Source organism: Glycine soja, chromosome 15 (genome assembly GCF_004193775.1).
Source record: "Glycine soja cultivar W05 chromosome 15, ASM419377v2, whole genome shotgun sequence".
Lineage (NCBI taxonomy): Eukaryota > Viridiplantae > Streptophyta > Magnoliopsida > Fabales > Fabaceae > Glycine > Glycine soja.
In genome coordinates this window covers 47,944,539-48,016,627 of record NC_041016.1, presented here as the reverse complement: position 1 = coordinate 48,016,627, position 72,089 = coordinate 47,944,539, and the positions used below count along the sequence as shown (strand labels likewise).

The window sequence follows — 72,089 nt, the reverse complement described above, 5'->3', positions numbered from 1 at the left end:
GTTGAGTGTTGGAGCTGAAGAAGATTTCTAACTTATGGTAATTGATCATTTAGCCTGATGCCTTTCCATAAGTGTCAAGGACCTCCTTTAGAATTTTGGCTTCTTATTCATCTGCCCTACAAAATAAAAATAGACATCATCAAATAAGAGGCATGAGAGGGTAAGAACCCATTTGCACACCTTGATACCATGAATCTCTCTCTTAGCCTCTCTCTTTTTTAGGATAGAAGAAAGTCCCTCAATACATAGGATAAATAGGTACAATGACATCGGGTCACCCTATCTAAGCCCTCTCCTAAGGACAATATAAACAATAGTATCTCCATTGACCCAAATTGAGTAGTTACAATTTCTAGGAACAACTTCATCCATCTGATTATTCATGTAATTTCTCCTAATTTACCTTTTGTTTTGCATCTAATATGGTGAATGATTTCATAGGCTATGAGGGAATTGTCTAAAATAGACCTATTTTCAACAAAAGCATATTGTTCTTGGGAAATTCATTTGAGGAGAAAGAGTTTAAGACAATTGGCCAAAGCCTTTGAAATTATTTTGTATAAAACATTACAAAGGGATATAGATCTAAAATCTTTCATATTTTTGGGATTGTTATTTTTTGGTATGACGACAATTGAGGTTTTATTTACTTAGGAAGGAAAATAGCCATTTTCTAACCAATAGGTAGTAAAATGAAACAATTCAAGGCCGTACAAATGCCCAAGATGTTTATAGGAAGCAGGGTTTAATTCGTCAAGGCTAGGTGACTTATCATAATTCATTTGGAAAATAGAATTTTTTGAATTTAGATATAGAAAAAGGTTTGAGGAGAATATCATTGTCACCAAATGAGATGCAAGGAGAAATTTCATTAATAATTGGCATCAAATCATCAACATTATTATCATCATGATATAAGCCAATCAAATAATCTTTTTCAATATTAAAAATGTCTTGATGATCATGAATAGCAACTGTATCATCACGAGTCAAAGAAAATATGGCATTAGCTTCTTACATGTAATTACAGTGGAATGAAAGAACTTTGAATTAATGTCTTCCTTTGTCAACCTAAACACCTTAGCTCTTTGCCTCCAATAAATCTCTTATTGTTCAATGAGGTTGCCCATCTCTTTATAGAGTGCTTCGAAATTTTATGTTGAATGGATATCATTCATTTCACGAGTTTGTTCCATCTTGGTTCTGACTTCAACAATTTTGGTACAATACTTCCCTCTGATTTGGTTTCCCTATGAATTCATTTCAGCGGATGTGATAGATAATTTTGAGAGGAAATTTTGACCATTTAGGTGAGACCAACCAAGCTCAATAACATCATTTAATTCTAGTTCAAGGAGCCAAGTGTTTTCAAAATGAAATCTTTTCTTAAAATGAATTTTGCCACATCATTAAGTCTAAGAATTATTAAAGAATGATCAGATTTTGATGTTACCACATTAATAAGCTTGAAGGAAGGGAACATATCAATCCATTCAGGAGTGGCAAGTGCTTGGTCTAGCTTTTCCTTCACCACATTAGGTTTCCCTATTCTTCTAGCTCACGTGTATCGATAACCTTCCATTGGAAGATTATGAAGGTTAGCATCAAAAATTTTTTTTCTCTAAAACCTCTGATGAGCCAGTTCGAGGGATCATTGATTCCATTTTTTCATCTTGCGAGAGAATGTCATTAAAATCATCGAATATGCACCAAGGGAGATTTGATGATCAACAACAATAGATCTTAAGAGGCCCTAAGAGTGTCTTCTTCGATAGCCATAGAAACCAATGAACTACCAGACAAGTTTTCTACGACGAAGAACTTTCACAAAAATAAAAATAGGAGAGAAATTTAGAAAATGGCAATCGTAAGGTTTTTTCAAAATAGCAATAGGCCCCCACTCCTACCATTAGATTCATTAGCAAAAGAAAAATCAAACCCTAGCTAGACTTTGAGGTCTTTAATAGGATTTGAGTGAACCAGTGTCTCACAAAAGAAAATGATGTCTAGGTGGTAAGCTCAAACTAGGTCATGGAGGATAAAAATTACACTCAGGTTACCCAGGCCCTCACAATTCCAACTGATGAGGCTCATTGTCCTTGATAGGCCTAGTTTCCAAGGTCCACTAATAAAAAAAGCTAGGGTTTACACTTTCTGACACAGGTGTGATGGTATCCATAGAGCTATCAATGGGATGGGTATTTGATTTCTCTAAACTCGCATCAATCGGCAACCTTCTTTTTTTTTGTCACCAATAATTAATTCATATACATTGGACTTTTCTTCCATCATCATTGCATGATTGATTGGCTGGTTATTGAGCAACGATTGCTAACTTGATTGTAGCAAGATCAATTTTAAATTTTTAAATATATCTTATAGTAATTTCTCAAGCATTGACTCCTAATTATTAGGGATAGTTTTTGACTATGTCCCTCCTTCATTAATGTCTTTATTGTCTATAACTATTTCTATTTTGCTTCCTGTCTCATAGGGGCCAGCTTTGTCACCACGAAGGTATTTCGTAGTGCTTACTCCGGTTGTTGTTGGACGTAATTCAGGTTGCAACTCTAAACTTTGGTGCCTGGATCCAACATCAGTTGCCATCATAAAGAAATGATCACAAAGTTCATCTACATGACCTATGATACCACACAAGTACAGAAAGACTCCTAGTTTTTCTTATTTAAAGAGAACTTCTATAGAATCTCCACCTTTCTTCTTGACTTTCTTTGATTTATTCAGTGGCTTTCGAACATCCAATAAGACCCTGATGCACATGAAGGAACATAACAAATTGGAATTATTCTTTACATCATACTCTAAGAATTTTCCAGTGTAGTTACCAATGCTTAGTCCAACTTCTTGAGACATAAACACTAAAGGTATAGTGTGTATTTGGATCCAAAAAGGGATCGAGAACAAAGGGATGGTTGCTCGGTTGACTCCTTCTTTGATGATGCCAAGAATCAGAAGATGCTTGCCAAAACTTCATGGTTCGCCTTTACGGATTCTTTGAACATCCAAGTAGTGAAAAAATCAAAATAGGAAAACTCCAATTCGCATTATTGTAATTTCAAATTCATACTTGGGCCTCCATACCAATGCAATTCTTTCTTTCATTAATTGGAAACAATAATACGACCAGTGAGGAATCTACCAACCAAACATAGTGACTATACTATGATGTCTTTGGGTGCATGGGCAATGTTGAATTCCAGATCTCCATCATCATTTTCTATGTTAAGACCATTGACATTCAGGACCTCCATGGAAACGAAAAAGAAGGAAAAGTATGCATGTAACATTTAAAATGAAGGGAGAGGGTACGGTTAGAAAAAAAGTGAATGCTTAAAAGTTCACTGTTAACTCATTGGCAAGTGCACCAATTCATCCCAAGAAGTAAAGTTAAAATGGAAGTCCGAGTTCAAATCCATAGGAACTTTGTTTGTACTTAGGTAGATGAATATTTAATTAAGAAAAAGATTTGGAAAAGGATGGAGAAAAATAATAAATTAATTTGGTAGAAGATTAAATTAAAATAAACAAGAGAAGAAATTAAACATGAATTTAAATTAATTAATTAATTAAAAACAGAAAACATAAGAAAAGTCAATATTATAGAAGTTAAATTCAGAAGATGAGAATGTTGAAAACTTAACCTACTAGAGCTACTCTTTGATGTAATATTGATGATTTTTCTCTATAATTATTCCAATTAAGACCTGCATCCACTAATATACTCTAACCAAGATTCCTCGAGGTAAAGAATCTAATTTATCTATCTTTTCTCACAAATCCCTTTGCAGAGAGCAAATAGTTATATTGCATTAAGAATAGAGATGTATAACAGGCTAAATAAAATCAACCTATCCCTAGTGATGAAGTTATTTTAGATACCTATTCCTAGTTCTCTTAGAAAATAATGTTTCTCAATGCTACCCCTAAAACTTACCATGCAAATGGGTGATCAAACCATAAGCAATAAAATTAAGCACAGAAAAAGATAATGCAAAAAGTAATAATATTAAATAGATAGGCAGAGAAATTACATCAAGAATAACTGGCTTGCCAAGTTCCTAACAAAGGGGGGTTTAGCCTCTCATTATCATAGGAGGCTTTACAATTACAAGAGGGGAATATTTAGTAAATGGGGAATTTGAGAAAGGGGGTGGAGGAAAGGAATGACTCCCAATGTTTGCTTCTCCTTCTTCTAGCCTTTGCCTTCTATAAGGAATTGTATTCTATTGGAATTTCTGTGTTTTTTCCTTCTTTTCTCTCCTTCTTTTATAGGCGTAGATCAGCTTAGTTTCCATGTAACCTTCGCATTGAGCGCACTTGCCGCACTGAGTGAGAATGGCGGTAACCTCACACTTAGCGCATGATTCACGCTAAGCACATCTCTTTCCTGAATTAGCCTGCTTTCCTAAATTAGTTCTGCTTCCTGCCGCTAAGCTTGTGTCTACTAAGCTTGTGCCTCGTGCTTAGTGCTTGGGACGCATTGAGCGCGCCATTTCAAATTTCAAATTTGCTCTTTTCTGCACCAATTATTCAATAATAATCACAAATTCATCAACTTTTAATATTTTCTGCACAAAAACTTAAATGATATTAAAATAACAATTATTGCACAAAAAGGAAGAAATAAGAAAGACAAATGATCAATGCCTATGTAATTTATTCCCAAAATATACTTATACATAGTAGTTATCAAACTCCCCTAAATTTAAAGTTTTGCTTGTCCTTAAGCAAAAGTAACTAATTACACTAAGAAAAAGTTTAGAGTTTACTAATCACAATTCATGAGATAACTGCATACATTCCAAAAAGTTTCATTGGTCAATTCTCAAGTTCACATTTGTCATAAGTTCATGAAAGGAGCATAACACGATGCACTTTAAATGAAATAGTTAGCAAGAATGACAGACCACAAGGAAGAATCCCCAAACTTCAGTCCTCACAAGGCTAGTGTTTCTCTCAATCCCACAAGTGTCTCAGTTCAAAGTGTTTCAATTATAATAACTGAATAGTAAAATTCTCAACTTTGCACATCATCTCAGCCAATGCAATCATACATATATAATGTGGATCACTAAGGACTTTATTAGGCTTGTAGTGTGGTTGAGCTAACAAAGAAATCATGGTTTTTTTAGGATTAAAAGCTTAGGATCTAGGAGAGCATTTATTCCCCCAAATTGTTGACAAATCACAACTTAGAATTTTTCACAACATCAACCTTATTGTTTTGCTACTCTTTTCAGCACAACCATTTTCTTTAATGATGGTTTACCCCAGCTTTTATTCTTTAAAATAAATAAATTTTTTTGATGCAAAAAGTAATAGACATTCATACTAGGTTGCAGTAATACCATATAATGTGGGTCAATTTGATTTGTGTTGTTTATTCATTTTCCTACAATAAAATTCACCCAAAAAACACTCCCCCAAATTTGGGACAAATTTTTCTGAATTCATGAGTACTCTTCTATAACCTAAGAAAGGGTAGTTAGTCAATATCAAATTTTTAGGCTTGGGTTCTGTTAGTCGTCATTTACAATTAACTTTTGTATTGAAAAGCTTTATAAAATTGTATTTCCCCCAATTTATGGTTCTTTTTGTAGGTTTGTACATACTTTTATGTTTAGTTTAGTTTTTATTCAGTAGATATCCCCTTCATTGTGAATTAATGTGGTTCAACTTCAGTTTCAGGTGAAAAGATGAAGAATAAGAAGGTTGAAGCAACTGGTGTCTCGCTAAGCGAGGCACTCAACTCGCTTAGCGAGTTAGGAGAATATGCCAAGCATACATGCGCTCAGCCCACCATCAGCTCACCCAACGAGTCATTTGTCTCCTCTGGTGCTAAGCGCGCCTCGCTCGCTAAGCCAAAAGTCACTAACTCTCGCTTAATGCGAAAATGGCGCTAAGCGAGACTTCGAGGATAGAAAGCCCTTAAAAGCTAAAGTTGGCGAAAAATTGGGAGGCCTGATAGTTTTTGTGAAGAGAGACGCAACAGAGCCAAAGATCTCAACTTTCAAGAGGATTCTAGGTTTAGGAGTGATTTTTAGGTTTCTAGAGGTGGAGGAGACATCCTCACCACTATGTAATCTTAATTTTACTTCAAAAACCTCATCTTGTTGCTGAAAGGTGATAACTTGCAATGGAAGGCTAAGTTTCTTGTTGGGAATTTCTGTTGAGCCTTGATGTAAAACTCTCTACTATCTATTTAAAGTGGTTTTTATGTGTTCATTGCTTCTATATGCATTTAATTCTTACATGTTTGTGGACTGATCTCCCATTTGTGTGTAAAGTTAGGATTTTTAGCATTGGAAAGTGTTTTAAATCCTTAGAACTGGATAGAACAAGCTAGAGAACTATATGTCTGGACACAGAGTGCAAGGATTTAGTTTTTAATATGTTGTAATCTTAATGCAATTCATTTAGGCTAAGTTTGACGAGGGATCCGAGAACGAGGTTTAAATAGAATTAGCCCATTCATGTGAGGAATCGTGGTTTGGGGTAGTTTCCCTCAGCATAGAACACATAAACAACCTTAAATAGAGAAAAATACCTAATTGCATCAAGTCACTCAGTAGAAGGACCCAACGTTTTAATCATTTGTTTATCTCTCACATTTATGTAGTTAATTTTGTAGTTAACTTAGGGATTACAGAAAATATCTTTGCTTATTTCTATTTCCTGGTTTTATATAAATGTCTACTTATTGAATGGACGCCTTCCTAAATGAAACAAACTCCCTATGATTCGATACTCGGTTCTTACCCTTTTATATTACTTGTGACTCAGTACACTTGCTGATAAATTTCACAGTAGTGCAGACTATTTTCTGAGCATTAACAGGTTCCAATGACAAAAAAAATTACATTAGGCTCAAAAAGGGTGCAAGGGACACATTTATTTACAAGATGGCTATTTGGCTAAGTAGCTGTAATAAAATAACAAAAATGGCTTGGATCATCTCCACACCATGCATGCATTCAAACAATCCAAGAATCATGCAAAATCAGGAAATTAAAACTAATCGTTCTCTCATAGTTTAAAGTTCACATAACTTACCGACTTTCATAAAGTATTCAGGTTCTCATTCCATGCATTTCTGTTAGAAATACTAACCTTTTCACTCTTGTACTGTTAATTCACACTCCATCACTTACATTGATGCCTGCTTGCATAAGAATCATCTATTCACAAAAATAATCATTAGTATGCAGTTAGTCTCATGTAATTGATTTACTCAAAATATGTTGTAACCAAACAATAAGTGTCTACTTTGCTATCAGAATAAAAGTTAAATGACTGAATTTTAAATTACCAAAATTTAAATTACCATAAGTTCAAGAAAATAAAATGACAATAAAATAAAATATAGATAACAAAAATGAAAATAAAGAAAAAATATAGAAAATGAAGAAAAGTCCTAATTAAGAAAAGAAAAAGAAAAATGGGCCTTAATCTCTAGCTGGTCATAGGTCCCAGGCTCCCTATGCAGCGGTGATGTCCACAACGCAGTCATCATTAGCTCCGATCTCTGCAACATCATCATCACCAACACTAGAGGTATCACCCCCCTACAAAAGGTAGTTGGACTCCTGGCTAGGCAACCTGAGAGAGAAATTCCTTTGGTGTCATCACTAGCTGCTAGAGAGATACTCGATGAAGGCTATGGGCAAAGAGAAGTTGGCCATGGTAGAGGCTCTAGGGCATGGGGAAGAGTTGCTCCTGTTGAGAAGAAGGCTGGCCAGTGGGAGAAGAGGCGATTAGAGGAGGGATAACTGGTGGTAGTGGTGCATCCTGAGTGGCTCTGGCCCGGACCCACCTTGACTTTGGGAATGTGATAGAATAGTTTGTTGGATTTTAGCAATTCTTCTTTATATAAGCTAGGTTAATAACCAAACTAAGGGACTCATAGATCAAAGTATCTGAGTCGACCCCTTGGGCATTGCAGAGTGTCGTAATCAGAGCAGGGAAGCCGAGTTTGGACGTGCTAGACTGGGTGATCTGTGTAATCTCTAATCTGCCACAAAATCATATTGCCCACGTCCATGTTCATCTTCATGATGAGTCTGTAGATCAGGCAGGCCTGGTCCATGTTGAGGTAAGAAGTGTGAGAGGTAGGAGTGAGGTTGAAGTAGGAAAACACGCTTCAAGTCTGAGCCAAAGTGGTGAGGTCCTTCCGCAAAATCTTCCATGGAGCTTCATCAACATTAAGAATAGACTGTCCTCCTGGGGTGCCTAGCTTAGCTGCGATGGCCTGGTGGTCTGGGTAGGTGTGGAGGTACTGGGGATAGATGATCAGCTACTCCCTCTTCGAGACGATGACAAGAGTCCCTAGAAAATCATTCAACGTCTCTATGTCAAATCTAATGGTCCTCCCCCAGACCCAAAACTACTTCGGTATGTCATCTTTTGGGTCGTAGATGTTGGAGTAGAACTTCTTCTATGAATGTATATCATGCAGGTTTTGATGATGCCAAAATTTTACTTGATGAGCATGAATTGAATCAAGTCAAAGAACAAGAACAAGAAAATCTAAGATAAGAACTTAGTAAATTTGTTAAAAGAATCACCATTTGATTGCTATAGTTTGGCCTCAAAATCTTTACTATCAAAATTCTTTTATTATAGTTAAAATTAGTTCAACAATTTCTTTTTGAACTGGAAATCTATTACCAAGATCATGTAATTGATTACCAAAGAGTTTGTGAAAATGGATTTTGAAATTTTGAATTGTTGAACTAACAGCACAAGTTTATTTGAATTTTGATCCATGTAATCAATTACCAACGAAGAGATTTTAGAAAAACTAATGAAAAGTCATAACTCTTCAAAAATTTAACAGTGTAATCGATTACTAGAATCATGTAATCGATTACAAGTGAAAAGTTTCAGAAAAACTTTTGAAAAGGTGCATCTTTTCAAACTATTTTGAACAGGCACAATGGGCCTGTGTGTGTGTGTGTGTGTGTGTGTGTGTGTGTGTGTTCATCTTTTGAAAACTCAGTTGTAATCAAGACCATTGTAGATTTTCAATGTAGTCACCATTGTAGATTTTCAGTCGTTGACCATTAAAATTCCAGCTTCTTTTAGGCTCACTTGAGGTAACATCTACCAACTCCACTGCTCCATAAGGCTTCACTTCTTTGATTGTGAAAGGCCCAGACCATTTAGACTTGAGTTTATCTGGGAAGAAACTCAACATTGAATTGAATAGCAATACTTCTTGCCCAGCCTGAAAGTTATTCTTTATTAGCTTTCGATCATGGTACACCTTCATCTTCTACTTGTAAATCTTGGAAGACTCGTAGGCATTGAGTCTCATCTCCTCTAGCTCCAATAGCTGCAACTTCTGCTTCTCACCTGACAACAATTCATCAAAATTAAGAAATTTGAGGGCCCATTAGGCCCTGTGCTTCAACTCCACTGGTAGGTGACAGGTTTTCCCATAGACCATCATAAAGGGTGATAGTCCAACAAAAGTCTTGAAAGCACTCATGTAGGCCCATAATGCATCATTCAACTTGGAAGTCCACTCTTTTCTTGAGGAGGCAATAGTCTTCTCTAAAATCCTCTTCAGCTCTCTATCAGAAATCTATGTCTGGCCATTTGTTCGAGGATGATAAGGTGAAGCTACCTTATGTCTGACATGATAATGCCCTAGAACCTTCTACAACTTTGCATTGCAGAAATGTGAACCCCCATCACTGATTAGCACTCTGGGAACTCCAAAACATGAGAATATATTCTTCTTTAGGAACTTGATAATAGTCTTGACGTCATTCTTTGGAGCAACCATAGCTTCTGCCCACTTAGACACATAATAAACAGCAACCAAGATGTACTAAGAGGATGGTAGAGGGCCCACAAAATCAATGCCCCAACAATCAAAAACTTCAACTTTCATGATGTTTTGTAATGGCATCTCATTTCTCTAAGAAATGCCCTCTATTCTCTAGCATTGATCACAATGAGGTACATGATCATGGGCATCCTTGAAGATAGAAGGCCAAAAAAATCCAGCTTGTAGAACCATATTAGCTGTCCTATCCCCACCGTAATGTCCGACACAAGGGGAATTGTGACAGTGTCATAATATGCTTCTGGCTTCTTCCATGGTGACACATCTTCTTAACAAATTATCTACTCCAATCTTGAAAAAATGGGGATCATGCCAGACACAGAAACAAACATCATGGAGGAACTTCTTCCACTGATTCCAGTTGAGGTCATTTGGAATAATACTTGCAGCTTTGTAGTTGGCCAGATATGGAAACCAAGGTCTTTCCTACACATGTAGAAGGGATTCATCGGGAAATTCATTCCAAATTTCATGCTTTTCTTGAGTTAATTCTTCATTGACTAACCTGAAGAGGTGGTCAACCACTACATTCCTAGAGCCCTTCTTGTCTTTAATCACTATATCAAACTCTTGAATCAAAAGGGCCCATCTAACTAGTCTTGGCTTCAAATCGGCCTTTGTGAGAAGATATTTTATTATTGCATGATCAGTAAAGATAACAACCCTGGAGCCCACCAAATAAGATCTAAACTTCTCCAATGCATAGACAATGTCCTACATCTTCTTCTCAGTGGTTGAATAATTTAGTTGTGCATCATTCAGGACATTGTTGGCATAATAAATAGCATAGAATACCTTATCTCTTCATTGTCCAAGAACTGCCGCCACTGCATAGTCACTGGCGTCGCACATGAGCTCGAATTCTTTAGTCCAATCAAGTATCACTATTATTAGAGCAGACACTAAACTATTCTTCAAGGTCTGAAAGGTTGTCAAGCATTCTTCATCAAGCTTGAACACTTCATCTTTATTCAGCAAGTTGCTCAAGGGTCTCGCAATTTTGGAGAAATCCTTTATGAATCGCCGATAGAATCCTGCATGTCCAAGGAAACTCCTTATGCCTTTCACATTGAATGGCGGAGGTAGCTTTTCAATGACATGAATCTTTGCTTTGTCCACCTTTATCCCTTGAGGCCCAACATTATTCCTTCTTGAACCATGAAGTGATATTTCTCCCACTTCAGCACCAAATTTGCTTCAACACAGTGTCGTAGCATGAGCTCTAGATTGGTCAGGCATGAGTCAAAAGAAAGGACCAAAGACGAAGAAATCGTCCATAAAAAATTCAATGCACTTCTCCACCATGTCAGTTAAGATAGCTAGCATGCACCTCTAAAGAGTGGTTGATGCATTACATAAATCGAACAACATTCTTTTGTAAGCGAAGACTCCAAAAGGGTATGTAAAAGCAATATTTTATTGTTCTTTGGGGTCTACTGCAATCTAATTGTACCCTGAATAGCCATCCAAGAAACAATAAAAAGTTTGGCCTACTAACCGCTCCAGCATCTGATCCATGAATGGCAAAGGAAAGTGATCCTTTCTTGTAGCATCGTTGAGCTTGCGGTAGTCTATGCATATCCTCCATTCAGTGACAATACGAGTCGGGATGAGATCATTCTTTTCATTGCGGATCACGGTCATTTCTTCTTTCTTGGGCACCACTTGGACGAAACTCACCCAAGCACTGTCAGAAATAGGGTAAATAAGTTCAGCCTCAAGTAACTTGAGAACTTCTTTTTGCACCTCTTCTTTCATGGATGGATTGAGCCTCCTCTACGGCTATCTCATTGGTTTGTACTCTTCTTCCATCATAATCTTGTGCATGCAATAGATTACCTTGAATCTGGATGAGGGAACGTGGATAAGTGATGTTGGCAGGTTGAACTTCGGGCTGGGCTATGCTTGTGAAGTACTGAGGTGTAGAGGAACTAGAGTAGTCCTCTAGAGTGATTCTCTACGGCTAGTTCTCTACCATGATGTGTTCTTCAAAATTTGGATGTAGAAAAGAAGAAAATGATATAGAGGATGATGATTATTAATTGGCCTTCACCTCTTGTTGTTTACTCTTTCTTCTTGCAGCGTTGTTTCTTCTGCATGTTGCTTCAATTTCTAGATAAAAAAGAACAAGATTGTTTCCTCGCATTCACAAAAGAAACAACTATCGTGCAGGTTATCACAGAACTAAAATTCAAAGGAAAAATGATGAAATTTCAATAACTAAAATTCAATGAGAGCGACAAAAAAATAAAAGAAATTTAAAGAATAAAAATGGAGTAGTCTAGATAGGGATCCTACATCAACCAAATCATGCAATTATTGTTAATGAATAAAAATCCAAAAAAATTGTACTTAATAAATGTAAAATCTAAATTGAAAAGAAGAATGATAATGTAAAACTTTTGGACAAATTAAAGCACTGAAAATCATAAGGAAAAAAATTGATTAAGGAAAATTATAGTCGAGTAGATGTAGAATCATGAAATGAAATGTCAACCTTAAAACTGACCTTGAGAGCCTACTCATCGTTGTTATTGCCCTTCTTGTTTGGATTTTCGTGCAATTTGGAACTAGAGGAAATCAAGGTCCATGACATTGCAATCTAAAGTGTTACATATATGGAAAGCTAGATATCATGATTTGAAGAAAGTGGGGAAAATTCCCCTTCTAATTGAAAGATCAAGTTGTGATATTCAATCCAAAATCATAGAGATTGTAGTTCCTAATATTGTAAGCAAAGAGTGTGCGGTGAGCCAATATGTGTGGTTACATGAAAAAAAAAGGAAAAAGTTGAAATTACAAAAAAAATGCAGGGAAGAATCCAAAGCTTTATATCAAAGTAATGAAAACCCATAAGCTAACAAATTTATCAAAGGAAATAGGAGTAGTGCATAATGAAGAATCGTGGAATGAAATTCTAGCCTTGAGAACCCACTCACCCTCGTTATTTGAAGAAGTTCTGAAAATCATCGGGGAAAGAATGGTTGCGGCTAGGCAGAAAAAGAGCAAGGAGATAGATAGAAGAGGGAGAGATAAAGGATGTTGAATAGAAATTGTAGTTATATTTTTAACATGGGAAAAATGGTTTGAGACTAATGGTTGCATTTTTATTTGTCATTTATTTATATATTAAACAACTTTTTCTCGGGGGTAATCAGATAAATTTAGTGTGCTTATGTAATTACTAAAGGATAAAATGGTCTTAAAAAAAAGGACACCAAAAAGCAATTATAAAAGGTATTCCCTATATATAATGGTATATATAAGTGTAGTTTTTTTATTTATTTTTTGACATATAGACGATATGTTAGCATGTTTCACTCAATTGCAAATTTTACCACCAAACTTTCATTATTTTGCAAAATTTTGCCATTCAAGTTTTATTTTTAGAATTTTACTACCCAACTTTCATAATTTTGTGGATTTTACCACTAAAGTTTTTTCTTTTCATGAATTTTACCATCCAAATTTGAATATTTCTCAAATTTTACCATCTAAATTTTTCATTTTTATGCATTTTACCATCACGTTGGTGCCACGACCTGCTCTTGGATCGTGACTAGCGCATAAACTATAATTTCCTTAGCTTGCCTAGCCTAAAAGTACCACCACAATAAAATACAAATAAAAAACCAACCCAAAGGGATTACCAATAATCCAACAGAGTTTCTCCTGAAAACAAGACAAACCACATATTGAATAACTTGTGAAAACATATCATATATATATATATATATATATATATATATATTCTCAAATCCAACCGTTAGATATCAAGACTATAGATCACAACATAGGTCATTGACATAACATCCAAAACATCAACCAGTAATAATATAGCTCATACATAGTAATCATTAAAGTGTCTCAAAACATCATAATTACATAATTAGCAAATCTATAAGGTAGGATTATCTACATCCCAAAAGTAAGGGATTTCCTATATTTCTATTTCTAACTTGAATCCCTATGGTTGCATTTTACTGGAGTTACCAAAATATTATCTCCATCATATGCAATGGAGGCCTACTAAAAGATGACTAAAATCCCGGGTAAGACAACAAATCCCAAGAAGTTAACTACTTAACCAACTGTGTATCTAAGGGGAAAAAGGAAAGAAAAGGATATGTCATGAAGACTTAGTAAAAACATAAAATACAAAGTGATCAGGAAGGAGAAAGTAAACATGGCACGGGTTTTTTTTTCATTTATAAAGAATTGAAATGACATGTAATAAAAGCAAGAATATATACAACTCACTTTTACGAAAATTAATATTTACTCCCTTAAAAATTCATTGGAAATATAATCAAGTCAAAATCAAGAATATCAAATTTTACTCCAATTTAATAACCATGTGATCTCTTTGTTGTGGCAAACAGAAAGAAAAAACACACTACATTATCTTTTCGTTGTAGCATATAGAAAAACACACTACATTGTCTCTTGGTTGTAACAAATAAAAAAATATGTTACATTATCTCTATGTTGTAGCAAAGGTAACAAATCACATAACCCACGATAAGAAACCAATTTCACATTTAAACTACATTATCAAACAATTAAAATATTCATCAAACCATTAAGGATCACAAGGAATCAAGTTCCAACCAAGTAAAATAAATATTATACTATATTCTTAAGTGCTCACAGAAATCATAATCACCAAAAGAACTTATTTTAAAATTTATTTGCTTCTCTTAAAAACAGTTAAAAGTGTCACTAAGTAGATTAGCTACAACCAAAGTGAACACAATCAATGTCTTCCAATGTCATTGGGAGGATCAACCACCATAATTTTCTACACAATCTAGGCATTAAAATAAAAAGAACAAGAGTTTAGGGTAAATTCCACAAATTTAAAATGCATAAGGTTTCAAGGAAATCACAACAACTAATCTACCACATAAAAATACTCATTTATCTCAATGGGTTATGGAATTAGCTCAAGGAGCTCAAATACAAAATTTAGAAAGATGGGTATTGTTCCCTTTTACTCCAACTACCTTCCCATGCATGCTTGAGAGTGCTACAAGGGTGCAAGGAACTTGATGAATTTTGGAACAATAGAGAAAAAAGAGTGGAAGGATGAGAGAATAAAATGATGCAAATAGGGATGAAGAGGGAGGGCTCCTTTTGAAAGAAGGGAATTAGGAAAGTGAAGGAGGGGGTCTCGAGATGTTTAAAAATAGAGGAGGGGTTATGTTATATTATTATTATATATAATATTTTTTTTCTTCTCTTTTAGCATACAATGTGTTTCAATTGGTAACAAAACGATGATGTTTTGTTTTATCTTTACCTTTTTTTTGACATGTTAGCACTGGTAAAATGCACAAAAATAAAACTTGAATAGGAAAAATTGCTTTCAATGTTATTATAACACTAATTATCTTTACCTTTTTTGTGACATGTTTTGCCTTTATCTTTACCTTTTACCAATGTTATTATAACACTAATTAGCAAGAACCAAAAATTGCTTTCAATTCAATTTCTGCCAGTGGTCCACAATTGATAGGTAATTGCTAATTGTTATACGTGGATTAATAATTATATGAATATATCAGCTTTTCCCTATTCAGATTGAGGCTTTACTTGGTTTCTACTTTCTAGTTGAGAATGAAGCCTTTTGTTTCAGAATTTATGTTCAGGACTACATAGACTTTGAAGTAAAATAAAATGTGAGCTTGAGATTATTGATCTCACTTGCTAGTTCGTTACCAAAGACCTGTGGAATCTCATCTCATGTTTTCTAAAAGGGGGTTACTTAGGATATAATGTCAATCGGTGTTAAAACTAAAGAACTTAGTCTCTGTCAGATTAATTTAAGAACACATCTCATTCACATTCAATATTTCAAAATTACTTTTATCAAATTCTAAATCAAATGGACACTCACTAGAGCTACAACTGCAAGCTCGAATAGGTCAAGTAAAATATCTCATTTAAATTATGCGTTGAAACATAAATTCTATTTTTTTTAGTAGAAACCATAAGTGTCTTTTAAGAGAGGTAATTTTGTTCAAACCAGATATGATCATTATGTATCACATATATTTAATATAATTGCAAATTCAAACTTGTGGCAATGTTTAGAATTTTTTTTTGGTAGAAGTTTTTACATTCACCAATTATATCTCAAATTAAAAGCCATGAGAACAGAGAAAAACAAATGAACGACATTGAAAGGTTCGATGCATACTTGTCAATATACTCCTTCAGCAACTCTTTTACTTGAAGCAATTCTGAAAGCAGGATACAATACACATCCAAGTCCCAATCAACACTTCTTTTGTTGATGTTCAAAGCCGCACAAAGCTGTTATGTTAACACCAAAGATTCATTTGGATGTATGAAACAGAAATTTTTACAATCATGATATTAGAGCGATCCTTGGATGATAACTTATCAGGCAAAATCTATTAAGCACTTCAAAATATGTTGGAATTTCTTGATTTGTAATTTGCTAAAACATGTGTAGATGGGAAGTGAGAACTAGACTTGGTAGCTTCAACTTCCAATTGCAAAACAAAATACAGTAATGAAATGATTATTTGAATAAATCCAAGTCATAATAATAATAAGTCTTAAATGAATTGGTTAGCCTTGTCCAAAATTATTGGTTCTGTGGCATTTTCCAACTCAACTAGACGAAAGAGTCCAACTGCAAAGAAACGACTATAACTGAATTCCCCTTCCCCCCAGCCCTTTATGCAATGTCCTTTAAATCTTCTCAGCTTCTCCTTCTTTGGATGAAAACTCAACAAGAGAAGTTGGATTTTGAACTCCAGCCCACTCTTCCAACTTTCGTGCATCAATTCTGTATAAAACATCATTTAATATAACGAATTTTTTTTTAGAGAAGATAATCTATATACGAATCGTGTAAAGAGTTTTTATACTGTCATTCAATAAAAAAAAATTGACATATATGACAAGTTTAATGACTTTTACAAAAGTTGCCTTAAAATTATATGTACCATTATTTATAATTGGTTGACACTGTAAAGGGTACCATTATTTATAATTGGTTGACACTGTAAAGGGTTGCTAGTGCATATAAACTAATCTAAAAAAAATTAACCTCAAATGCAAACTATTCAAAATGGGACTGATAATAGTTGTTCCATTTTTCTTAATGATTTGAAGCAGGAATCACAAAAACAAGATAAAGAAAACAATAATTACACAATGTTCTAACCTGTATTGTCTGGATCTTCCACCAATGCCTTAATGTAGGCCTGGAAAATGGCATCTCGGCCTTCAATGCCTTAACTTTGTCTCAGAAACAGTGAGAGGAACATCTGCACATCATGCAAGCACATAAAATTTTTTATTTCTATTCATTCTTCCCTTGTTGGCAGAATATGTTTGAGCCATGAAATAACCTAGTGTGGAACTATTCATACCATTTCGTACATAGGGTAACCAAAACATGTTTTCCTGAGTTAAGTTTGGTACACTCTCTAATTTTTAATTTTATGGTATAAAATTCACAGAATTGGCACGTTGGAGTTGCCACCAGGGACTCACCTAGGAAATTATTATATAGGCCTAAATCACACGCATTTTTTACCGATTGCAACTATTTAACTAGCCCTTGCATGCTAGGGAATCTGACAATTCACCATTGAATGAATAAAAACCTTTATAATGCACTATGATTAAATTCTATTCATGTCAATTTAACCAGCTTAACGCCTAACCATGCATTGGTACATCTGAACAGAGATGCTTACTAATAGAAAGAAACCAATAAAATGTAGTTTGCATAACCTTTTCCTTTCCAGAACAAGATTATATGTTCTTTATGATTTCGAGAGATCAGGTGAGAACAATTATCGGAAGATAGTAAAGTGAGAACAAATCCAAGGGTTACCTGATTATACAAGACTCCATAGTTGTTATTAGATCTGCTATAAAGTTGTGACACTATAATGATTTGGCATATAGTATACCAGTAGCACATAATAAAAATCCAATTAAAACTAGTACTAAAGGAACTCACATAAAACTTCATGAGCATAAATTCTTTTCTTAGGGTCCTTATCCAACATCTGTTTTACCAATTCTTTAGCATTTTCTGAGATACTTGACCACGGTTCAGAAAAGAAATCAAGGTCTCCATTTAAAATTAGTCTGAAAATTCCTGCTTCGATTTTTAAAGGCAATAGGAAAAGTGAATGCAACTCAAGCACAAAGAAGATAACTAGATGAGTAACTAATATACGGAGGAAAAAAGGTTTAAGGCTAGCGTGTGAATACAAAGACACTTTAGAAGAGGTGTTCAAAGAACACTCCAAAATGGAGCGTGCAAATTCAACAAGCAGGCCACACTACGAAGATTCCAAACCAAACAACAACAACAAACAAAAAGAAAATGTGTCACCTTTTGCGGCGCAGTTAATGAGGGTAATGGAGCTTCTGGACACAAATCTTGAAGGAAAAGCGAAGCTGTACAAAGAAGTACCACTAAGCCTCATATTTATGATGAGCAACAGAAGGTACATAGTTCAGAAGATAAAAGGCTCTACAGAGATCTACGAAGTGATGGGAGAAACGTGGTGTCGCAAGAGATCCATGGACCTGAGAACTTACCACAAGAACTACCAGGTTGAAACGTGGAGCAAGATTCTGAGTTCTCTTAGCCCTAAAGGTTTGAACGAGAACAGGAAGGTGCACAAGTTAGTGCTGAAGAAGCGGTTCAAGAGCTTCAACCTGACATTTGAGTAGATTCACAAGACGCAGAGCGTTGGCAAGAGCTTGGGTGGAACGGAGAAAGAGGGTTTGAAAAGCCAGGATTCTTCTTAGGGAGTCCCGCACGGAGAAAGATATATATATATATATATATATATATATATATATATATATATATATATATATATATATATATATATATATATATATATTTTATATAAAAATCGTTTTAGAATGACAGTTTTCTAAGATGATTATCAAAAGTCATAAAAAATACTTTTTGTAGTAGTGGTGACACCTTAATTCGTAGAAAGTGATGCAGTGACATGTGAGGATAAATATGCATGTATAATGGCTTACCACAATACAAAGTTTGGAATGATCTTGACTTTAGTGTGAAATTCACCTGTTTATTAAATCCTTAAGGTCCACCTACTAGGCCCCACCAACCCTTTGAGTACTAGATTGAAGGTTCTACTAATCCCAACTTATGTTTCTACTCAATCATAGTCACAACTATGGAGTGAGGCAAGAAATCATGTACATTAGGTCAGTAATGACCAAAAAAATTATCTCTACATCATACTTAGGTTACTCTTGAAATCAACACAAACAATATGAAAATCCCATTAAACAACCTTTATAGTCAACAAGTAGAGGTCCCACCAAGCAATCTTTACTAGTAATAATATTCTTCTTTCCATGTTGACGTTTTTTGTTTACTACCAATAACATACATTATTGATGTTTTAATTCAATATTTTTAAAACTAGACTGATTATTGATCCGATTAAGATATTGATTTAAGGTTTAATGTTTAAGTATGGTTGAACTAAGATCAAACCAATATTAATAAAATAATGATATACCAATTAAACAATATAAAATATAACATTAAAGAAGTATACCATTATAACTTTTTAATAAAAAGTATAAATATAAAACATACTTTTATAGGTTTTTAATATTCATAGTACATACCAAAGTTCAAATCAAATATGTTATAATACTTCAATTGAAGTTTCAATAATACACATCAACATTTATCAATATATAATAGTGAGTTTACATTTCAAATATAAAAGAAAATGAAAAATATTTTAAGTCAATTTTCATTTTTTAAAATAAAATTCAAAATGTGTTGCATTAAGTATTTTTTATTAACCCACTATAAATTGGCTTTTAACTAACTTTTATCAATTTTCCCGAATTTTGACCAATTCTTAGTTCTTTAAACGATTTTTTTTCAAGTTAAATTGAATCAATCACCTATCTGGTTCACCAGTTCTCTAATATGACAAGTTGGTTTGGTCTAATTTTTGAAACACACATCTAAAACTTGCCTTCCTCTTATTATGTTAGTTCATGTTATCGTATCTAATCATAACTATCAAATAAGCCTTGAGATATTTTTAAAAGAGAGCACATCTTCGTCAAATGGAAATACGCCATCATCTTCAAGTTTAATTGAATCAATCACCTATCTGGTTCACTAGTTTTCTAATATGACAAGTTGGTTTGGTCTAATTTTTGAAACACACATCTAAAACTTACCTTCCTCTTATTATGTTAGTTCATGTTATCCTATCTAATCATAACTATCAAATAAGCTTTAAGATATTTTTAAAAGAGAGCACATCTTCGTCCAATGGAAATACACCATCATCTTCAAGCAAATGTAGTGAAACATACAATGTTTTGGACACAAGAATAACCAAAATAGAATTTTATTTTAATGATATATTGATTTGTTTTTCTTTTATGTATTTTAAAAGTTATTATTAATTTTAATTTGCATTATTTTTTATGTATTTTAAATTTGAAAGTTAAATTTTATTTAATTAAAATGTATTATATATTTATATTTATTTAACAATCATCATTTAAATATATTAAATTGAAATTAAAATGAATAATAAAATATAAATGAATTAGATATATTATGGGATTCATTTTAGAAACTTTAATGAGTTTATTTATTGGAGGAAAAAATGATTGTGTTGATTAAAGTAAAAAAGAAAAAAAAGAAATGACATTATAAGAAAATGTGAAATATTATATATGATGTGATGTGATACTTTTTGTTGACACTTATCCCTCCTTCTATAATGTTCCAATTTGGAGGCGATCCAAAGATGAAAATCTTAAAATAAAAGAGACATATAACTATTTTTTTCATGCCAACAAATCCTTTGGTGGATGAGAATCTCAAATAATTTAATCTGGTATGGCATTGGCAAGGTCCGAAAAGGATAAGAGTTTTCCTTTGGTGCCTAGTTCATAGGAGGCTTATGATGAATGAGTTCAAAAAGTACTGGCATATGACTAATTTAAATATATGTCCCAGATGTAGATTTTACCAATAAGATGTGATGCATGCAATTCAAGATTGTAATTCAATAAGAGCTTTTTTGGTCGTACTTTATTGATCAACAAAATTAGGCAAATTTTTTAAGCTTGGGACTGCATGACTAAATCAATTTTAATCTCATTGATAAATCCTTTCAAGCTCTAGTTGGAACATGTGTCACCTTTTTTGGCACTGTTACTAATATGTTATGGAGAGACATAACGATTTGGTGTTTAATCACAAATCTAACATGTGCCTTAGTCTAAACCACACCAAGTTATAGCAGAAGCCCTTTTCATTGGTAGGGATCTCCAAAAAGGAATTAGTTTCAGGTTTCAAAATCTGAAAATGAAAGCTCCCATTGCATGGAAACCTCCCTCCTCTCCCTTATATAAAGTTAACACTAATGGATCATATAATGTAAATTCTGGTACAACATCTTGCGGTGGTTTCCTTAGGGATTCTGATGACAAAGCTGTGAGGTGCTTTTATAAAAAGTATGAAATCATGTAATGTATTGATGACTGAATTATGGGTCTAAAATATGGGATTCAGATGACCAAAAAGGTTAAACTTTAAGCACTGGAGTTTTAAATTGACTCTTTGGCGGTAATGTAATTGATTAAGGAATATACAATTATCTTCTTATCTTTAAACTATCCTTCAGGACACTGGAGGATCCAAAACCCTAACTCAATGGGTGTAAATTATAAAAAATAAAATCAGTGGTTCAATTATATAAATATAAATAAAATAAAATATAAAAATATAAAATTTTATTTACAAATTTGATGAATTTTAAAGAATGAAGGGTACAAGTGCACACTCTCAACTGGCGGTCAGTCCGCCACTGTTTCAGTGTATTAAAATTGTCATAAATTATTAATTTATTATTATTTGTTTGCCATACAATTAGGAGAGGTGAGTAATTTTCAAAATTAAAGAATTAAAACAATAAATTTAAATTTGCGAGACTATAGGGAATAGGATCCACCATATTGAATGACTAAACACTAATTAAGTCAGAATTTGTTAACTAACCTCAACAAACAGCACCCCAGGAAGTTCTAGACTATTCTAATGTACGACAAGAGCAACGTCCACCCCGTTAGAATCCAACGGCTGAGATGAAACAGAACCTTCAAGACTAATCCTTAGTCCTTCGTCCTTCTCCGCATAGTAGTAATAAAACCCTAATCCTTCACTTCACTCCTCAACAACTGCACAACGAACTACTCCGAAGCCGCTCACGTTATCCACACAACAACACTCCTTAAACCCTAACCAACCATGGCTTCTTCCACCTTCACCGCAATGTCCGCTTGCAAGCTTTCCTCCTCCGCCGCCATCTCCTCCTTCCCCACCCACCGCCGCACCAACGCCGTCCTTCTGTCCAGACGCAGCCGCGCCGCCAGGGTCTCCGCCATGGCCAAGGAGTTGCACTTCAACAAAGACGGCACCGCAATTAGGAAGCTCCAGGTACGTGCTGTATATCGCTGTGGCTAGTGATCGTGAAACGCGTGTTTTGAGTGTCGTTTTTGTGTTTTGCAGAGCGGTGTGAACAAGCTCGCGGATCTGGTTGGGGTCACGCTTGGTCCCAAGGGAAGGAATGTTGTTCTCGAAAGCAAGTACGGCTCGCCGAAAATCGTTAACGACGGTGTCACCGTCGCCAAAGAGGTGAGTTTTTTAATTTCGTTATATTATTATTATGGCTGTTTATTTTTTGGAATTTAAAGCAATTTTAAAGTAGTTATTTTAAAAACCATCAAACTTATGAGTTATGATGAGCTGTGGTTGGATGACTCTTTAAAACTGTCTTATGTCGAGGGTGCATAACCTATTTTCTTTTCTTTTATTGCATGTGTTGGGAATGTTTGAATTTGTTTATGTGGATAGGATTTCATTTGAATTTTGTTTAAGTGGGTTTTTTGGGTGTTTGTTTTGATGCTTTGTTGAATTTGATTTGGGAAGGTTGAGTTGGAGGATCCGGTTGAGAATATTGGCGCCAAGTTGGTGAGACAAGCAGCTGCCAAGACAAACGACTTGGCTGGTGATGGAACCACGACTTCGGTTGTTCTAGCTCAGGGTCTTATTGCCGAAGGCGTTAAGGTAAAATTATTTGTTGTGTTTTCGGAAATGTAGTGTTCATACTAATAACTACTCGGTTTTGGATTTTGTAATTAGGCCTCATTTTATGTTAATTTTTGCAGGTTGTTGCAGCTGGGGCCAACCCTGTGCTCATCACCCGGGGCATTGAGAAGACGGCAAAAGCTCTTGTTTCTGAGCTTAAACTGATGTCAAAAGAGGTGAAGCATTTTTCTACTTATTGTTGAAATACCAAACATTGTTGTGTGTCTATAAGCATGATTATTACATGGGGTACTAAAAATTTCCCAATTTTTAATATATTTTAGTGCTCCGTTACTAATTCATTAATTTGCTTATCTTTTTGTTGAGACTTGATATGTGGTTGGGTGGATTGCAGGTTGAAGATAGTGAGTTGGCAGATGTGGCAGCAGTCAGTGCTGGGAACAATTATGAAGTGGGAAATATGATAGCTGAAGCATTGAGCAGAGTTGGTAGAAAGGGTGTTGTGACCCTTGAGGAGGGTAAGAGTGCTGATAACAGTCTATATGTTGTCGAGGGGATGCAATTTGACCGTGGTTATATTTCTCCATACTTTGTTACTGACAGTGAGAAAATGGCCGTTGAATATGAGAACTGTAAGGTGTGACATTTGTCTGTTTTCCCTGTAACTTGTTATTATTTTTTAACATCCTTCATATTTAATTATAACTTTACATGGTATGTTATGCAGTTGCTGTTAGTTGACAAAAAGATAACCAATGCAAGGGATCTTATCAACATACTGGAGGATGCTATTAGAAGTGGATACCCTATATTAATTATTGCTGAGGATATTGAACAAGAAGCTTTAGCAACTCTTGTGGTGAACAAACTTAGAGGATCACTGAAAATTGCAGCACTCAAGGCCCCTGGGTTTGGAGATCGCAAGAGCCAGTACCTTGATGATATTGCCATCTTGACTGGAGGTCTTTAAATATTAAGTTTTTGTGCCTTTGATTTTGGAAGTGTGTATATGCGTTTCTCTATCTTTTTTGTTTCCAGGTGATGATAAGATATGTATTTTCTCAATTGATTTACAGGTACTGTAATCAGAGAAGAGGTTGGCCTTACTTTGGACAAAGCTGGGAAAGAGGTTCTCGGATATGCCTCCAAGGTGGTTCTCACCAAGGATACAACCACAATTGTTGGTGATGGAAGTACCCAGGAAGCAGTGAACAAGAGAGTTGCACAGATTAGGAACCTAATTGAGGTCTTTCCATCTCTCTCTTTTTCTCTCCACTGAAATGTTTGCACATGCAAACGTGGCATGGGCAGGTTTCATGAAGATATTTCACAGAAAACATGACTGACTAATGATACACTTTAACATGGGAGAAATATTTTGTACTGTTTAAAAATGATTGGTATACAGGCATAGCTAGAAAATTTTATATTTATCCATTTGTGTATGCAAAGATGCACATGAGTAGTCCAAGGAGAAATTCTGTACTGATGGGAGAGTATGTAAAAGCTTCATTCTTCTCCATGGTTCTAACAATGTGGTTACTGAACATTACAGGCTGCTGAGCAAGAGTATGAGAAAGAAAAGCTGAATGAGAGAATTGCTAAATTATCTGGTGGTGTGGCTGTCATACAGGTAACAGACTCACTGAAATGGTAATATGTTAGTTTGGTACGCCGTTGGGTATATCAACTTGGGCAATTTTTGTACATGTGTAGGTTGGTGCACAAACTGAGACTGAGCTCAAGGAAAAGAAATTGAGAGTTGAAGATGCTCTTAATGCTACAAAGGTATCCTTTTCTTTCCCAAAGTTTTTAGATTTCTTTTGAATTCTGTTTCTGTAAGCTAATAGTTTGTTGACTTTCAGGCAGCTGTAGAGGAGGGTATTGTAGTTGGTGGTGGTTGCACTCTTCTGAGACTTGCATCAAAGGTGGACACAATCAAGGATAGCCTTGATAATGATGAAGAAAAAGTGAGTCATTTATTTGATATGGAGAGAATACAAGTTTCTTGGATGTTGTGATATTTTTGTTTTGGGTGCTGGGAAATGCTTCTGACTGTTGCTTTCAACTCAACTCCTAGCGTGGTCATGACTTCAAAATTGTGTTTAATTGTTGCAGGTTGGAGCTGATATTGTGAAAAGAGCTCTTAGTTACCCTTTGAAATTAATTGCCAAAAACGCTGGTGTCAATGGTAGTGTTGTCAGTGAGAAGGTACTAAGGTTTGGTCCATTTAGAATTTCTCTTTTCTCTACGAATGTGGTTGTGATGATGTGACTTGTGCTGTGGTTAGGTATTGTCCAGCGACAATCCAAGATATGGATATAATGCTGCCACCGGAAAATATGAAGATTTGATGTCTGCTGGGATCATTGATCCAACAAAGGTGATTTTCTGTTTTGAGAATCATTAGTTTTTTAATTTTCTTCCTGATTAACTAAGCTTTAGGGTTTGTCTAATATGATGACATGTTTATATTGAATTTCATGTTTGGGGTGGGGTGATAGAAGCATTAGCCTATCTTTTTTTCCAGTTTGGATGAATGTCTTTCTAGTAATGTGTTGAAGTTAAGGTTGAATCGTTCGGGTAGGATCCGAGTTTGATCCTTGGTGGAAACAATTATTGACCAGACTTGATTTTACTTCCTGACCGAATTCCAGATTAGTCGGTGTCCCTTTTTCATAATGAACTGAAGGGTTAAGAAAATAAAAATAATATCTTTATCTACAATGACTTAAGTAGGCCTTTTTTTTCCACAAGGAAGCATGGTCACTTCCAAAGGTTTTGTAATATTTTCGAACATTGATTTGTTTTTTTTACCAAATTTTTGTGTTAGCTTTTTTTTTTATTTGTTTTAGAACATTGAATGTCTTCTCGACTCAACTACTCTTTTACAGGTGGTCAGATGTTGCCTGGAACATGCAGCCTCTGTAGCCAAAACCTTCTTAATGTCAGATTGTGTGGTTGTCGAGATAAAGGAACCTGAGCCTGTACCTGCTGGAAACCCCATGGACAATTCAGGTATGTAGTTTTAAATGGAGATACTATTTTGCATTTGGTATGCCAGTGTGAATCTACAATACTTTTCAACACTTTCATTGAGATTTCAATATTATGGAAATGTATTTTGGTATTAAAATTTAAAACTATTTGTTCAACTTAACTCGTGTGTGTGTCTCAATCTTAACATTCCAAGGTATTTCAAGAATCTGTAGTTGATGACCTTTGACTTGTTTTCTCCAGGATATGGTATCTAGAGCAACGGCTGCTTCAGTGAGAAGAGTATTTTTTTTCTCCTCGGATGAAATGCAAAATTTGGTATAGCCATATAGCAAGAGTCGAAATGTATTGAAGTGTGGTGAACTAGATAGTGATGCATCCTCTCCTCCCTTATTTTTTTCAAGTTAATAATAATTTTTTTGCTGATTACTTCCAGATTTTATTTTTATAATTGTTTTTCGCTCTTTTGTCCAGTACCAGCCGTTGCGGGAAGAAAATATGCTTTTTTTTGCCCCTTTAAGTACACTTACCCTTCGGTTGGTAGGGAAGTTGAAAACTAGTGGAATAAACGATAAAATGGGATGAAATTTATATTTTTACACGTTACACGTAGTGGAATTAACGATAAATGTTGGAAGTGCTGATTTCTAGAACTGATTTGTATACACAAAGACGAGATATAAGTGTTTGTTAACATGACAGCACTAACCAAATTGAATGACCTTACATTATATCGTCATTTATACGCCTCTTCAATTTATTGTCACATAAAAAAATTGTCATTTTTTAAATTTCCTATTATATTGGATGTTTTTAAATTTCGTATAATTAAGTTGGCAGTTGACTCAAATGACATTTGCGTAGTGTTAATGCTCAGGCTCCTCCATTTACCTTCTATTAAACCTGTGTATTAACACGATGTTGAATGAGAGCTTGATTTAGTGTGTTTAGATACACACAAATTGTTTAAAAATTTGTAATCAAAATTGATTTTGAGTGTTTAATTATCAAAATATGCATCTATATGTGTTTGATCTTTGTTGTTAATCAAGATAATAGGAGTATACTTGGAACATGTATAGTGATTAAAATTTAGGTTGATGAAGAAACTACTTTTAATTGCTACAAATTTAAGTTCAAATTTCAGAATCATGTTTTCAACATCCAACTAAAACATCTTATCAATGTAAAAATCATATTTGACCCATCAGAGACATAAGTTGGGGCTGCAAACGCACATCCAAAGGCATGCGTGGGTTAGCCCAACAAAAATAGTTATATAATGAATAAGGGTGTTGCTAGGTGCACCCAGCAATAATGCTGGTGCACCCAGTAATTACCTGTAGTACCAAAAATGTCTTTTATTAAAAAAAATTAAAAAAAGCTATTAATAAAAAAAAAACCATTCTTCAGTGCACCCAGCATTTCAAAATTTTCCTCCTCCGCGCGATTCCTTTCTTCTCCGACAGTTCCTCCATTCCTCCATTGGCACCCTCCATGAAGCTTTTTCGTCGCCTTCCGCTGTCTAGGTTAGTGTTCTAACCTCATTTCTCTTTGAATAGCGTAGGCTGGCCTTAGGTTAGATGACATTTGTGAGGAATTTTTTGCGCGAGGTTGAAGACGAAGTTCTTCCGCGTGGCCATAAGCGTCTTCCGCGCGTGAAAGACGCTTCATTTGTGTCTAGCGGAAGATGGTTCTTCCGCAGGTATTTGCGGAAAAAATTTCTTCTGCATGATCCACCGAAAGAATCTTCTTCCGCACGTTAAAAACGAAATGTCTTTCACTCGCGGAAGAACCTTCTTCCGCAGGCAGGCAATATATCCCGCAAAAGAACGTTCTTCCGTAGACTCTCGCGGAAGACCGTACTTCCGCAGGCACGATTTGTCATCCACAGAAGAATTGTCTTTCGTGTGCCCGCGGAAGAACCTTCTTTCGCAGCCCTCTTATTTATTGTATATTGGTTTTTTTTTGTTTAAATTATGACTGAACCATCATTTTATTGATATTATTGGTTTGTTTTTTTATTTATTTATTTGCTATTTCAATTTGTATATGTATATGAGAAATGACAAATTGGTGCCTTTGATATATGATTTACATGCTTTGTGTAAGGCTATTTGTTGACTAATGAACCTAAGCTGTGAAATCCTAACCAAGACCTAATCTCAATTTTCATTCCAAAGTTAACAAAAAGAGTGTCTATAAGGCTATTTGTTCACTAATGAACCTAAGGTGAGGTGGCTAAGCAGATGAACAAAACTCTCCCTTATTCATCAACAACTAAGAAGCCTACTCCACATGCGAGTGGCTGAGGAACAATGAACAAAACTCCCTCTTAATTTTCCACTATGATGGCTATGACAACCTGTTATGAACATTTGTGTAGCATCAAGTTTCAGGCCTAGACACAAATACTTTTTGTGACCTATAGTGAAAGCAAGAAGCAGACTTATCCTTAACAAGAGCCCCACCTAGAGTCATATCATATATCAAAGAAACTTCAACATTTAATCTATCATTCATGTCAAATAATATGTAACCTTTGTTAAGAGTAAAGACTCAACCCAAGGAAAATAAGACAAGACTAAATAATATGTCAAGACCTTGTCTCTGAATTACTTTTGTTAATTATGCCACAACATCTTGACCAAACCTATTTAAACAACAACAACATTGAGTTTAATTGCAAAGGTGAAAGAATAGTAGTTTCATGAATCTAAACCCTCCATTCTCCAAAATCATTAGTCTCAACAATATTAACTAGTAGTAAATAAAGAAGAACTTCAAGCTATGAATGACTTTCTGAACTAAATATAAACTACAATGACCTTTGTCTGTCACCTATGTCTATGTCTGTCACCATTTTGAAAATTACAAAAATATAAGTACTTGTTCCCTCATAGTCACTGTGTTGGTAAGAAGCCTGATAAGAGAAATACCAAACGATTTAATTATTCAATTTCAGCTTGTAGTTGCCTAATCAAAATGTCTGACATTTGTTCCCTTCTCAAAGCACCCGCAAGAGTTGTCTCCAAAGAATGTAACTGAGACACAAATGATCTTGAATATATAAATTTTATTAGGACAAAAACTATATGTTCACATTATCTTCACATCACGCCACCATCATTTGGAAATAAATGTTGAGCCTAAGATTGTTCCCATATCCCTTATTGGACCATATTTAGGTATTAGTATTTTAGCCCACAATGCCTATTCCTTTTCAACCAGAGGCCATTCCCATTTCATAATTAACTACCTTATTTAACTAATTGAATTAAATCTATGAAAGATAAATGAGGATAGTAGTTGGTTAATATAGAAAAAGATAAATGAGTTGTGAAAGGACAAATCCTTGGGGGAGAAGGAGAATTCTTTCTCCTAACTTTTTTCTTCTACCTTCAAAATACTTAACCAAACAAGAAAAAGAATAGAAAAAGAATAGACACACGCAAAAGTTAATAAAGACAAAGCTTTGTTACTGATTATATCAATTTGTCCTGAACATCAACTGCCATGTAGTTGCCAATCTCCCCACTTGTGTGACTCTGCTTGGCTAAGCATGATTTTAGTTAGATGTTCACATATTTGAGATTAAGAATCAAGAACTAAGATTAAGATTCCTGTTGAATCATTCAAAATCACATTTAAATACCAGCTAATATGATTTTAGTTAGATGTTCACATATTTGAATTGAAAGAACAAGTAACTTTTGTATTAGAAAAAAAAATTGGATTTTGCTATTAACTTGCTTTTATAAGGAAAACATCCCAACATAAATCACTTCACATCAAGCTCAATTTTAACTAAAATCAATTTCATTCAAAATTGATTTTGCCAATTCTCGCACAAGCATACACTAAATGTTCTTCATGATTTCAGATCATGGTTAGAACACGAGGTTTAGGTCGTGACTTAGGAACTGGTAGAGGCAGAGACTTGAGTCAGGATGCGCATGAGCCTGAAGTTCGTCGGCGTCATTGGCCTACTGCTTCAGTACATTGGCAACAGGTTCATGTGACTGAGGACGTTACTCAGAAACCTAAGGATGTGCCTCAGTTGAATGAGGATGTTCCTCATGTGTCTGACGCTACTCCGGAGATGACAAGCGCCGTTGATGTTGCGGACGCAGAGGGAGTGGCTAGTGATGGTAGCTTGGGTTCACCTGCTGTTGATGAGGGATTCCCTGGTGGGCCACGCGACCCATCAGTTTTGACTGGTTTTGCTGAGCATGTCGCACACAGCATCTGGAGTGGAGAGGTACATACATTTCGACGTTGAGTAATTACATGATAATTATTTATAGTTGGATTGTTTTTTATATAGACATTATTATAAACTGTTATTCAATTTAGGAACGACCCAATCTGAAGTTGGTCTCCCATGGTAGAAAAGTAGATAAATTTGGGAGACTAGCGCCTGAGATAGAAGACATGATTGCAGCCACCAGATTGAGTCCACTGATCAGGTGTTCTATAATCACCACTGATCCTGGACTTATATCCGCCTTCGTCATGAGGTGGCATAGGGAGACCAGTACCTTCCACCTGCCAGTATGAGAGTTAACGATCACTCTGGATGACGTTTCGTCACTCCTACACCTTCCCATCACTGGCGCGCTGCATGCCTTCGAGCCGCTGGTTACTTTTGATGCGGTGGGGCTTTTGACGGAGCTGCTTGAGGTCACCCCTGAGGAGGCTATAGCTGAGACCCGTCAGGCTGGTGGGCCTCATGTTCGGTTGTCCTGGCTTCAGGACGTGTAGAAGAGCAGGTGCCGGGCTAGACGGTGGGTTGTAGCAGCCCGCACGTATCTCCTCCACTTGGTCGGTTGCACTTTTTTCACTAACAAGAGTGCAACCTATGTTCATGTCATGCACCTGCAGGCTTTCAAGGACCTGGCCCAGGAAGGGGGATTCTCTTGGGGAGCGGATGCATTGATCCACTTGTATGAGCATCTGAATGAGGCGTCGCAAACCCCTACACGACAAATGGCCGGTTACATTACACTACTTCAGGTAAGTATTGTTACTTATAATTTAAATTGAACTAGCATTCAATCCATGTTTTTTTATTGATGTTGACTTCGTGTTTGTAGTGCTCGATATACGAGCACTTTTCGATGGTGCATCAGTGCATCGTTGATGATGCTTATGTTGAGGCAAGCCCACGTGCCTCCAGGTGGCTTACGGGTAAGGCTCATATGACGGGGATCAAGGGAGCCCCATACCGGGCATGTATGGAAGCCCTGACTGTGACTGACGTGTGCTGGATGCCCTATGCTGAGCACTAGGGAGTTAGGGGCTTTGACTTGATCTCGTCGTACACAGGCCAACTCAGATGGGGTTAGATTGTCGTCTACGTTCGACCAGAGTGGGTGCTTCGACAGTTCGGGTACATTCAGACCGTCCCTCCGCCGCCTGTTCGTGATTTGTTGATAGGTCATGATATAGACGATCGGTGGCTGCACTTTTTAGACCATCTAGTGCCCACGAGGGAGATCTGTGTAGTTCCTGGCCAGGTGGCACCAGACTACATGGATTGGTTTTTCCGGATTTCGCACCTGTTCGTCACGCAGACCGAGGACGGCGCTGAGCCGAGACATCCGCCTACCCCACATGATGAGGAGTTCGTCGAGCCACCTATCCCGGAGGTTCCAGTTGCGTCTGATCTCCGTACGCATTCAGTGGTAAGATAAAATTGTGTAGTTTTTCATAATTTAAATTTTTAAAAAATGTGATACTAACTTTGTTATTTTGAGCTATGATAGGTTGACTGCCAAGGATGTCAAGCGTTTGCTTAGGATTTGGGAGCGATCGCTGAGGATTTGGAGCGGGTCATCAACCTCAGGATGGTCACTGAAGGCACTAACTTATATGACATCTTGGCTCGTTGCCTGATGATAGCTAGAGGTGATGCCGCAGATGAAGTCTTAGGCCGCGACAAAGAGGACGCATAGGCTATGATATATGCTTTGAAATTTAAATATATATGCTTTACATGTGAATTTTTTTTCCAAAGATTTTGGAGAAAAGTTACTTTCTTGAAGTTAATTTAGATTAAGAGTTCAAAATAGATAAAAAAAATCAAACAATTAAAGTAGATGATAGGCGCTGAAAAAAATTATAATATTCAAATAAATAGAAATAAAATGAAAGAAATGAATAAACCACACACTCGGGGGCGCTATTTCTCATATTTGACATTTTTTTAAAATTATGTGTGAGTCGACTAAGACATTCGAGGGGCGCTATTTGTCATGTTTTCATGTCAAGGAACTAAAAAAAATAAAAGCGTCGACTAGTTCCATCGAATCGGACCTGAAAAAAAAATACAAAAATTAAAAAAAAAAAGGATTTGGACCGTTACAAATATGCCTAAGTACCCCTGTTCGGCATTTTTTTAAAATTATGTGCGAGTCGACTAAGATATTCGGGGGAGGGGGGGTGCTATTTCTCATGTTTGCACATCAAGGAACTCAAAAAAAAAAGTATTGACCGGTTCCATCGAATCGGGCATGAAAAAAAAGCACAAAAATTAAAAAAAAAAATAGGATTTGGACCGTTACAAATATGCCTAAGTACCCCTATTCACCATTTTATTAAAAATTATGTGCGATTCGACTAAGACATTCGAGGGGCGCTATTTCTCATGTTTGCACGTCAAGGAACTAAAAAAAATAAATTAGAACCAACGACATTAAGCATAAGTTTTTGATATATAATACACATAAGAAATGGGTCACAAACATAACAAAGCGACAAAGAGTTGTTTACACACTAACACATTACATTCAGTTGAACATGGTGGACACAAATATAATTTGCTTGAAACACCGCAAAATATAACTAGCATTCAATCCTGCAACGACGTAACCACCTCGTCCTTATTTTCCATAACCGGTTTACTAAAGAGAGCCAAAATTTCTATTGGCATAAATTGTTTCCAGTAATTGGACTCTACCAATACCTTCAACACGTCGTGTTAGATTTCAGCTCAATAATTTCAAATTTTAAAACTTTTTCAGAATACTCCAAATGAGGAGGTTGTCGAAAAAACAAACGTCTTACAAGTTGGGATTCATGAATCCCATGAAGAGGATTTCCTTTAGGTGCTACTTGCTTGATCAAATCCTTCAGTTCATATATGGTACATCCTTTTGGAATATCAAATTTTTGGGGATTTTTTCTCGTGAACGCGTAACCTACAAAGTTGTTTTGGCGTGGCATGTTCCACCTTCCGTTGTAATACAGAACCACATCATGAGTAGAGGTCATAGTGCGTTCAAGTAAGTTTAATATTCCATCTGGTGTTCTACTAGCAGTGCATGACAACTCAATCGGTCCAACACATGAAAATCGATCATTACACATTAACATTGTGTTCACATCCATGTCATCTTTCAATTGCATACATTGGAAGTGAATTTTGTTATCTGTATCTTCGAGTGGTTGCCGGTAATGAATTTCATCCACAACTTGATTGTCATTTAGCTGAAGGGTGTTGTGTATCCTGCTTTTAAGAGTTGCAAAATCGCACGTGTTTGGTACTCGCATGGGTACTGGGGTTGAACTTTGAAAATAAATCCCACACTCGTTGTGAATGACGGATCCATTTTGAAAAATGAAGGCCAACCTTGAGTTGACGATCGTCTGAGAGGAAGTTTCTCCTAAGAATGCCATTGTTTGTCGATTTTTTTTTTTGACTAAATGTGAATACCACTTGATGTGCGACGGATGGGCGCCTGGCCATGTCTAGTTTATATACATGACATGCAGTTGTGTGGCTTCACTTTTAACACATCCGTGACCATTTTCTGTTTTCAAATTTACAACTAAAGCAATGTTGTGTCACTTCATTCAATGTCATGTCACGTCAATCAATGTTGAGTCAAATCAGTCATAGTCATGTCGGGTAACATTAGTCATTGTCGTATCGCATCACTACTTGTCCTATCACATCAATGAATGTCAAGTCACGTCATGCAACGCTCTGTGACTTACGACACTGACACATGACAAGCAAGTAATTGCTTTTAAATGGACAAGATGATCGATTAATTCACGCAACAATTCATTAGAATGAAAGTTTGACATGTTACATCAACACAAATCCAATTGTAAATACAGATACATAAATGTTACAACTTTAGGGTTCGTTTAGGTCTACATTCATTGTTTTAATTGTCATTAGACTTAAGTACTGTTGCATTCTACCTACGTATGCAGTTGGCCACTGTTTTGCCTGAGGATATGAATTGTTTGACCACAACAACACCATAGGCGGTAAGGGACAACGATCTTTAAGATAAACCTGTTATAAGTGAAATAACAATAATAAGTTAAACAAACAAGCCAAGTTATTGAATAATTGAAAATATTTGAATAATTAAATTTTCAATGGACCTGAACAACAAGTTCGTACACTCCGGAAACACAATTTTCAGTGCATTCATGAGGGCTAGGTCTTTGTCTATGACAATAACAACAGGGAGGCGATCGTTTCTTAAAAATAGGCCTCGAAACCGTTCCAATGCCCATACAAGATTGTTCACATGCTCACCCTCCAGGTATGCAAACCCAATAGAGAAAGTCATCCTTGTTGGTGTCACCCCCACAAAGTCAAACAATGGGAGTCTATACCTATTTGTTTTGTAAGTATTGTCTATCAAAAAAACAAGATGACATGCATTACATAACTTAACTGCATCTGGGTGACACCAAAACAAATCATGCACCACAACTTCATCCTTTAATCTATGTTAATGAATGTATTGATCACGTTCAAGAAGTCTCATTAGGTGTTGCATTTCAGTGTCATCTCCTCTGATTGAAGAACGATATGCACTTCTTGCATCATTGATTTGTTTGATTGTGGTGCAACTGTTAGCGTTGTGCTCCTTCAACGTTAGCAGGATGTTTCTTGGTTTCACATTCGACTTTGTCATATCAACAATGATATACTTCTCATCATTTGTCAATCTCCCAACATATGGATGTCCAACTAAGGTCTTCGCCAATTCATGGTTGTGAATCCCACAGATCAGCATCACCATCCAACCTTCTCCTCCATGCACTGGTTTCCCACGAAGCTTAAAGGGACAACCACATTTCCTAGTGCCTGTGTCTCTTCTAACAAATTCTTTCTTCCTACACTTGTACTGACTGTTTCTTTCACACCCAATTAACACAAATGAAGTTCTTCCTCTACTACCAGTATATGTATCAGACCTCATAATTACTGCAACAAAACCATTTTAATGGGCAATCATTCGAGCCCACTGCAAAACGTCGTCTCGGGTTGCAAATACCTACAACGCAACCCCGACATATTACTTTTTACATAAATCATACATTAAACCAAACGATTGAAACTGATCAACATGATTACCTGAGAAGTATTAAAAGCGTCTGAACAATCAACATGTCCTTTATTCACACCACAATGTTGTTCATCTTCAAAATCCATATCAACTTCTTTAGACATCGTATTGTCATACGCTCATTGATCTTCGTCCATCTTAATTCAAACTATAACTATCACCTAATTCAGCATTCAACTAAATAATAATTTGAACAATACAACAACCTAAATAAATTGACTAAATAATAACTTCAAACTATCAATATCGACTAATTCAAGATTTAACAACCTAATACAAATATTTTATCTACATCAATAATTTAACAGAAAACAAATTCAACTTTTAATTACCTAATTTCAACATTATAACTACATAGTTCATATCACCAAAAAATACTTCATCCTAGGGGAAAAAATCAACACTTCAACCAACTAATATAATAATATCTTACGTATTTTATGTTTGACATACATTACAAATAGAATTAACCAATATAACATACAAAATAATCTAATTTTTTTTAAAAAAAAAAACAAATTAACTCACGAAAGAACCTTCTTCCGCAGTTGAAACGAAAGAACATTCTTCCGTGCCATCTCGCGGAAGAAGTTCTTCCCCAGTTGTTAATTACACATGCGGAAGAAGTTTCTTCCGTGGATTTCACACGGAAGAAGTACTTTTGTGGCTTTCAAACAGAACCTTCCACCATTCCCGTACCCAGAATAAACCACCATACACACAAAAGCTATAAAAAATGTACCTTTCTCGACAAATAACACACCAAAGCAGAGATCTCTAACTTTACCACACCCCAAACTCTCTCAAAGCTCCAAATACCGCACAACACAACCACAGACAAACAAAGAAAGCAACAATGTAACCAAAAAACAAATAAACCAGCTTTTTGTACAAAAAATATGTTCAGGGGTATTTTGGGGTTTCTAAAAAATAGCTGAGTGCACCAGCAATGTTGCTGGGTGCCCCTAGCAATACCCAATGAATAATCGGTGTTCGGATGAGATATTTAAATTGAGTAATTCATTTTGTAAAGGAAACTTAAATCCTTTTGACTGAAATGACTTGTTGTAAAAACATTTAAAAAGAAATTCAAATTGTTAGTATTTATCGAACAATTTAATTATACTAAATTAGTGGAATTTAAATTACTTCCAAAAAATAGAAAATTTGAATTTTTTTTATAGAGATGCTCTCACTCAACTCTCACCGTCTCTGTCTCATGACTCCACACTTGGGAGAGAGAATGACAATGATGGTGGTGTTGCGCACGAATGAGATGGAGATCGGTGATGTCTCACGTGAAGGGGAGAGAAAATGACGATGATGCCAATGGTGGGGTGTGACAATGACAGTGGTGGTTGGAGGTGGCGGCGTGAAAGGTAGTTGGTGGTGGCAGTTTTGATTGGTGAGTTGGTGCAAGTTGTGAGGAAGGAGGAATCAAGAAAAGAGTGTTATCAAATGATTTTTTTTTAAAAAAACTATTATGAAAACTTATTTTAAAAGAATATGATTTTTATTTTGACTAATGAATATAATAAAAAATAAATCTCCATTTTGTCATAATTTAAGAAAAGAAATTTATATTTATCTTCGTACTCTTAGAAAAATATGAATTTAAAAATAAAATATTTCATATGAAAGTATTGAATTATTCCATCAAAATTAAGAATTCAAAATTTCAGAAATTCAAATTAATTTATCTAAACAAATCATTTACAAAATCAAATAATATTAAATAAGAGCAATTCAAATATGTGACATTTCAAAAATTTTAGAATTTGGAAATCTCTCATCTAAAAAAAAAAAGGTAAATGGATTTGTCATGTGATAGTGAAAGTAGAATTCGAATAGAGTACCACCTCTCTCGAGTGTTGAGCTTTGCTTGACTAGTAGTTTACATGTCTCCTTATCGAGGTGCTTTTCTTAAGAGGAATAAAATTTTGTTAAATTATTATACATGCATATGCAACTGTTGCAACCATATTTTAAAAACCCACCAGTACCACTGGTGATATTCTTTTATTATATGGGTTTTAAGGGTGGATTCGATAAAGATGGATAAAAGGGAATTAGAGTGATGAAAAATGATGAAAGAGAGATGGAAGAGAAATTGTTTGATAGAGATTGAAAAGAGATAAATGTTTTAAATTAAAGTGATTTGATAGATAAAAATAATAATTTAATATTAAATGAAAATCTATTATTATTAATTTATTATTATGTTGGCTGATATTGTAATAAAATAATATCATGTGAGCTTCAATCCAATCTTATTGGATTTAGATTGATTATCTTTGAATATGGATCATTAGATGAAGAATCAACCTAATGAGTCATTAGTTGGCTTGCATCATCTGTTTTGTATTAAAAAATTTAAATAATTTCATAACATGTAATCTTGAACGCTTAATATTTAAAATTTAATGAAATTCAACATATTAAAAATATATATAGTTATGAATTTATTTAAAATTTTGAACATACAACATATTTTTTCAAAATAATTCAGTGTAAATCATATTAAACTAAATTTTAAAATATATATCATTGTTGTACAATGACATACATAGTCTAATACACATAAATTAGTAAAATAAATAAATAAATAAATGAATACAACTTTATAATCTGAATTTTTAAGATGCAATTATATTTGGTAAAACAAATAAGCAAACCAATAAATAAAACAAATGTAAAATATAAACTAAATTTTCTAATGAGTAATGTTTTTCAACCATCAAATAAACTAAAAAATACATGAGTCACCCATTTAAGATGATGTCGTGTGCTAAACCAATCCAAAAGTGATAAATACCAATTGGATCAACGGAGTCATATGTGTAACCAATCCAAAAGTGATGAATACCAGTTGGATGGCCAGTTCTTGAAACTCGACCAGACCCAAAAACTATGCTTCAATCATCACTTTCAGCTCCTTTCCTTGGTGAATGTTTTTGCCATGGAACCCAATGCTTTTTGCACTTTCAGCCCACTCTTTCATTCATTCCTAACTGATAGTGGTTCTCTTTCACCTTGCATTGCAGGATTACTTTCATCCGCTGCAACCAAACACACGTTAAAGCCGATACCAAGATATGAAAATATCATAATAATTAAATTTCATTAAGTTATTATATATTATAAATATTGGGTAATAGTAAGTGATTAATTTTATATGCTTTCCCAATTCTTTTTTGGGTTTTCACAAAGCTTTTAAAAGATTGGAACAATTATATTTTATGGCGTAATATTGTTATGATCATCATCTTGAGGTTCTGTTGATTTACTAATATCAATATTTTTTTAATTAGAATATTTTCAGTTGAAAATCAATGACTAATTTCTATTTATTGAGTTTCATTTACATAATTTACCTCTCAAGCATAGGTTCGATATAAAATCCATGATCATATACTTAAAGAAGAAAATTATCTATTAATCATATCGCATATGTTAATAATATCAATAATTTTTTATTATGATAATATAAATAAATACAAAACTTGTTTCTTTAACTGGATTCCTTCTTTTTAATTTAGTCAATGAAATCCTTTGACACACATTATTATCATTAATTGAACACGTTTAATTATAATTATTGGACTGGATTTAGGCTAACTAGATCAACCCATTGCTCCGAGAATTGGGACACTCAAACAATCCAAATCATCTATTGGATCAATTATAGATACGAACCGATGTGAATCGATGACTCCACCGATCACATTGAGCCGACAGAGTTATGCTCATATTTTTTTTTGCCTTAATTAGATTTTTTACATGTAACTTATTAATTTTTGGTTGACGAATTTTACCTCACCAATTAATTTGATAAATTTTACTCCCAAATTTTAATATACTTGCAGATTTTACCCTCTATTATTTAACTTATAACATAATTGTATTTTCATCCTCAACTTTTTATTTTTAGATAACTTTTATTCTTAATTTTTTTGGGAAAATTTTACTCCAATTTTTTTTTTGTAATTTTTATTCCCATATGTGCTTATTAATGAACAAATGATTCGGGACAAAATTTTAAAAGTTGGAGTAAAATGTGTCCAATTAAAATTGAGATAAAATTCGTCAAAAATTAAAAAGTGTAATTAAATTAAGCCTTTTGTTCTTTTTTTCCAAAACGTCAAAACGGCGTCGTTTTGCAGTTGGGGGAGATTTAAAGTTCCCCTAATCGGATGCGCAGCCAAGACCCTCCACTCCCAGCCTCCCTAGACCTCGATCTTGATCTCGACGCACCTCGCCGTCCCTCGCAGTAGCTGAACCTCACAGAAGAAGCCTCCTTCACCGGCAACGCCAGTGGACCTCCAGAAACCGTCGTCGGCAGCGTTTCGGACGACGAAAATTGCATGCTTCTGGCCGCCTACCCCTGGACGACGGCGACGCATTTGGGATTGAAGACTGACGCCGTCTTCTCGGCCTCTGAAAACAGGTTCGTAGTTTGAAGTTTGAACCCTTCTTTGCTCTGTTCGAATCCCTTTATTGAACCTCATGTGCTCTGTTCAAACCCCTGAACCCTTACGTGCTCTAATGAGATCATGAAGAGATAACAGAATCTGTGTGCAACTATTATCCCGTTTATTAGCATGTAATCATGTAAATAGTCTAGACGTTATCTTAGGAGTTTTATTTGGAGAATCAAGTTGTATAGCTCAATCTTAGGAGATTTTGTTGTAACTTTCTTGTATATATTTATGCCTTAGCAAAAATGAAATTCAGAATAGAATTATTCTGTCATAGAATCCTTTAGAATTCCTTTGTTGAGTTGAACACTTCTTTTTTTCTCACTGTCTGTGCGTTTATTGGTTTGGGAGTCTCATTAATTATCTTTCCCTTGGTTATTTTGTTTTGGTCGTCTGATAGTTAGATGTATATTTTATTTTTTTTATACGAAACACCACTTATTTCCTGTTATTTTACAACTAACACTTGTTTTATTTAGGTTATAATTTCAATAGGAATTCAGATCTTATAATCCTCAGTTTGATCCTATGAAGGACAGACACTTGAAGAAAAGAATCAAAAGATTGAAAGACATGGTTGAGCCAGATAAAAATTGCGAGACTAGGGTTGAAGATGTTGCTTGGCTTTGCTCCCTTTCAGAGTCTGAGATTGTAAGTCTCTGGTCTTGTTCCATAACTTGATGGATCACATTACATCATTGTTTTCTTTATTTTTAGATACTCTACGTTGGTTGAATTAGATAATATTAGTCTAGTGTTTTGAACCCTATGTGTTTGGTAAAATGTTTTATGCCTGAAGTCATGCTCATAGATTACAGAGGATGCAAGAATCATACTCTGCAGCATTTTGTTATAAAACAATAATATTATTAGAGAGGATAGACATGTGAATGTACAAAGGGGATGAAGATAAGATATCTTGACAACAAAATTAGTAATAATATTAAAAGTGATAAAATAAATCTTAAGGATTAAATTTATTAGTTAACAAATTTTTACAAGATAAACCGTGACTGATCAAGTCCTCTCCTTTGTATAATGTTGTAGTGATTGCTGTAGCTACTTCCCTTTGGAATAATGTTTTTGCATGTTTGATGTTTATCGCATCCCTTCATTTCTCTTTGTTCATTTCAATGGTGGTTTTAACATGAAAGCATAAGTTTTCGGTAGCAGTATGCTATCTTTACAGTCCTGTTTGTTTGGAGAGGAAAGCTTGCAACTTTTTAGGATTCAGAATCGTCACTAATATTCAGAGATTAGATAGTCTTGCTGTCTTTTTTATAATATTCCTTCTACATGTTGGATTATTCTTATAGGATATCTTGTTCTCCCACCCCACTCCATTGTACTTCTACTATTTGTTCTTTAATTAAACTTATTTTTGTAAAAGAATTTGAGCCTGTGAAAACAAAATAATCCGGTAGTTCATTAAAGAATGGCATTAAAGAATGGTAATGCAATAGAGTCTTTGTCTTAGACCAGGTTATACGTGCAAATATAGTTTAAAATAGACCATGTTATATCTAGTTGATCAAAGAATGGCTATGTAATATAGCCTGTGTGTCTTAGTCTCTTAGATCAGGCTATATGTGCAAATCTACTTTAAAGTAGATTTGATCTGTCACGTTAGTCTCTTAGATCAGGCTATATGTGCAAATCTACTTTAAAGTAGATTTGATCTGTCACGGTTAGCTGGGTTATGTCTGTTTCATGAAGTTGGATGTACTCCCACACTTTTGAGTGATTTCTCTTGTAAGTTCTTAATTTTTTATGTTCAAAATTTGAAATTTTTTGCAGGACATGCTGATTAGCTTGAAACTGTTGATCATTCAGCGTGCAAAAATGATGGGTTGTAAGGAGCTGGCTAGTAAATTCAACCTTAAAATGATTCGAGCCATTGGTATGATGTATGCCTTTTTTTTTTTCTCCAACTTAAATGCATGTCTTTTCAAAATGTAATATGCATATTGTTATTATGAATGCAAAAAAATAAAATAATAATCCTATGCATTTATCTTGTTTTATCTGTCTGTTTTTTGTGTTTCTTATATAATGTTGATACTAGTGGTTAGGGAAGGTTCTAGAAGTGGAGGTCACATATTTTTATTAAAAAAATAACACATCCCTTATATCAGGAATTAGTTATAATGTTGAGCATTATCAAAGGGTCTGGATTGCACTGACCATCAACTTCAATTCATGTAACAAGAATTCATTACATTAATACTTCTGGATATTCTTTGTTTGCTTTCATCCATTGAAATCATAGAAGCACATTGGCTTGTCCTAGGCTATTGTATCCTGATTGTTGCATATATACAATGAATTGCTAGTGAATTACTATGACAATTCATGATTTGCACTTGCGATTTGAATTTCTGAGATTTTGAACTGAATTGAATTTCACTGTATTCATGGAAAATTGAAATTCTTACTAGCAGGTGCATGATAATCAATCCACTTCTTGCACTAGTAGATAGATTATACATGATTACTAATTAGCTGCATTTTTTATTCTAACTTCCAATGGACGTCTGTGCAGCACTTGTTTTGATGGGCCATCTGAAGGAAGAGATAAAAGATTCATCACTTATCCCCAATATGGTTAAATCTACTTCTTTTTTAGATGCTTGCAACCTATTGAAATGTAGCAATGAGGTTGATGCAAATATTGATGAGCTAAGTACAAGTCTTGGTGCTGATATAGAAACTTTTCTTAGAAGGTATGTTTACCGAGCTTGTATGAACTATTCAAGTGTTTGTCTGCAAAATACACTGTTTTCAAGTGATTTGAGTTTGGGAGATGGGTATTAAATTGAATATCATAAAAACTTGTCTATGTGATCATTACACCTCAAGGGTGTGCTTAATATAGAAAATAAAGTGAAAGGAGAGTGAGATAATTTTGTAGTTGTTCGGTAGGAAAGAAAGTTAAAACTTTTCTTTTCTTTTTGTTTATTTGGTTGTATAGGAAATAGAAGGAAGGAAAAAACATAAAATGACATAGTCCCTAATATACCAAAATAAGAGTAAATAATTAATTTTAAAACAAGAAGCACCTTTTTTCCCAAAATTGGACTGATTGCTGAAGCATGTGGGTCCCACACTTCATTCTTCCATCCTTTCCTAACGGAGGAAGACACCAATCTCATTTTACTGTCGGTCCTCTATCCTTCCGTCCTTAGTCTTGTGTAACAAACATAGCATATCCTCTATTGCTTTTATGAGATCTGTTTATATGAGAATGTTAATATTCTTTTCTCTGTGCAGTCCTCCAACATCCAAACAAAAGAAGCAGAAAGTTGGAAGCCGAGAATGAAAGGTTTGCAGTTATTGGAGGATCTAAAATTTCTAGCTTATCCTTATGGCAACACCTTTACTTTGGCTGTGGAAACTCTCATTTATAGTTTCTTTCTCATTGCCGAATTTTCATGCAAGTTATTTATTATTAGGTTGCTTATAGTTTTTGGTTCTTGACATTTTTCTATTTAGAAATTAGTTGGAGCAAATACCCCGTTATATTTAGAAAATTGTTGCAAGAATGTGTAGCAAGTAAATCCCCATTTTGCCTTGGGAATTTTACATTAATAGTTTTATTTGTATAGAAACACAAGTTAATGAGAGGTGGAAAAAATTCTTTTTTTAAAATATCATTTAAAATAGTTTTCCTTAGTTTTATAGTACAACATAATTACAGACATGTATGCAAAGATTATAATGAAACAATTAAATATTCATTCATAATATATACTACATAAACTTAAATATTGTAAAATTAAGAATTATACCCGAGTTTAAATAAACTATACTTGATCCCTCTCGTGTATGGGCATTTTTCCAAATGACCTTAATCTTAAGCTGTTGGCGCTAGTCTAATGTATTCCGATCACATTGGGATGGCAAACGTGTGCTTATTATTTGAAAATGTCTAAAAAAATTTCTGAGGATAAGTATTTTAAAAAATGTATTCATATCTAATCAATGTTGTACAATGACATATATAATCTAATACACACAAATTAGTAAAAACAAAATTAAAAAAAAATACAACTTTATCATCTGAATTTCTACTATGCAAATATTCTCAGTAAAACAAATAAGCAAATCTGTAAATATGTGCACATATGTAAAATATAAATTAATTTTTTTAATATGAGTAATGTTTTTCAACCATAAAAAAACTCAAAAATACATGAGTCACCAATTTAAGATCATGTCGTGTGTGTAATCAATCCAAAAGTGACGAATACCAGTTGGATGGCCAGTTCTTGAAACAACGAGCAGACCCGTCCAATTTTGGTGAATGTTTTTTGCCATGGGACCCGATGCTTGTTGCACTTTCAGCCTTTCACTGCCTTGCATCGCAGGATTACTTTCATCCGCTGCAACCAAACACACGTTAAAGCCGATACCAAGTAGAGGTAGAAATGAGCGGAGTAGTAGTTTATCAAGGACCTTTGACTTGATTTATGTAAGGTTTGGTTCGGCTCGACTTGTTTACTATACAGGTCAAATTCAAGCTTTTTAAAAAGTCTTTTTAGATAAAAAAGGTCAAGTCCAAACTATAAAAAAGTTTGTTAAGCTTGACAAGTCGACCTGTTTAATTAATAATAATAATAACTTTATTTTATCAAATCTTATCTTATCCAGATTTTATTCTATCTAGATTTTATTTTATCCAGATTTTATTTCATCTAAATTTTATTTCGTCCAGATTTTATTTTATCCAATTTTATCTTATCTTGTCCAGATTTTATTTTATTTCATTTATGGGCTTGGACTTAAAATAGATTTGTAAACGTTCGGACTGAGGATCTAATCCATACATTTTTTAATATTATGCTCTTTTTATTTTCTTTTGATATACTTTGTGTTTTAACGACTTGAATTCAATAAGATTTTGTTTATCAATTATTTTTGGATTTGTACATTACTTATACGAAATTTTATAAGTTTCTTTTTTTAGTTAGTATTTCACTAGGTTTTAAAATAATTAATTAATCAAAGACGTCTTTAAGCAAATTTTTAAATAGGCTCGTGGGCCAAGCCAAACTTTTATGTAAGCCGAGTCGAGCCTTTAAAAAAAGCCTATGACAGCTAATGAGCCAAGCTCAAGCCTTACATATTTAACTCAAGCCGAACTCAAGCCTAGTAAAGCCTGGTTTGGCTTGACTCATTTTCACCCCTAATACAAGACATGAAAATATCATGATAATTGAATTTCATTAAATTATTATATATTATAAATATTGCGTAATAGTCGGTGACTAATTTTATATGCTTTCACAATTCCTTTTTGGGTTTTCACCCATCTTTTAAAAGATTGAACCAAATATTTTTTATGGCGTAATATTGTTATGATTATCATCTTGATGTTCAGTTCATTTAATAATATCAATATTTTTTTAATTAGAATACTTTCAGCTGAAAGTCAATTATTAATTTCTAATTTATTGAGTTTTATTTACATAATTTATCTCTCAACAGTTTTTATACGCACAAGTTAGATATCAAATCTATGATAATATATTTAAAGAAGAAGATTATCTATCAACTATATCACATATATTGTTAATATCAATAATTTTTTATTATGATAATATAAATAAATATAAAATTTATTTCTTTTATTGTATTTCTCCCTTTTAATTTAGTCAACGAAATCTTTTGACACACGTTATTGCCATTAATCAAACACATTTAACTATAGTTATTGGACTTAGTTCAGACCAATTAGATCAACTCATTTGTCCGAGAATTGGAGCACTCAACCAGTCCAAATCATATGTTGGATCGGTTAAATACGAATCAATAAGACTTGATATGAATCGATGACTCGATCGGCCACATTGAGCCAGCGGAGTCATGCTTATATTTTTTAGCCTTAATTGTATTTTTTACACGTTACATGTTAATTTTTGGTTGACGAATTTTACCTCACGAATTAATTTGACACATTTTACTTCCAACTTTTAATATACTTGCATATTTTACTCTCTATTATTTAATTTATAACATAATTATATTTTTATCCTCAACTTTTTATTTTTTGTTAATTTTCACCCTTATTTTTTTATTTTTTGGGCTAATTTTACTCCAATTTTTTTTTGCAAATTTTACCCCCAATTCACGTGCTTATTAGGGGTGGGTAAGCGGGCAGGCCCGCCCCGCCCCGCTTAAGGCCTGCCCGCATTGGTAGCAGACTGGTCTAATCCACCCTGCTTCTTACACGAACCAAATAAATTGGTCCACCCCCGCCCCGCGGATCTTGCCGGTCAAACGGGCCGGTCTGCGGACCTAGTTTTAAAAGAATTTTAATTTTAATAAAAATATAATGCAATCAAATTAAATTTAATACAAATGTAAATAAAATCTCAATAATTAGTCAATTACATCAATAAAATAAATAATGTCTTAACAAAAGAAAATTCAAGTAATAAATCTAAAATATGAAATTTAAACATCTCCAATAACAAATGATTTCATATTTGAAGTAGTTTGAGCCTTCTCCATCTCCATATATTCATTTTCTTTTCCTAAAACTCGAAATAATAATAATAAATATTAAAATAAAATCAAGTTAAGTGATTAAAAGACAATAATTATTACATATTATTTACCCTACATATCAAATACTAGTAACCAATGTTTAGTATATATTGTCAACAAGAAGCCTAGTTCGATATTTGTTAAGCACAGATGAGGAGGAGAAAAAAAAAATGTTCTTAGCCTGCTATAACTACTAAATATGATATGAGCTATTTTTTATAATAAAAATATATTGAAATATCTTTAAAAATATTTATTTAACAATTATTTTTTGCTTAAATGATAAGAATTGATATTTTTATTATTTATGACTTTCAGATATGAAAATGATAGATTAAAAGAGAAAAAGATCGAGAAAATATCAAAAAAGAAGATTTTTAGCATGTTATTACTTATCTTTTTTATCTTAATCTTTTATTTTTCTTATCTTATCCTTTTTTATCTTTATCATCTTTTAATTTAAATCTTTTATTTTTATCTTTATATCTTTATGTTATCTGATATATTTCTTTATTTGTTATAAAAAAAAGTTTAAAGTGAAAAAAAGAAAATCAAACCTAATATAATTGGGTCAGGATCACACAAATTAAACCTATTGCGAGCTGCTGACAATCTGCGGACCCCGAGGGTCAAACCCGCATAGTGCGCGGGTTAAGCGGGGCAGACAAAAAAATATGACATAACCGTGAACGACTAAAAAAAATTGGTCCGTAACCCGCACGGACTGCAGACCCCGCAGGTCAGTGCATAGACCTGGGTCCATTTATCCATCCCTAATGCTTATTAATGAATAAATGATTGAGAACAAAAGTCACAACTTTAAAGTGTTTATTTGAAAAGGAGAAAAGTTTGGAGGGCTCAATTTTCCTTTTTTTTTTTTAATATTAAAATGATGCCGTTTCGTTTTAACTGGTAAAAAAAAATAAGTTTTGAAAAAAAGAAGGTACGAATGAATTGGGAATTTGGAATTGTGTCTGTGACTGAGACTAAGCTCTCAACTTAAAACCCTTGCTGTTGTTCACTGTCGCCGTCGAAACGGGGTTCCTCTGTGGTAGTTGGAAGGTCGCACCGTGCCACTATTGCACCAGGCTGCCTCGTCATCGGAGGGGGTCACGGTGAAGTGTATTCTGCTTTTGTGTATGTAAGCAAGCGGAACATTTTTTGTGTCAAAATAGGGTACCACTTACTTGAAGTTTCTCTCATTGTAGATTCCAAATTTGAGATGTAATTTTTTTTTATTGGTTCGATCAGCGACTTAGTGCCTTGATCGGGTTGATCACCGGTTCGATTCTATGTCTTCGCACAAAGCCTCCCTCCCTCCCCTAAACTCTGCTACTGCACGAACCATCACAACCAGAGGTTCCCTCCGACGTGCAGAGCTCTTCTCCCCTAAACAATGTTTCTGGGGTTATCTCTCTTTTTTATTTTTATTTTTTATTTTTACATTTTTTGCTATTTTAAAATTTCTGTTTTTCTCTCTAATTGTGATGAGTCAACCTGTTTAACCCACCACCTGTGGTGATTGAGCTAGGTTGGCTACATTTTGTAGTGAGCCAACCCTTGTGGGTTGAATTTTTTGATAACCCTTGTTGATGGGTTGACTCACTTTTTTTCTCTTGGGCTGCTCTGCTGTTCTTCCACTTGCACTCAAATACTACTTGAGGTGAGTGGGACTCTTGCACATGCCAGCAACACTCTTCAGCCCCTCTCAATATCACTTGGAAATTTTCTTGTTCTGTTTTTTGTTTCTCACTCTCTGTGTGTGTATTGGTTTGGGAGTCTCATTAATTTTCCTTCCCCTGGTTATTTTGTATGATAGTAGATGTATATTTTATTTTTTTACCAGCTAATGTTCACTTTTGTTGTTTGTAAGAAACACCACTTTTTTCCAGATTTTTTACAACTAACACTTGTTTTATTTAGGTTATAATTTCAATATGAATTCAGATCTTATAATCCTCCGTTTGATCCTATGAAGGACAGACACTTGAAGAAAAGAATCAAAAGATTGAAAGACATGGTTGAGCCAGATAAAAATTGCGAGACTAGGGTTGAAGATGTTGCTTGGCCTTGCTCCCTTTCAGAGTCTGAGATTGCTTGGCTAATGTATTCCGATCACATTGGGATGGCAAACGTGTGCTTATTATTCCAAAATGTCTAAAAAATTTCCGACGATAAGTATTCATATCTAATCATGGTAGTTGAGTTTTGGAGTGTGATTGAAAATTTGAAACGTTCTGCAAAATTTCTCATAATTATTTTTCCTAGTGTGCACATGGCTTGAAGAAACTAAATGGGCTCTATTAGCCATGGTCTTTTGGTCTTTTGGTGCACTTGGATGAGGGCTATTGCTTTCTGCACTTTTCAGTTGCTTCTTGGGCTCTCTCTTTGTCTTTTAAAATGGCCAATCCGAAATGTAATTAAATTACATTTGGGAATGCACTCCCTTTTTTGCTTATGGAATGACCAATCTGGAAGGTCAAAAAATATTCTGAAAAGAGTGTAGGAAGCAACTTAGGAAGTGCTGGAAGTAACAACCTTGGATGAGGTGTAATGGGAAATTATGGGATGGAACCAGATTCTAAGGTGTATGTATGTAGTGCTGAACTGTGATTTCAGTGGCTTGGCAACCTCCACCTACATCTTATCTAAAATGTAATGTAAATGTTGTGTTCTTTAATTTACAACACAAGATTGGTGGCTTTGGCATGTGTTTAAGGGATGAAAAGGGAGTTTTGGTTGGGGAGATTTTGTTATGTAGATGCATGAGGGAGAGGCTTTTGCTTTGCTACAACTACAAAGTGTTTGATAGAATGCACCAGCCCACTTTAGATGTTTGAGTGTTGAGTCCTATAGGAACATATCTTATGTAATTGCTCATTGCAAGGGCATATCTTATGTAATTGCTCATTGCAAGGGCATATCTTATGCTAGTTTCCATGTTTTCAATTATATTCCGTTTTGTATTGAGCTTCCTATTGCTAATGAGTTATACAAGTTTATTTTTGTAAAATAAAAAGTTAAAATCATAAAAGTGAGACACTTTAATTCTTACGTCTAAAATGAATAGAAGACTAAAATATTTCACGTAATCCTTGATACAGGTGGTGATAATTATCACAAGTGAGGTTAGTTTGGACCGATCCCAAGATTTAAACATGATTTTTTGTTGTGATTGATCGTATTCAAAAGACATCAAATTATATGTATTAAAAAAAATAGAAAGTGGCCTGCGTGCATTACATGCTCAAGGGCATTACTATGTAGACCCAGCGAAGCAATTTCACGATTTTCCCAGTTGCCCCTTCCTAAAAGGGATACGGATTGGACTCATACGGATCAGCTAATCCATAAGTCTTATACCTAATTTGGAAGTGTTTTTTTTTTTTTTAATTTTTTTCATATAGATTAAGTGTTTTTTTAAAATTGTTTTTTCAAAAATATATTTTACAAATAAATGGCCCAATTGAACATGTGATTTTCAGGTTATTAGCACAACATTCTAACTAACTAAGCTAATACGTTAATTATATTATAAAATAAATAGTATTATCATATATAACACTAAAATTTGTAATGTATATTTAATGCACATGTAAATTTAAATAATAAATTTTGTGACAATTAATTTTGATATAACTTATACAAATTATTTAATCCATATATTTTTTATGAATAAAAAATATTTACTATTAAAATATTAATTTGTTAATAAATTAAAAAACATATTTTTGAATTTTTTTTAAAAAAATACTTATGAATCATGTAACCCGTATGAGTTAACTCATACGAATTACGTGATCCGTATGAGTCATACAGATTAACTCATATGAATTATGTAATCCGTATGACTGATATAAATCATGTAATCTATATGAGGTATACAGATTATGTAATCCGTAAAAATAAAAAACACTTAAGGATATTTTTGGAATTTTATTTTAATGTTGGATGCACAAACAATGTTCCTGGTGCCCCTAGCAAAGCCCCATGGGCAACAAAACTCAACAGCAGAGAGAGTGAAGGAGAAAAAAGTGGCCCAATATTATATTAAAGTTTGATACATGTCAAGTAGATTTAATATAACTATTGATAATATTATAATTGTACGTGAAAGTTGCATTGCACTATTATACATTAATTCTTTCTCTTTTTTATACCTTTTTATTGATGTTATTTTGTATTTGATGGCTAATTTAATATGACTTTTTTTTTATCAAGGATATGCATTTTATTTCAAAAGCTAATATATTGTGCAAATAATTTTACAAACCTAGCCATTTATTTTTGAATTTTATATCTTGTACTGCTGTGCTTAATTAGCAGCATACCATGTATTATTCAGCTAAGTTCCATTTAACTACTAGTCTTTGTGGAGTGGTTGTTGTGTTTGCACATTGAACTTTACAACTATTGGTAAATGGTAATTTGGGAAAGATATCTAATAACAATTATTTGTTCCATTTAACAGGGAAAGCCTCCAATGGGAGAGTAAATAGAAGCGATGAGGTTTTCAAGAATCAAGATGGTCTAGACAAGGTTTAGAGGAGTTCTAGATAGAAATAACACTCATAATTAATTTTAGAATTTTGAGAAAAAAGTTTTGTATTTCTTCTTTAGTTTTATTTGCTTTTGCAGAATTTTTATTGGAATTCTAATATCTGGAATTTGTTTAATACACCAAGGCACCAGAACCTTGTAATTTTAAGCTAGTCCTTAAGGAAAAATATCTACATAGAACAACAAAAATTACTGTGATTAAGAACCACGCTTAAATTAGTGATGAATAAATATGATGGGAGATTAAATGGACCTGTGGCTAGTGAATTTTGAAGATCATTTGTTACCATGGTCCAAGGTCTTCACAATATAATGAATAAATACATTTTTTTTTATCAAATTATGTCTAGAAACTATTTTTTCAAACACTATGCTAAGAATCTACTTTGGACTGCAACGTGATCATTATTTTTTAGTTTTTCTGTTTTTGAATAAGTCCTCCTAATCAAAGTAGTTATTGTAATTTGTTAGAGAGTTGTTCCTAAACTTTAGGAGAAAACAATTCTGATTTATCTAAGTTAGTTTCTTTTCTGTTTTCTGCAGCATTTATAAATGTATATGTTTGCAGCTGAATAAAAACACTCTCCCAATTCGTCTCCCTTCAAATTATATATCCTTCAATATTTTATTTCTCTTTTTTTACTGCATCTATTCTCTAAAGACCAACAACTGGTATCTAAGCTATCTTCTTACGAGACCTGTGAAATGGAAGGTGAAGGAAATTTCTCTCAAGTCGCTCTTCCACTCTTTGATGGCGAAAGTTATGACCTATGGTCAGTGAGAATGCAGTCTTATCTAGAGGGAGTGGATTTATGGGATGCTGTGGAAGAGAATTACGTTGTTCAACCACTACCCGAAAATCCCACCATGGCCCAAATAAAAAATCACAAAGAAGGAAAAACGAGGAAGGCAAAGGCGAAGTCATGCTTGTTTGCTGGTGTTTCAAAAATGATCCAGACCAGAATCATGACTCTCAAATCACCCAAAGAAATTTGGGAATTTTTGAAGGAAGAATATGCAGGGGACGACAAAATACGAGGTATACATGTACTTAATTTAAGGAGGGAATTTGAGCTGCAAAGGATGAAAGAATCTGAGACAATCAAAGAATACTCAAACAAATTGTTGAGTATTGCCAACAAGATAAAGTTGTTGGAAAGTGATTTTGCTGATTCCAGAATTGTCGAGAAAATTCTGGTAACAGTGCCAAAAAAGTATGAAGCATCTATTGCTTCATTGGAGAACACAAAGGATCTCTCCAAGATCACTTTGGCAGAAGTGATACACGCCTTGCAAGCCCAAGAGCAACAAAGATTGATGAGGCAAGAACATGCTGTTGAAGGTGCTCTACCAGCTAAGAGCCAACAAGCTAGAACTTGGAAAAGGAAAAACTACAAGAAGAATCATCCAACCAGCAATGAAAGCAGTGCAAATAATCACAACAAAGGAAATGGTAAAAGGAAAAGTTACCCTCCTTGTCAGCATTGCGGAAAAAATGGGTCACCCTCCATTCAAATGTTGGAAGAGATCAGATGCAAAATGTAGTAAGTGCAACCAAATGGGGCATGAAGCTGTGATTTGCCACAATAAAAATCATCAAGGTGAAGGAGCTCAGACTGCTAATCAGAAAGAGGAAGATCAATTATTTGTGACCACTTGTTACTAGAGTAGTGAATCAAGTGAAAGTTGGTCGATTGATAGTGGTTGTACCAACCATATGACTTTTGACAAAGCACTCTTTAAAGATTTGAGGCCAACCAATATCACCAAAGTTAGAATTGGAAATGGCGATTCTATCTCATTCAGAGGAAATGGGACAATTGCAATCACAAGCTATGCTGGCACAAAGCTTATTCCTGACGTTCTCTTCGTTCCTGAAATTGACCAAAGTTTGCTAAGTGTTGGTCAATTGATTGATAGAGGATTTAAAGTTGTTTTTGAAGACAAATATTGCTTGATAAAAGATGCAGCTGGTCAAGATATTTTCAAGATGAAAATGAAAGGGAAAAGTTTTACCCTAATCCATTGGAGGAGGAGCAAGTTGTTTTCTCGCTCAAGGAAGATTTCATAGAAATCTGGCACAAGAGGCTCGGGTATTATCATCAACAAGGATTGTAGCAGTTAACTGAAAAAGGGTTGGCACTTGATGTTCCTGAACTTAATGATCGAATTTTAATCTGCAAGGCCTGTCAATTTGGAAAGCAAAACAGAAAACCTTTTCCAAAGGCAAAATGGAGAGCGTCAAGAAAGTTACAATTGATCCACACAGATGTTGCAGGGCCACAAAGAACTCCTTCATTAAAAGGTAATCTTTACTACATTATATTTGTTGATGACTTCACCAGAATGTGTTGGATTTTTTTTTCAAGTATAAATCAGAGGTGGCTGAAATTTTTTGGAAGTTCAAAGTCAAGGTTGAAAATGAAAGCGGTCTAAAAATTCAAATTTTGAGGTCAGACAATGGAACAGAGTACACATCTGAAAAATTCAACCTATTTTGTGAAGATTCAGGCATTGAACATCAACTCACCACTCCCTATACTCCACAACAAAATGGAGTTAGTGAGAGAAGAAATCGATATATACTAGAGATGACAAGATGCATGCTGTATGAGAAGAATTTGACAAAGAAGTTTTGGGCGGAGGCAGCAAACACATCTGTTTTTCTTCAAAATAGACTTCCCACAAAGGCATTGATGAATCAAACACCATTTGAGGCCTGGTATGGTTACAAACCATCATTGAAATTTCTTAAAATATTTGGTTGCTTGTGTTTTACTCATGTTCTAGCCAGCAAGAGAGATAAGCTGGATACAAGAACATCACCAGGCATCTTTATAGGCTACAATACAACAAGCAAAGCCTATAAAATCTTCCAACCACAAATTGGAAAAATTGTTGTTAGTAGGGATGTGCACTTTGCAGAAGATGAAGAATGGAGTTGGGATGATCCAAAGATGAAAAATCATGCCTCTGAACATCTAAACTTGAAATTTCCTGCACCAAGTTTCGAAATTGAAGGTTGGCATAATGAATTAGTTGATGATGTTCCTATTAGAGGTACTAGACTGCTCTCTGATATCTATGACAGATGTAACATTGCTGTATGTGAGCTTGAAAATTATGAAGAAGCCAAGAAAAATCAAGTTTGGGTTGCTGCAATGAAGGAGGAGCTATCAATGATAGAGAAAAACCAAACTTGGCATCGTGTAGAAAGACCTCAAGACAAGAATGTGATTGGAGTCAAATGGGTATACAGAACAAAGCTTAATGCTGATGATTCTATCAATAAACATAAGGCAAGACTCGTTGTAAAGGGCTACGCTCAAGTGTTTGGAGTAGATTACTCAGAAACATTTGCTCTAGTTGCTCGGTTAGACACCATCAGGTCATTGCTTGCTGTGGCTGCTCAGAAGAATTGGAGAATCTATCAACTTGACATTAAATCTGCATTTTTAAATGGCTTCTTACAAGAAGGAATTTATGTTGAGCAACCTCAAGGTTTTATAAAGGATGGAGAAGAAAATAAAGTTTATCTTCTAAAGAAAGCTCTTTATGGGCTTAAACAAACTCCAAGAGCATGGAACAACAGAATAAATGAGCATTTGCTGAACTTGGGGTTTTCTAAAAGTCTGTCAAAGTCAACATTATATGTCAAAATAGATGGAGATGATATTTTTATCATTTCACTGTATGTGGATGATCTTTTTGTGACAGGTAGCAATTCAAGTCTTGTAGAGAAGCTCAAGAAAGAGATGATGGTGGTGTTTGAGTTGACAAATCTTGGGTTAATGACGTTCTTTCTTGGAATGGAAATTAAACAAGGAGAACATGAAGTCTTTGTTTGCCAAAAGAAGTATGCCAAGGAGATTTTAAAGAAGTTTAAACTTGAAGAATGCAAAGAAATGAACACTCCAATGAATCAAAAGGAAAGGGTTTGCAAGGAAGATGGAACCGAGAAGATAGATCAAGCACACTTCAGAAGCATGATTGGATGTTTGCTGTACCTTTCAGCAACTCAGCCTGACATCCTAAATGCTGTAAGCATTTTATCTCGGTTTATGCATTGTGCAAGTGAAATGCATCTCAAGGTTGTAAAAAGAGTGATTAGATATGTTAAAGGAACTTGCAATTTTGGCATCAAGTACAAGAAAACTAAAAAGTTCAAGCTGATAGGCTTCTTTGACAGTGATTGGGGTGGTTCAATTGATGATATGAGAAGTACTTCAAGGTACAATTTCAGCTTTGGATCAGGTGTCTTCTCATGGAGCTCAAAAAAACAAGAGAATGTTGCTCAATCTACAACAGAAGCTGAATTTGTTGCTGCTGCAGCTGCTGTCAATCAAGCTTTGTGGATGAAATTTTTTTTGATTGATCTTAACATGAAGCAGAATGAGAGCACAGAGATTTTTGTTGACAACAAAGCTACCATAGCTATTTCCCACAATCCTGTTTTTCATAGGAAAACTAAGCATTTCAATATCAAGTTGTTCTTTGTAAGAGAAGCATAGAAAAATGGAGTTGCTAGTCTTGTCTACTGCAAAACAAAGAACCAGGTTGCAGATTTGTTTACCAAGCCATTGCCAGTTAGAAAGTTCGAGTTTCTCAGAAAAAAGTTAGGACTTTGCAGATCTTAAAGCAAGGAGGAATGTTAAGAAACTGCTTTGAAGTGCAACATGATCATTATTTTTTAGTTTTTCTGTTTTTGAATAAGTCCTCCTAATCAAAGTAGTTATTGCAATTTGTTAGAGTTGTTCCTAAACTTTAGAAGAAAGCAATTCTGATTTATCTAAGTTAGTTTCTTTTCTGTTTTCTGCAGCATTTATAAATGTATATGTTTGCAGCTGAATAAAAACACTCCCCCAATTCGTTTCCCTTCAAATTGTATATCCTTTAGTATTTTATTTCTCTGTTTTTTTTACTGCATTTTTTCTCTAAAAACCAACACACTCCCTAGTTCTCCAAACACCTCTTGACTGCTTTGTGATTACCAAATCAGTCTCAAGTAACAAAGTGAACAAGTCTATATGTTGAATTTGGTTCCTCTGAATTGCAGGGTGGCTTCCTATGTGCTAAAACTACTATTATTTAATAGTCTATGTGATGCAATCCTACCCCCTGAGGATATTGGATAGAAGACTCCAAGAGGCTTGAGCTAGAGCTACTAAAGAAGGCCCTAGGGTTCTCATGAACCTTAGGGTAGATTTTTGAGACCATGGGTCAAGGTTGGATCCACTCTTCTTTGTAAATATTAGAATAGGTTTTCCCTTCTTTTGGGCCTTGTATTTTGGCCATTCTAGTAGTATAGGGTTTTAGCCTTGTATTTCAGGGCATTTTGAGTAGCCTTTGTAGTAGGAACTTTTTTTTTGTATTTTCATGTATTTTTGGAATGGGGGTGAGCTTAGCTATTATAGGGGGTTTGTAGCTAAGCTCTAGCTTCTCATCTCAAGGAGGTGAGCTTAGTTATGAGAGGGGTGTGTGTAGCTAAGCTCTAACTTCCCAAGGAAGTTTTCTCAAAGAAGCTTCTCAAGGAAGTTTTCTCAAGAAAGCTTCTCAAGGAAGCTACCTAGTCTATAAATAGAAGCATGTGTAACACTTGTTGTAACTTTGATGAATGAGAGTCTTGTGAGACACAACTCAAAGTTCAACTTCTCTCCCTTTTTTCTTCCTTCAATTTCTTGCTCCCCCCTCTCTCTTTCTCTCCCTCTTTCTTTTCATCCATTGAAGCATCCTCTTCAAGCTTCTTATCCAAGGCTCATCTTGGTGGTGAAGCTCCTTCTTCCATGGCTTATTCCCTAGTGGATGGCGCCTCCTCTCACCTCTTCTCCTTTGTCTTCCGTTGCATCTCCATGGTGGAAAATTACCATTAAAGGATTTCATTGAAGCTCAAAGATCCAGCCTCCATAGAAGCTCTACAAGCAAGCTTCCATCACTATGGTTTTCAAGCATGAGTTTAATTTAATAGTATCCGCTTTATTTCTTTTGCTTAGATGGCTTGTTAAAGTTACTTAATACTTACATTTACTCAAATCCAAAACATAACAATTGAGTTATCAAGCTAGTTAATACAAATCTCAAACCCCAAATGATAAAGCTTCAAATAAATACACGCACATAAATGCAAAATTGCAAATTTTGTAGTTCATACTAGAATCTAGATACCACAACTAGGATTAACACTAATTGATTAGTTTAGGAATATTGATCACTAATTTGTGAGGGGCATGGTGGTACTTTCACTTCAACAACACCTTCAAGCATTTGTGTCACATTTCTCATAGTTGGTCTAAGATCAGGATCCTCTTGCACACACCAAAGGGCAATCATTACCAATTTCTCCAAGTTCTTCATGTCATCCAATGCCTCTTTGTCACCCTCAACCAAGGCATGAAGAGTTCTTTCAGTGTAGCAGTCATAAGCCCATTCAGCTAGGATTGCTTTCTCTTTATCTTCTGTCTCGAACTCTACACTTTTTCTGCATGAAACTATCTCAAGCAACAACACCCCATAACTATAGACATCTACTTTAGCTGTGATCGGCATGTTTTTGAACCATTCAAGTGCAACATACCCTTTTGTTCCCCTTATGGCAGTGTTTGTTCTGCTTTGGTTCATGTTCAAAAGCTTGGCCAATCCGAAGTCAGAAATCCTTGCATTATAGTAATCATCAAGGAGTATGTTTTGAGGCTTTATGTCACAATGGATGATCTGTGTGCTGCACTCTTCATGCAAATATAGAAGTCCTCTAGCAACCCCAATTGCAATTTGTAGCCTCAGTTCCCAACTTGGTTTCTCCAGAATATTGAAAAGAAGACTTGCTAAAGTGCCATTACTCATATACTCATAAACCAGCAACCTTTTTTCTTCAGTGTCACAAAATCCAAGTATACGGACCAAGTTTTTATGATGCGTGAGGCCAATGGCATTCAGTTCATTCTTGAATTCCTTATGAACATCTTCCAAGAGAAAAGTGTTCAACCTTTTCACCGCAACACGAGTATCGGAACCCATGTTGATGACTCCTTCATACACAATACCAAAAGCTCCCTTTCCTAGCACTTTGTCAAAGCCATCGGTGGCTTTTTCAAGTTCCTTATAAGTGAAGCAACGCAAGTTGGTTTCCACAATAGTGTCACTTCTGCCAATACTTCTAAGCTTCTTCTTGTACCGAAAAACATAGGAAGTGCTCAAGCATATTGCTCCAAGCAAAATGAGATTGAGAAAAGCAGAACTACCCAAAAGCACTGATCCAACCAAAATCGAAGTGTTCCTATTCTTGTTCACAATGATTGTAGGAACAATCAAGGAGGAGTTGTCTTTCCTCACTTTCATGAAGGCCTTTGCACCATTAAGTGTGGCATCAACTCTACCATTTGAAAGTGGCAACTTCTTCTTCCAGCAGCTATCACCTAGCCTGAAAATGGCAACAGAACACATGCAATCTTCCATACAAGATTGCCTGCATTGTTCTTCATTGAAGGGTCTTTGAAGCACATAATCTGATTGAGGCCAATCAGTATCTATCAACACCTCAAAGTCATAGAGATCCTTTCTGTTACTAAGTTCATCTACAGCACATGCCTGTACAAAATCTGGTTTGCAGCTACCATTGGGATCATTAGGGTCGACCAGTGAGTACCATTTTGGGCACTTACAATTTGGCCTCTTATCATCTCTCAAACTACAAATGCTATTATATCCACAAACACCACTACCTGCACTAGCAACATAATCCTTACAGATATTATCTGGATGAGACCACACTGGGGTCCAACCTCCAGTACCAGAAGAACCCTTAGGATGTCGATAGAGTGTGAACACCCCATCAAAATCAAGAGTTGCTCTAAGGTAAAAAAATTGAGTGGTAGAAGAAGCTCCACTACCCCCTCTTGACAAGTTGTATTTCTCATTGTTCTCTCTCAAAACATACATGTCTCCTGACCCATCAAACACCAATTGAGTCCCAGCACTTGATATGTTGGACTCAACGGTTCCACTTTCATAGTAGTGTTCATTAGCATACCCAGATGGCAAGTTTATAGAGTGCATTACAAGGTTACCATCATTTTGGAAAAAGAGCACAAACCTTCCCTTGTTGAAGTAATTCCTCCTAAGTTTAGAAGAAAGCTTTTGACCCCTTTCCATAGTTTGATAAGGCAGCAAGGTGTCTCTATAGTCCTTGAAACTCTCCCAAACAGTGTTGGAGTCACCATCCTGAAGCACAAAGTTGCCAGTGTTATTTAACACACCACTAGAAACTCTCACAGTGAGTCCCCCAGTCTTCCATAACTGGTTACCATTTGGGGCAGTGATGAGCACCAACCCATCATCAGCAGTGAGCACTACTTTTGAGCCCTTTGGTGCAGGCTTGTCTCTGTTGGCAAACCAAACTATGGTTTTGTCTTGAATCTTTGCATACCAAATGCAAAGCATGAAGTGATCAGGAGTGTCCTCAAGTGGGAGGAACCCAAAGGCAAAGTCACCAGAAGGTGATGAAACCAACCATGGGGAGGTGCTGGCTCCTGCTGTGTGAGAGTCACCAATGGCTATGTTGCTTTTGGTTTGGGCCATAACATTGATGTGTTGAAAGGGTAACAGAACCATTGAGAGGAAGAGAAATGGAAGCAAAGGGGAAGCCATGGTGAGAATCAACTTGGTCCTTACGTTAGTTAGGTATGTGCGTGGATAAACTGTAGGTACTCAAGACCCCAGTGGGGCAGATTATAAGAACTGAAATGAACTGGTTCAAATGTATATAAGAGAAAATAAAATACCACTAAAGTTTGAGGTTTTAATTGTGTAATAGAAAAAATTCACTTGAGCTTTTAAAAAAAATAAAATGAGAAAATGCACTTGCACACCGATAAACCCCCGTGTTGATAAATATAATCAAACCAGGGATTAAGGATTGCATTATGATGGTGGTTCTGTCTTTGTTGAATGGATGGAGAAGATTCTTTCAATACTAAAATTATGTATTGAATTTTGATTCTTGTATCCATAATTCAAAAAGAGCTATTTTCATAAGTATTTTTAATAGAAAACAAAATTGAAATAAGTTTATTTATTGAGCACTGCTATATTCACCAAATTGAGGAATGAGAGAAAATATCCAATCCACTAACAATTTAACATCTATCATTGCTTGTACTGTAAAACAATAATTTATTATGTTTCCAAGACAGATGTCACGTTATAACTGAGTTGGTCAATTTTTCTGCAGAAATAAGTGAAAGAGATAAAGCATTTTCCTTCTTTATTAACAAAAATTAACTTTTAGATAAACACTAATGCGAGATTTTGTAAATTAACTTATAAAAAAAATTATTTTATTTTTTCTTCTAAAAATACATACAAGAGACATTTATCCAATCGTACAAACCCCCCACAACTCTTAACTAGCTACAATGTTGTGGAGTTTGGGGTCCTGATTCCATCTACACATCAGCAATTCGAAACCATTGACCCATATTTTATATCAGTAAGTTAAATATAAAACAAGTGAATAATCATTTTGAAATTGAAAGCTGAGATGAACTATCGGATTAGTCTCTGAACTAACATTTATTTCATAAAAAATTCTTCAAACTACATTTCATCAGTCAACTTAATCCACCATTTAAGTGGAGTAATAATAATAATAATAACGTTTTTACTTGCATGCCATGACATATTGATGTGACCTTATCAAATTGAGATATTTTCATTTCAATTCATAAATTTAGGGCGGCTTATAGTACGCTTTTAATAGGTCAGTTGATTTTGTTTGTAAAAAAATTGAAATTGCAAATAAATGCTTAGAAAAGGAAGACCATATTCATTCATTCAAAAAAGAAGAAGAATAGATGACCAAATACTAAATGATGAAGCTGAATTAGTTAGCTGGGTACACGGCAAGAATATCATATAAATTGAAATCATGTGAAATAATTTCTAATATGCAAAATATCCTATAACATTAAAAGTTTTAATCCTTATTTATTTATTTATTTGTAGTTGTTGGTAATCAAATTTTGTCATTTTGGTATCCTGCCTATGTGCTAATTAAAGATTCTCCATTCGGTAGGTTTGACTTTGAGTCATATTGAATTTGTTTATAATAAACTAAAATCAATTTTCAGTCAACAAAATTGATGTCGATGAATGGGAAATCAATTCATTTTAGTGTTAGTTGAATGAGGATAAAATCACTTTAATCGGATGCATGATTGACTATTTTTTCAATATCAATTAAAGAAGAAGGTTAATTCACAACTAGTTGCTTACATAGTCTACCGATTTGACAGAATCGATTGCTTACAATGTCTGTCGAAATGATAGAAATTGGCAATTAGCTACAATTAGCTGCTTACATGGTCTGTCCATTTGACAAAATCGGATGCTTACAATGTCTGCCGAAATGACAAAAATTGACAATCAGCTACTTACATGGTTTGTTGATTTAACATAATTCAGCTGACAAGAAAAATTAGAAAATTAGCTAAATTAATTCATATTTAATTTAATAAATATAAGATAATATTCTTCGCAGTGTTATGATATTTAAATGGTTTGTAGCAGTTAAAGCTGATTGATGATAGTGCTCCCTTAACACTAGGAAATAGTTTCTAGTTAGTTTTAAAATTTAAAATGCATATCATTTGATTTTTGGAAGAGAAGAGCATGCCTAGAGTATAGGAGCAATGACCAGAAGATGGATCATTTCAATCTACAACTGACAATTGATTATCAGTCATTGTCCCAATAGCATCCAAAATCAGCTGAGTGACACCCAAACCATGTTCTAGGTAGTTATTAAGTGAGAAAAAAATGTGGTTAGAACACATTCAATAAAAAAACACAAGCCTATGTTGGACATTTTAGTGTAATTGATCTCTTTATCATGTTAAAATAAGAGTGCACGCTTGTTTTAATGTAATAACGAGATGCTCGGTTTAGACAAATTTTGGAAGTTACATGGAAGTTACTAAAACTTCCATCAACGGTTGGAAGTTACATGGAAGTTACTAAAACTTCCATCAACGGCAGTTTTTAAAAAAGAAAAAACTTCCATCAACCGCCAAAAATCATCTGTTCTTTGATCATAAATAATCATTCTGGTTCAGAAAGCATAACGGTGTGACAAAACATACAAGACCAAAACAAAACTCTTGAATTATAATCTTCTGATTTTATCCGATTGAACAATTTTGGTTGAACCCCGAAATTTGATTCAATCTGAAAGTGTTATACACGTCTTCAGATTTATCCAGCATCATCTCGATTTCAAATTAACCAACAAAAGATTGAATCAAAATTTTCGAGATGACGAACGATAGTTCGAAGATAACAAGCAAGTTTGTGAAGTTGAACAAGTTTGAAGAGCAGAATTTTAGAAGATGGCAGAAGAAGATGCACTTTCTCTTGACAACATTGAATGTGATGTATGTGCTGAGTACACCAATGCCGGTGTTTATGGAAGACGAAACTCTGGATCAAACAAGGAAGCATTCGAAATGGGAGAACGACGATTACATTTGTCGTGGACACATTCTGAACGGTATGTCCGACTCTCTCTTTGATATTTATCAAAATGTTGAGTCTGCTAAGGAATTATGGGACTCTCTTGAATCCAAGTATATGGCAGAAGATGCCTCAAGTAACAAATTCTTAGTTAGTAATTTCTTTAATTACAAAATAATTGATTCGAGGCCTGTTATGGAACAATATAATGAACTGCTACGGATTTTGGGTTAGTTTACTCAACATGATTTGAAAATGGATGAATCCATTGCAGTTTCATCTATAATTGATAAACTGTCTTCTTCTTGGAAAGACTTCAAGCATACCTTGAAACATAAGAAGGAAAAGTTGACTCTGGTTCAACTCGGTAGTCATTCAATGATTGAGGAGTCGCTGAGGGCTCAGGAAATTGACAAAGTCAATGATAAAAACGTAACAGGTTCCTCTTATGTTAATATGGTAGAGGAAAGTGGAACAGTTAAGCAAAATTACAATGCTAAAGGTAACAAACGAAAATTTCAAGGAAATAAGAACAAAGGTCCAAACAAACAGACAAAATTGTCATGTTGGAAGTGTGGGAAACCTGGTCATTTAAAGAGGGATTGCCGGGTGTTCAAAGGAAAGAACAAGGCTGGTCCAAGTGGGTCTAATGATCCTGAAAAGCAACAAGGTCAGATTGTAGTGAATAATTTTAATTCGAATACGAATTCAAATTATGTATCACTAATATCTGATGCATTCTATGTGCAGGATGATAACGTTGCTTGGTAGTTTGATTCGGGAGCAACAAGCCATGTGTGCAAAGATCGTCGTTGGTTCAAAGAATTTAGACCAATCGATGATGGCTCTATTGTGAAGATGGGCAATGTTGCAACTGAACCAATCCTAGGGTTAGGTTGTGTGAATTTAGTTTTTACTTCTGGAAAAAGTTTGTATTTGGATAATGTCTTATTTGTACCTGGTATTCGTAAGAACTTATTGTTTGGTATGGTTTTAAATAATTGTGGTTTCAAGCAAGTACTTGAAAGTGACAAGTACATCTTGTCAAGACATGGTTCGTTTGTTGGATTTGGTTATCGTTGTAATGGAATGTGTAAATTAAACATTGATGTTCCTTTTGTTCATAAATCTGTTTGTATGGCCTCGTGTAGTTCTATAACTAATATGACAAAATCAGAAATTTGGCATGCTAGATTAGGACATGTTCATTACAAAAGATTAAAAGATATGTCAAAAACAAGTATGATTCCTCCTTTTGATATGAACATTGAAAAATGCAAAACTTGCATGTTGACCAAGATCACTAGGAAACCTTTTAAGGATGTTAAAAGTGAGACTAAAGTCTTAGACCTTATTCATAGTGATTTGTGTGATTTGCATGCTACTCCATCATTAGGTCATACAAAATATCTTGTTACTTTTATTGATGATGCATCAAGGTATTGTTATGTATATTTATTAAATACAAAAGATGAAGCTCTTGATAAATTTAAAATTTATAAGAAAGAGGTAGAACTTCATCAAAATGGGCTAATCAAAACTCTTCGTACGGATAGAGGAGGTGAGTATTATGATCCGATTTATTTTCAATCTACTGGAATAATACATCAAACTACAGCTCCCTATACACCACAACAGAATGGTGTAGCTGAAAGGAAGAATAGAACCTTGAAAGAAATGGTGAATTCCATGTTATCCTATTCGGGTTTAAGTGAAGGATTTTGGGGTGAGGCTATGTTAATTTGAGTTATCTCAAAATTTGGGGATGTAGGGCTGTAGTCAGGCTTACAGAACCTAAAAGGAAAACCATAGGTGAAAGAGGTATAGATTGCATATTTATTGGATCAGCTGAACATTCTAAAGCATATAGATTCTATGTGCTAGAATCTAATGATTCTGTTGCTGTGAACTCGGTTATAGAGTCACGGGATGCTAGAATCTAATGATTCTATGTGCATATTTATTGGCCGATCATTTAACCAAAGGGTTAAGTAGAGATCTCGTGAAAAGGTCAGCTGTGGGATTATGATTAAAGTCCATCTGAAATCTCTTATGTTAAGATACCCAATTCCCATCTAATATGACATTAGGTGCTGAATTCAATGTGGAAAGCTTAACATGTAGAGATTGGAACACATCATCGAAAGTATCCCAAAAGGTATGTGTTCGGTTCTGTAAGTTAAGGAGGTTGAAGTATAACTTCTCAATGGTTCTTTTGAAAAATTGCATTTGCAGGTGCAAGAAAGAAAAGGACTACCTATATAAGCATGAAGTTTAGCCGCTTCAAGAAGCTGGGACTTGGCTTTGATATGCTTATGAAGGATAGGGACGCAAGCTAGTAAACTAGTGTCGAGCAAGAGTAATGTTATAAACTATTGTGCAGATTATCTTCATGTATTCATTATGAATAGAAAGGGTTCAATCCTTAGTGACACCCTGATATTCGAATATTTGAAATGTGTAATTTGCTAAGATGAAATTCAATCGTCACGATATTTCATCTATGCAGTAGTTTGTTGTATGTTATGACTTTGGTGATTTGATCGGTAATTACACTAAAATGGGGGAGGTTTGTTGGACATTTTAGTGTAATTGATCTCTTTATTATGTTAAAATAAGAGTGCACGCTTGTTTTAATGTAATAACGAGATGTTCGGTTTAGGCAAATTTTGGAAGTTACATGGAAGTTACTAAAACTTCCATCAACGGTTGGAAGTTACATGGAAGTTACTAAAACTTCCATCAACGACAGTTTTTAAAAAAGAAAAAACTTCCATCAACTGCCAAAAACCACTTGTTCTTTGATCATAAATAATCATTCTAGTTCAGAAAGCATAACGGTGTGACAAAATATACAAGACCAAAACAAAACTCTTGAATTATAATCTTCTAATTTTATCCGATTGAACAATTTTGGTTGAACCCCGAAATTTGATTCAATCTGAAAGTGTTATACACGACTTCAGATTTATCCAGCATCATCTCGATTTCAAATTAACCAACAACCTATTTTATTCTGCATTTATTTTCTTTCCTTCCTTTATAGCTTTTCTTTACCGTTTTCATATAATGTTTTCCTTTACTGTCTTTTCTTTATCACTTTCATTTATGATTTTCATTTGCAACCTTTCCGCCTTTATCTTTCACGCAAAATCCTATTTCTATCTTCTTCTTCATTCACCTACACCAAACACTCTTAGGAGTAGTTTGGAAACCCATAGCCAAGGAGCATATTTCCCTTCTTGACATAAATTGTTTGATCATTACTTGAGATCGTATTAAAGCAAGATTGATCCAAACATATCCCAACTAACTTTACATTTTTTATGTGACAGAAGTAGTAAAAAAAACATAATAATTAATTTACAGAATAAGTAAAAATATAATATTTAAGTTGCTATATTATATTCATAAAACCAAAATATAATAAGTAAAAAAAAAAAATACTAGAATTAATTATTTTTAACTTAATTTTTCAAGTAATTTCAAAATTATATCAATAAGTTTTCAAGTTTTGTCATTTTAATTTTTTTTATAAAGAATAATATTTTAAAATAATTATTTCTTAAAAATATATGGTTCAATTTCAAATAGGTCATATTAATTTATTTAAAATAAGAATTATGGGTAATAATTAACATATGGAATATGATATACTTGTATTTATAAATATATATTATATTAATATGAATATAAATTTTTATATTTTGAAATATATTTTATAAAATAATTTTTAAATAATAAAAATTAATGTATATTTTAGTATATTTGTATATTTATGCATTACATTTAACAACAATTGTTTTTGTTTCTCAATGAATCTTGAATACGTATAAATTCGTATTAAAAGCATACATTTTATGAATACACATTAATTTGTTAAATATATTATATTTGAAACATAATATTTAATAATATTATTGAAGTCAATTGTACATGATAGTTAATAAATACAATAATCAATACGAGAATTTAGGTCTAGACAATCCACCGGGATGACCCATTCTTCCTTTAATTTTGATGTTTAACAAAATATAAACTATTGATGATATAATGAGTTGTTGTTAAGTGAACAAGATGAACTACATAAATGAGCTAGCATACTATAACATCACCTCTACAACTCTTGTAAGCTTGCGTCTAGTCACAAGTATAAAACTATTTTACTAAAGATATAATCAACGTCCAATGCGCGGTAAAATCACTCATGTCCACTACATATAAATAATTTACATACTCATTTAATACTTTTATAAGTAATGTCCAATTGAGTATGAAAGGACTATGTTAGCCACAAAGGGAAGTGCATGATCTTACTTTACGAATTTCAATTTTTTCTCTCTTTATTTGAATTGCTAACATTTGAAATTTAAGGAAATGACATAATAGAAGGTATTTACAGAATATTCCCCCAGAGGTTGCTTTCGTCGCAAAAAAGGAGCACATGTTGCATGTACTTTTATTCTTTTCCTCTCCAATCAGAGTGAGCCATGTTGCCTCGCCTCCAGATGTGAGACAAAAATCATATTAAAACTCAACACTAATCCCATAATGGATCATTCATTGAAGTCTATAAAAGACAACCTCTACTCAAGAGCAAAACACAAAAAAATCATTAAGAAAAGGAATGCGTAAAAGATCTCTGAAGCGAAACTCTACAAAATCAGTGGACTATACACATACCCTTATATTTCCTATCCTTTGTTAAGAAAAATTATTTTGTATTTGAGTTTTATTGTTTATTCATTCTTTGAGTATTGTTGAATCATTGTATTCATTCAAACTTTTGTTTGTGAAAGTCAAGAGTGACTTAGTGTTAAACAATATTTTGGTAGTTTTAGATTCAGGGGGAGTTTATGGGTGTGTTAGGAGTGGCAAAGAGAATACTTGTATAGTTAGGAGTGACATGATAGAATACTTATTTGTAATCAAATTTTTTTATCAGTAGAACCTTTTACAGTTACGTAAAGGAGCTGGACGTAGCTCTCTTTGAGTGAACCAGTATAAACCAAGTATTTCTACGTCTCTCTTAAGTTGCTTTATTGAGTATTCTTTTAAGCTTATCTTGACACTGTATCTCACCAATTGTTTACTTGAAAAACCTTAGTGAAAATATTGCTTTATTATTATTGGACGACCAAACTTGGTTTTCATCAAACTTTTTTTTCTTATCGGTGGACAACTTCATTGCATCTATCTTTTTGGGTTGGTGATACAAGTCTTTATATGCAAAAAGTTATTATTTGATTACTACGCTATTCAATCCCTCCTTTTAGTGTGATTGTTGATATTTTAGAGAAAATTTAGATTCAATAATTAATATATGATAGTAAATTTTAACAAAAACTAACAACTAACATTAGTTGATAAAAAAAATCTTAGATACTACTTTTGTTGTTCTCCAACTAGAATTAAAATTTTATCTTAGTATTCTACAAAATCTTTTAATGTAGGCCTTATTAAGTAGCTTATCAAGACAAATATCCAGTTCTAATTAGAGAATGATATAAACTCCAATACCCTATGTGATTGGTCTTTATCTTAGTGGAAATCCTGCACATTTAAGAACTAAACATAGTCTAAGGTTAAGGTTGTAACTCCCCTAGTTACTATTATGATTTCTCTTTATTTATTTGCAAAATTATGAAGTAAATGAATTAATTTAAAATGAATTGTCCAATATCCTTTTTCAAAATTATGAATAACTTTTTGTCATTTATTTAAAAATGTTATTATTGGAGATCTTTTAAGATGATAAGCCATGTTAAGATAATACTCGTTATACATAAAATAAGGTGTCTATCAACATCATATCTTCCAATAAGAACAATTTAATTTGTGAAATACTAGATTTTCATTAAAGCAATACACAACAATAAAAGCTCATATGTACAATCTCGATTATTTATCGTTAAGCAACTACATTATACAATTATAACACTAGTTCACATTCTTAAAACTATATACTTAATACATCTGAGTCACATACGAAGAATGATAACAACATAAGATTAAAACCTAACCTACCATTCTTTGTACAAGAAAAGATTGAGACTCATACCAGTGGCTCAAAGAAAACTAAACCCTTATATACCCATTTCAAAACTCTTGAGGCACCATCAACAAATCCTTCTTCTCGAACAAGTACAACCACATCTTTAGTATTTGTTGTAACTTTCCCATCCGACCTTCGTTGTTGGCATCAAGTCCTTCATCTTTCTCTGAAAAATAAAGAGTGTACAAAGTAAGTCTCCCATCTCCTCTAAAATCGTAAGCAAATAACCTTACGGTTACAAACATACATACTAACCACTATGATATGGTCCTCTCATGGTCTCACTCCCAATCTTATTCATGTTTGTAACAAATTCTTAACTTATCACATTATGGGCCCGCTACCATGGCCTATTGAAACTAATAGAACTCAGTGGTCTTACACAATTTAAGTTGGATGGCTATTGGGAGTACACCCCTTGTTACGTACAATGACGGGGTTCTCACCAACAAACTTGGTGCGACACCCCCAAGAATTAGCAAGTCAATGATCCATACCTCATGTGCCACTCTGTGTGGTCATCCATTCTTTGAGGACTGACTCTTTAACAACTTTCCTCACTAGGATTGTCTTTATTCGTCTACACGGGATTCTTCAATCATAAGTACTTGGTGGTGGTTGGAGAACAAAACATGTGCTCGAGGCCTCACCCTTGACTACTCAACACAAAGGTGATTATTCAATCCCCACCATTCATCATTCACACTTAACACAAGCAGAACTTCCCACATGACTGCTTTCATGCTTACTTCTCCAACTGACATCCATGATTTGCCTCGCGTTCCTCTTGATGTGTGACATCACGAATATAACGTGTCTACCACAATTCTTACATCTTTAAGGAAAGAGGACTTCTCCTTCTTGCCCTCAAACCAAGACATTAAACCGTTCGAAACACATCACAACACATAAGCAAATTCCCAAGGCATCCTTACACATTTCCAATAATTGAATCCATGTTCCTTCTCACGTTTTATTAAGTTTTATGTTATCCTTTCTTCTCTCAAGACTATACAGGGTTTATCATAATTCATGCTCTTTAAGCAAAGGACCTAAGGTGCATTCTAAGTCCACTTCATAATAATGTACTCCAATGTGCAAAGGTATCTAATGTTTAATAAGTCCAAATGATTCATTAGATTCACACTCTTGTTAAGTCTTTATTCATTGTTCATCACAATGAACCTTTATTAATACTAGGGTTGAATCCTAGTCTCTACAAATGTACTCATGCATTGAGTCCATTTGCTCCCTCTCTCAAGGATTTCATAATCCTTAGTCACAAATAATTTTCAAAGTCATCATACAAGCACACACCAATTAAGGTTTCCAACACACAATTTTCTCGAGGATCACAAGTCCTCTCGGTCTCCAATTTAGTCAATAACAATTCAATAATATCAATTAAGGTGCAAGAAATTCACAATTAAATCAATTCATCTCTCAATTCATAGATACTTAGTAAAAGTATAATCTCGTAAGCTAACATTAAAACCTATTTATGCATCTTATAGTTCTCATACACTAAGGAAATTACAATTGAAATTCATTTGGAAGTCATTCATACACATTCTGCAAGGTTCCACGTTTAAGCCTAACTCGACCTACGCTTAAGCTTGGCTCACCCCATGCTTAAGCCTGAAATCTAGTATCACAATTTCATTTGTAGGCCATAGTCATCTCGCTTAAGCCTGGTTTAACCTATGCTTAAGCTTGGCTCAACCTACGCTTAAGCTTGAAAAATAGTAACCCTTTTTTCCTTGCAAATCATTTCATTGAAGCATGAGTAGCTCTTTGCTTAACCACGATAACTTCGCAGGACTTCGAAAATGGAGTTTTTCACTTTCAATGGCTTTCAAAACAACCCAAATAGGATCCGAAACATCTCAAACATGTTTCCCCGCACCAAATGCTCGAAACAACAATAGTTTACAAGTTCTAAAATCCTTGACAAGAAATCTACAAGAAAAAGACCCTAAGTGTTGGTTTATCTAAACTTATACGGTATAATTTTACATAGTGTAAAAATCAATTCTAATGAAATTCTAATTTATACTAAACTTAGCTCATAAAATAGCATACATATAATTGAAATTTTAAATTAACTACTTGGATTAAATTATCGTAGTAATTAATTTTCAATGTCAATTATATTTATACAAATCACATAACACATAACTTTCTATGATATGAGTTGTAATTTTTTTAGGGTGTTACAAAGGTTAGGATGAACCAATATCAAATTGTTATGTGTGATGTATCCTCTTAACTTGCTTCTCATGTTTGTTGCTTGTTTCATATTTGCTTTTAACTCGTAAAAAATATTATTCATAATTAGTATAAGTTAAATCGTGCATTAAAGTTTTTTCAAACATATTTTAATAATAAAAACAACACTATAATGACCCTTGTCACTACATGATAACTTAAAAATAACAAAGAGGAAGACTTTATTTTACTTTAATTCAAACTCTGTAATTAATTTATTTATGAAAAATACTTTTGAACTTTTGGCATTCTCAAAAGCCAAAAGCTAAAAGCATAAACTTTAAGATGAACCTCAAAATAACTCAACACACATCTATATATACACATTCAACTCCTTAAAGGGATACTCCCTCTGGACTCGTACATAAACGAAAAAGTTGCTTTGTATATTGAACTCAATTATAAGCAAATCTAACTAATTTCACCTCTATTTAATGATTTTATTCCTAAAGCACCATTCATTTAATTGCAACTTTATTTTCAAGAACTATTTTATTTATGATATCAAGTTCGAATGAAGGACATTTTAGCAATAACCTTATGTTTTACTTGAGATTCGTAAAATTAAATGATTTCAACTAACTTTCTTATATTGTGAAAGTATTTATTTTTGCTTATATATGAGTTCAAAGGGAGTAACTCTTAAACCCCTAAATTGACCAACACTAAACATAAAACTAACAAAGAAAAACATAAGAAGGGTCACATCTTTACGTCCAAGTATACCCATTCACGATGCCTCTAAAGGAAGGATCCGCTTCCTAACCATTTGCTCTCACAAATACAAAGTTTGAGAGCATCACAGTCACAACCTCATGTGTCACACACATGGGTAAACTTACCAAAAATAAACATACTTAAAACAATTTTAAAACCTCAATAATTAGCATTTACGTAGGCTCTATCATCTTTAAATCATGGTATTTTGACAGTAAATAAACTAATAACATTCAACTCACATAAACATGACATATCACATTCAACCATCCTGAAACAATGCAAGAATCAACATCATACATCAACTATCAAGCATCATCATCATGAGTCCATCAATCATCATCACCATGTACACAAATCATAAACACCAACAACAAACTCTACTTTATGAAGATTTCACCTTTTGATTATGTTCTTACCAAAATCTAGAGCTAGCACATGTTAGGGTGGACGTGGCTGAAGAGGGCTCTTGGACTTCACATGTTGGCTTTGAGAGATGCCTTTGTCAAGAGGACAAGAGGGGGGACAAAAAAAAAAGGACTCTGACGCTCAAGTGAACATATGAGTTAGG

General features: G+C 34.3%; 4 protein-coding genes and 3 long non-coding RNA genes across 8 annotated transcripts; 5 read left to right on the top strand and 2 right to left on the bottom strand.

Annotated features, from left to right (window-relative positions):
* Positions 1–16,279: 16,279 nt before the first annotated feature.
* Positions 16,280–18,689, bottom strand: LOC114387473. Of its 2 annotated transcripts, XR_003661323.1 has the most exons (4): positions 18,473–18,689; positions 18,264–18,328; positions 17,076–17,178; positions 16,280–16,694 (listed from the first exon to the last, which is right to left on the bottom strand). It is a non-coding gene; the product is annotated as an uncharacterized LOC114387473 (long non-coding RNA). The 2 variants fall into 2 exon arrangements; XR_003661322.1 differs by having other exon boundaries at positions 18,264–18,689.
* A 3,416-nt stretch (positions 18,690–22,105) lies between these two features.
* LOC114387739 (ruBisCO large subunit-binding protein subunit beta, chloroplastic-like) lies at positions 22,106–26,610 on the top strand. Its single transcript, XM_028347946.1, has 14 exons — positions 22,106–22,400; positions 22,473–22,598; positions 22,893–23,030; positions 23,132–23,227; positions 23,407–23,649; positions 23,740–23,974; positions 24,089–24,258; positions 24,568–24,645; positions 24,729–24,800; positions 24,878–24,982; positions 25,131–25,223; positions 25,303–25,395; positions 25,907–26,030; positions 26,253–26,610. The coding sequence occupies exons 1-14, from the start codon at positions 22,212–22,214 to the stop codon at positions 26,264–26,266; spliced, it is 1,776 nt and encodes a 591-aa protein (XP_028203747.1). The 5' UTR covers positions 22,106–22,211; the 3' UTR covers positions 26,267–26,610.
* Positions 26,611–29,895: 3,285 nt separating this feature from the next.
* LOC114386244 lies at positions 29,896–30,569 on the top strand. Its single transcript, XM_028346209.1, has 2 exons — positions 29,896–30,270; positions 30,366–30,569. Exons 1-2 carry the CDS (start codon positions 29,896–29,898, stop codon positions 30,567–30,569), a joined length of 579 nt encoding a protein of 192 aa, XP_028202010.1.
* A 542-nt stretch (positions 30,570–31,111) lies between these two features.
* Positions 31,112–32,027, top strand: LOC114386597. Its single transcript, XR_003661120.1, has 2 exons — positions 31,112–31,696; positions 31,778–32,027. It is a non-coding gene; the product is annotated as an uncharacterized LOC114386597 (long non-coding RNA).
* A 7,548-nt stretch (positions 32,028–39,575) lies between these two features.
* Positions 39,576–43,515, top strand: LOC114388707. The gene is made up of 5 exons (XM_028349351.1): positions 39,576–39,836; positions 40,347–40,518; positions 41,665–41,767; positions 42,410–42,590; positions 43,138–43,515. Exons 2-5 carry the CDS (start codon positions 40,396–40,398, stop codon positions 43,184–43,186), a joined length of 456 nt encoding a protein of 151 aa, XP_028205152.1. The 5' UTR covers positions 39,576–39,836; positions 40,347–40,395; the 3' UTR covers positions 43,187–43,515.
* A 3,833-nt stretch (positions 43,516–47,348) lies between these two features.
* On the top strand, positions 47,349–49,386 carry LOC114388708. The gene is made up of 2 exons (XR_003661529.1): positions 47,349–47,557; positions 48,340–49,386. It is a non-coding gene; the product is annotated as an uncharacterized LOC114388708 (long non-coding RNA).
* Positions 49,387–56,974: 7,588 nt separating this feature from the next.
* On the bottom strand, positions 56,975–59,721 carry LOC114387253 (G-type lectin S-receptor-like serine/threonine-protein kinase LECRK2). The gene has a single exon (XM_028347403.1). It carries the CDS (start codon positions 59,614–59,616, stop codon positions 57,169–57,171), a length of 2,448 nt encoding a protein of 815 aa, XP_028203204.1. The 5' UTR covers positions 59,617–59,721; the 3' UTR covers positions 56,975–57,168.
* Positions 59,722–72,089: the final 12,368 nt, after the last annotated feature.

Excerpts from the sequence above, each read along its gene's own strand:
- LOC114387739 (XM_028347946.1), top strand. The coding sequence starts at position 22,212 with ATGGCTTCTTCCACCTTCACCGCAATGTCCGCTTGCAAGCTTTCCTCC. Across the intron at positions 22,599-22,892 it reads GTGTCACCGTCGCCAAAGAG|GTTGAGTTGGAGGATCCGGT; the intron begins GTGAGTTTTTTA and ends TGATTTGGGAAG. Across the intron at positions 25,396-25,906 it reads GGATCATTGATCCAACAAAG|GTGGTCAGATGTTGCCTGGA; the intron begins GTGATTTTCTGT and ends ACTCTTTTACAG.
- LOC114388707 (XM_028349351.1), top strand. The coding sequence starts at position 40,396 with ATGAAGGACAGACACTTGAAGAAAAGAATCAAAAGATTGAAAGACATG. Across the intron at positions 40,519-41,664 it reads CCCTTTCAGAGTCTGAGATT|GACATGCTGATTAGCTTGAA; the intron begins GTAAGTCTCTGG and ends AATTTTTTGCAG. Across the intron at positions 41,768-42,409 it reads TAAAATGATTCGAGCCATTG|CACTTGTTTTGATGGGCCAT; the intron begins GTATGATGTATG and ends ACGTCTGTGCAG.
- LOC114387253 (XM_028347403.1), bottom strand. The coding sequence starts at position 59,616 with ATGGCTTCCCCTTTGCTTCCATTTCTCTTCCTCTCAATGGTTCTGTTA.
- LOC114386244 (XM_028346209.1), top strand. The coding sequence starts at position 29,896 with ATGGTTAGAACACGAGGTTTAGGTCGTGACTTAGGAACTGGTAGAGGC. Across the intron at positions 30,271-30,365 it reads ACAGCATCTGGAGTGGAGAG|GAACGACCCAATCTGAAGTT; the intron begins GTACATACATTT and ends TATTCAATTTAG.